This window comes from Aythya fuligula, chromosome Z (genome assembly GCF_009819795.1).
Source record: "Aythya fuligula isolate bAytFul2 chromosome Z, bAytFul2.pri, whole genome shotgun sequence".
NCBI lineage: Eukaryota > Metazoa > Chordata > Aves > Anseriformes > Anatidae > Aythya > Aythya fuligula.
The window spans coordinates 9,398,414-9,466,480 of NC_045593.1; the positions used below are offsets into that span (position 1 = coordinate 9,398,414).

Consider the following 68,067-nt stretch of genomic DNA (forward strand, 5'->3'; position numbering starts at 1 on the left):
TGCAGATGTCTGTGCCAGTCACTGCTTAGGGAAAGCCACCCTAACGTGGTGGACGGGGCCTCAGTCTCCAGGGCTCACCCACCTTGCTGCTGACCACTTCCCTCTGATGCAGAGGTGTAACATTTCCTCATGGAGTATCAAGGACGGGCAGTACGCACATCTCCCCTCCTGAGCCTGGCCACAGTCTGTGCCGTGGCTGCACCCAGCAGAGGCAAGGCAGGTTGTGTTTCAGGGCTTTATTACGGTCCACAGGAACAGCAGGAAGGGATTTTTAAATACGTTACAAACCAAGACATAAGGAAGTGCAAGATCAAACAGTGGCGTATTACAGAACAGCAGGAGCGTGGCTTTCATTCAGGGTGACCGCAGTGCAGCTGCAAGGCCAGGGTGCCCCCAGGAGCCTGCGGTGTCACTCGCAGCACATTCACAGAGCGGGAAGATGCTGAGACAAGAGAGTGCAGGCCGTGCTGCAGCATCTCCTGACTGACCCAAGGCCAGCAGAATCCCAAGGCCCCGGCTGCAGTTCTCTGCACTCCCGGCTCTGCCATCACTCTGCCACAGGTTTCGCTTCCTTGGCTGCTTCCAGCTGCATCAGTATCTCATTCCACTGGACGAACTGCTTGGACAGAAGCAGGGTCTGGACAATGCTCTTAAGGAAAGAGACGTGGAAACTTCAGGGAGGAAACCACAGAGTACAACCCAAGAACCCCTGGCGGCCTGAGCGCACCATTACAATCCTGATTCCTTTGGAGACAAAAAAAAAAAAAAAAAAAAACACAACAGGGTATGGGAAACTAGGCTGTACAAAACCTACTCAGACAAAATGACAAGGCCTGGAGCCACCACACAGCGCCACACGTTAATGGCAGTCCTGAACAACTTCTGAACAATGCACAGGCTGCATCTCAAAGGGCTTTCTACAGCACGACAGGGACACAAGCACCACCACACCAGAAAGGGCACCGGCCATTAAGCCTGGGGCTGGGGATTGCCTGCTTCCAACATCTGACGGGGTAAGGTGGGCCAGGAGACAGGCAACAGTTCGGTTCTGTCAGGCCCAGAGCACCAGCAAGAAGGATACCGTTTTGTTGTAGTCTTCGAGGAGCGCCTTGACACCGTCAGAAAACTGCTTGCACTGATCCTGCAAAGAAGAGAGCCCCAGCAAGTCAGCAGTAAATAAATTAAAAGACATCAGTCCTTCCAGCCCCTGGCAGTACAGGGCCAATACTGGGACTAAAGCTCAGGCCATGGCTGCTCAGTGCAGCTGAAAGCATTTCAGCAGACAAGAGGAAGGTTACAAAGAAACACCCGTATTTGGGAAGTGCCAAAGAAGCTGTGCTTGCCATCTGTCTACCTTTGCTCAGCATCCTCAGCTTGCCTCAGAATGAAAACCCACAGGGAGACACTGAAAGGAGGCATTGGGCAATGCCCAGGCTACTCATTGCCACCTCATGGAGTGCTCAAATGGGGAAGGAAAGGGCAAAGAGACAACGTGGTAGTATCAAAACCCCTCCAGAGACTGAAGAAGTGCACCACTTCAGTGTCCCACTGAAAGAGGGAACAGGAGTTGGTTAAAACCACTGCAATGTATTGCATTCAAGCCTTTGTTTTGAGTAGGCCTATTGTAGGCAAAGATTTTTTCCAATTCAGACTCAGTTACCAGAAATCCCGGCTAGCTCTCCCCCTGCAATGCGCTTAAACCTCTTTAAAATTGCAGCACGAATACCCTGGACAAATGAAAGTAAGCAGTATAAAAGGCAATTCAGACAACTGCAGATACAGGGGCATCAGTGCAGTTACCAACACATGGTTCCTTCTCCCTGCTAGTCAAGGCTGCCTCAAGCACTCACGCTACCTGCTGCTGCATCTGGATCTGGGAGAGTCGCTGCAGTTTCGCTGCGTGGTCAGGAACCGCTGGAAGCACAGAACAGAAATCCATTTTGTTTGTTTTGCATCACGTGGGGTAAGTTACCAAGACAAGGAGCATTCCTTCTCCAGGGACAAGGCACAGCAGAAGTCACAGCACAGGCAAAAGCTTGGGGGTGGCACGTGCAGCTCAAACTTGCGGAGGAACAGGCGTACCTTGGATGGAGGCACTGTCTAAGATGGGCTGGAGGTTCTTCACCTGCTCCAAGAGGTCTGCTCGGTAAGGAATGACCTGCTCCTCTGACCAGGGAGAGACAAGAAGGAACATCAGGAAAAGCCAGAGCAGTGTCTTAGCCCCCACCTCACAGAGGGGCTTGTCCCTGATCGTCAGCTGGAACACTTGTATTCCAGCTCCTCTGTTCCAGCTGACCCAGCTGTACAAAAAAGATTTTTTTTTTGTAATTTTATTTAGCCTTTTGTGACGCTCACCCCTGGATTCTCATTCACAGTAACTTAAGTCAGGAGAATCTCCACCAGGTTTCATTCCCAGACTATACCAGAACAAGGCTGAACCAAGTTCTTTGGAAGCAAAAGAGGACAACACCAGAAGGTGTTTCATGTACATCCAAAACTCTGTTTTTTTGACAGGCCTCAGAATATGGGAAGTAGAGTAACGAAAACTGTTCAAGCTCCAGTTTCTTTTCAACCTTTTATTAATTTACGGTTAAACCAATCAATGCTAGGACCAGAACTGATAAAACTACAGCACAGACATGCACAATGGAGCACTGAGGGTGATGGCTATCCTTGTATAAGTCGCATTTCAGGTAGCTCTACAGAGGATATCCTTCCAAATGTTTATGACTAAGCAAAAAAATAACTCCATCCCAATCAACCTGATTAAAATACAGCTTTTGCAGTGCTAAAAACCCGTTCCTTCTCATGTCATGCTGTACCTGCCAAGATGAACTGCTGCTTCATGGTGTCTGGAACAGCCATCCTGTCAATGTACTGCGGGTCAAGGTATTTTATTACATCTTCGACTAGAAGAAAGAATATGTTTTAAGGCAAGTAGGAGAAATGTTATCACTTTGACAAGTGCACTTCCCACTGGGCTATGGAACAAACCTGCCCATTTAAGGTTGCTTTTGCTCAGATTCAGGGGTTTCTGCAACACTTGAAAACAGCTGACTTTAGAAGGCTACAACTGAGAACTTACGAACGAGTCAAATGAAATAACTGCTTTGTTACAGACACCTCCAACACTGAGCTTTTCGTTTGGCAATGACACTAGAGGTGAATGAAATCTGCCTCTTCCTAACCTTGAAATAAAACCAGAGAACTGCCCTCCATCCTGATCCCTAAAGTCCTTTACAGGTACACAGATTGTATGTTCACACTCAACAGTCACCGCAACCTTGGACCACACCAACACTCCTGATGTTGCTTCTGCATTACTGGGCCATGAAGCTCAGCCACAAGGAGGCTTTACGAGGCAAAGCACGGCTCTAGTGCCTGCAGCTGATGCTCCCTGGTTTGGAGAAGGCTCCTCAGATGTGGCCACAGGTGGTGGTACATGCTCCTCACCACCCCCAGCATACACAACAGCAACAGACACAAGGGCGTGGCTAGCCTGAACACGCAAAACTCCCCTTCAAGAGCTGTATTTCAGGCAGAGCACACAGCTGTGCACTGTTCCAGACCGAAGGAGCCCGCTCCCCACCTCAGCAGCTCTGGGGAAGAGGCACAAACAGGACGACCCCCTGCTGGGTGACCTGGGGACCAAACAACAGCACAGAGGCACCGAGGGGGGGACTTCTGGGATCTGGGGAGCACCGAAACGGGGATTTTGGGGTCCGAGGAGGGGATTTTGGGGTCCGAGGAAGGGATTTTGGGGTCAAGGCACGCCCCGCAAGCTGCCTCGGACCCCTCCCGGAGCACTCACTCTTCTTGAACAGGATCTTGACGCGCTCCCTCTTGCCGGCGATGTTGCTCAGCGCCACCTGCACCTTCACCAGCTCGTCCGCCACCTGCGGGGGCGCACAGGGAGGGGGCGGGCCCGTTACCTGCCGCCAGCGGAAGGCTAAGGGGTATGGGCGGGGGGCAATAAAAACAAAACCGGAGGGGACAGAGCGGGGCCCAGCACCTTACGAGGCTCGCAGGCGCCGCCGCCGAGGCGCTGCTCCAGCTCCTCCAGCCGCCACCGCAGCCGCTCCAGCGCCACCGTCCCCGCCGCCATCTTCTCGCCCGGCCCGGAAGCAGCCCGGCCTTCTCTTCCGCTTTCTGGCACGTCCGCTTCCGGTCCGGTTGCCATGGCGGCGCGTCGCTAGGCGGATGCCGTTGCCATGGCAACGGGCGGGCCTTAATGGCGGCCTTATGGCGGGGGATGGTGGGGGGGGAGCAGAGCTGTGGAGTTTTGGGGGCTCGCAGCCCCCCTGCGGGCAGCCGGGGCCGCTCGATGCTGATTTGCACTGCAGAGGGAGGCTCTGCCTTCAAGGGAGGTCGATCGCTGCCTCCTTGCTGCGGGCGAGAGGCGCTCGGCAGCGTGGAAGGGGGGGAAGATGGGGCTGTGAAGGGCGGGGGGCTGCCGCAGGGCTGCCCCCGGCCCCCCATCGCCCTCACCTTCCCGCTATCGACCCACAGGGCCGGTGGAAGTGGTGGCTGCCAGCACTCGGTTATTGGGGTCCCTCATAGGGATTCGATGAGTTCATGGCAGGCGACGCAGCCCAGGCACCTTCTGGGGTCAAGAGGAGAAGCCTGGGGGCCCCCGCAGCACCCTGAGGTGTGCCCCGCTGGGTGTCGTGCTGGGAGACCACAATTGGCACCATTTAATGCCAGGCTGGGCTCCCAGCTCAAACCCGTCTGCTAACAGTGAGCGCCTCATCAGCTGGATGGCTTTGGGGACCTTCCCGTGCCCCTTGCTGAGAGCAAAACCCGCTGTGCCCCAAGAAACCTTGGTCCGTCTACATGTGCTCCTACAGGGAGCATCTGTACGGGGCCACCAGGCTGTAGGGGGGAGCTGTGGGATGGCCCCAGCAGCGCTGTGACCCCAAAATCTCCTTGGAGGAGCAGGCTGAGGCCCCGTGCGCTCTGCCTTTCTTCCCAGGGATCGATAGCTGGGCTGTGGGAGAGGCATCTTCAGAGGGAAGAGCTGCGCTTTGTTCCACAAAGGCGACAATTAGAAGCGGCCTCGTTAGCAGGAGTGTCTGGGGGCTGCAGCAGGGGCTGGGGGCTGTGCACACAGCGCTGGGCTGTGTTTAGAGGGGACCAACACTCCTGCAGCCCGTGCAGCAGGGCAGGTGGTGTGCAGGAATGCCCAAAATCCCCGGGCTACAGGGTCTGATAACCCACCCCAAAAGGGGGAAGAATTCAGGTGTTCCTGGGGCTTGGGCACTGGGGCTGTGGGGTCACAGGATGAGCCTGAAGCCACCGCAATGGCTTTGTGCAGCCCAGCATGGTGTGCAGCGAATCCGCCCCTGCTCCTGGGGGCTCAGAAGGGGCCTCCATCCCCGTCCCCATCTCGGTGGTGGCACAGCGATGCCACGGCCACCTGCCTGCAGCCCAGCGCTCCTCCTGCCAGCCCGGCTCCATCCCAGCACCCCTCCATCTCCTCCCTCCCGCTCAATTACAGTCCCTGCGGGACGCGGGGAGCGGGCATCGATCCGGGCTGGTTACTCAGGTGACAGCAGCTGTGTCCCCGAGCCCCCCGGGGAGCGTGGCTTCGCACATCGCCCCCTGAGCTGCGTAACGAGGGGGGACGCGGGACCAACTGCACCCTGCCGGCCCCCTGGGGCCCTGGCGCTCGATGAGCACCGTGGCCGGTGCTGCCCGGCAGTGACAGGGGACGTGAAACCCCAATTAATGCTGCATCGATCCCACTCTCATCCCCTCAGCGGGCTGCAGGAGCCGTGTGCTGGGGCTGAGCCGTGTCACACCCACACAACCCTGACATCCGCACCCCACGGCACTGTGTCGCCCTCATCCCCGGCTCGGTCCTGCAGTTCAGTTCCTTTAATAGTTACACAGAGCCGCGCTGCCGCGGGGTGGGGGCACCGATCCCCGGCCCCCGCTGAGGTAGAGGTGAGCGTCGCCCCGCGCTCGCCTGCTTTGGCACCCAAGGGTGCGGGCGGGTGGAGGAGGTGCCCACCCCCCCGCCCCAACGAGGTAGTTTGGAGCCCCCCGCCCTCCCCCCCAATCCCACTGCCCACCCACCCTCTAATTCCCTTGGGGACCCCAGCATCTGGGTGGGCTTTGGTTGGGGGCACTGCTGGGCCTCCCCACCCTGCCCTCCAGCAAACCCCTCCCAGTGTGTAAGCCCCCCCATATCCCCATCCGAATAGTCCCCCCTCCCTCCCCACCAGTCCCACCAGTTTCCCCAGTATTTGTCCTCCAGTGTGATCCCACACACACCCGAGGGGTGATCCTGGGGTGGCACAGAGCAGGGGGCAAGGTTGGGGGGGTGCAAATAAAGGGTCTGCAGTGATTGCAGTGAGTGTGCACAGGGGTGTAGGGTGTGTGTAGGGGACACGGTGTGATGTGTGGGGTGGGGGCAGTGTGTGGGGGGGATGCAGTGCGTGCATTGCCAGCGTGTACAGGGAACACAGCGTGCAATGAGGTGTGTGTAGGGTGTACAGGGGATGCCACGTGTGCCAGTGTGGGGGGGACAGCGTGTGCTTCGAGGTGAGTATAGGGGCTGCAGAGTGCATTGAGGCGTGTACGGGGGATGTGGTGAGTGCATCGAGGTGCCCAGAGGGGCTGCAGAGTGCAGGGGAGCCCAGGCCAGCAGGAGCTGTTTGGGGGTGGGGGGGGGGTCACAGAAGGCGTGTTTTGGGGGTGCATGCGGGTAGGGGGCCCCACATGTGGGGGAGAGGGACAAAAGGGCCCCGTGGGTGCTCGTGGCTTTGCACGGCCACAGCCCTGCTCAGCACCAGGAGCCACCCAATATCCCCAAACTCCTCTGGGCACATCCCTGCCCCCCGGCTGGGGGTTCAGCCCCCCCCAACCCCTCTCCAGGGACCCCGTGTGCTTCGGGGAGCGTCGCCCCTACGGCTTGGCACTGGCAGGAGTGTGGCTGTGCGAGGGGGCCGGCGGCGGTGGGTTCGGGGTGGCCGTGGGGTTCAGCCGGCTCTGGGTGCTCCCTCCACCGGGGGCCGGCGGGGCTGCGGGCCGGCGGGCAAACAGGACGCCTGGGGAGTGAGAGAAATGGGGTTAGGGACTGGCACCCCCGGGGGCTTCAAACCCCATTGCCCTCGGTGTCTCCCTGTGCTGCCACCCATCCCCTTGTTGCCTTACACAGCCCGCCGAGGTGGCCCGGGACCCTGTGGCTGGTGGCCTCGCGTGCTGCTGAGCCCTGACCTTTCTGGCTCGTTAAATATTTATCTGCTGGAGGAAAAGCTGTCTGCTTTAACTGGGGGGGCTTTTAGCTCCTCTCAGCCCAAGTCTGTCCGTCTGCTGTCCGTCTGTCCCACAATTTGGCCATTCGCTGCCAGCCCCTCCTGGGGGACAGCTGCTGGCCTGGCTGCCCCCCTCCTTTTCCTGCCCCCTCTCCCCAGGCCCTGCCACTTCATTACGATGGATTTTATAGTAAAGACATCAGATTGAAGGAAGGACTTGCTGGCCAGGCAGTGGCTATAAGTTATTGGATTTCCCGGCCGCAATTACACGGGGCAAGCGGCCCTTCTATTTACCTGTGTAGACAACTCCATTTATTTCTATTGACATGTTGATACTGCTAATGCCGTTGGTGGACAGGTTCAATGCGGTCTCCTGTCTGTCATCTGGGGGAAGGAAAGACCAATATGAGCACCAGAAGAAACAGAAGCGACCTGCCGGAGGGAGCCACGGGGCCCCGTCCTCCCCGGGCAGCCGCGTTCCCCCCCACAAGGGTGTCAGGGTAGGGGGCTGCAGGGCGCTACCTCGGTTGGAGACCTTGATGTTCATGGGGAACTGCGAGGCCACGGCCAGGAGGTTGTGCTGCAGAGCCTGCTGCATCAGCCGCTGCTGCTCCTCCGCCGTCAGGGCCACCTTCTTCTCCGGGGGCTCCCCCGTCTCCAGCTTCTCCCGCAGCTGCTCCAGCACCGCCGCCTGCGAGGCCGCTGCTGCCGCCTGCGCCGCGGCCAGGTGGTGTCCGGCCAGCCCCACCGGGATGGCGATGCGCCCCGGCACCGCGCCGTCCTCTGCAAACACGGGGAGAGCTCAGACAGACCCCATCCTCGCCGCCCCACCTCGCCGTCCCCGCACCACAGAGCAGGGTGGGCACGGAGAAGGGGCTGCCAGCTCCACATCGGGGCTTGGGCCCAGCTCCACAGCCGTCCCCTGTCACCCCAGAGGGGACCAAAAGAACAAAATCGTTCTTTTTTTTTTCCCACCTGGGAGAAGCAGCATCCCCGGTGGGGATGCCCGAGGCGGGGCAGCCGTGGTCCTCACCCACCTTTCTTCACGCCGTGCGCTTGGCCCATCTGGCCGCAGCTGTGCGTGGAGATGCTGAGGGCCGGCAGGGGCATTTTGGGGGAGCCCAGCAGGGTCGGGGTGCCGGCGGGCGAGTAGTTGAAGAGCGCGGCGCCGAACGTCTGCCTCCGTCCCTCCCGCCGGTTGCTGTCGATGGCAGCCTGCAGCTCCCCGGGCGAGCTGAGCGCCCGCTTCTCGCATTCGTAGGGGTACAGGTACTTCATGTATCTGCGTGGGGAAGGCAGCCGGGATCACAGCCAGCACCGAGCACCTCCCAGACAGCCCCAAAACGAGCAGGGACCGGGCTGGGGACAGCACCCGGGCACGGTGGGAGCGCTCTGTCCCCCCTTGGGGGACACCCTGGGTGCTCACTGTGTGCGGAGGGTGAAGGCAGCGCTGGTGATGGAGGTAGGTAGGTTGAGGCCCTTGGTGATCTCCCGCCAGATCTTCTTGTTGATGACTTCCACCAGCCCGCCCTTGTCCGTCACCAGCCGGTACAGCGTGTAGAGGTCCAGCACTTGCTTGGCCATGATGGGGATGCGGTTCACGGGCGTCCCTTCGGGCCGGGCGAGTCGGGAGAGAAAAGGGTGAGGGGTGAGCCCACGGGGACCCTCACCCTCTGGGGACACGGCCCCCACCTTGTCCCCACGGCCACCGCAGGCACTGGCTGTCCCCAGAGCTGTCAGAGCCCCCTCCCCACCTCCCCAGCACCCCAAAAATAGCCCTGCGGTGCCTGGGGGCAGTGCTTCAGGCAGGCAGGCAGGGCTGCAGCAGGGCAGAGGAGGGATGAGCATCCCGTCCCGTCCCCTCCTGTCCCACCCCGCCCTGTATTTATTCCCTGCCGGGGTGCGGGTGGTATCGGAAACCCATCCATTTCGCCAGGGGAGGCTGTCACGGCCGCGCTTCGCCCCTCAAACGAAGCCGTCACTCACCGCCGTCCTCCAGCATCCCTAATTTATGGCCCCGATATTGGCTCGGCTTCTTCGCATAAGCCTGAAAAATGAGCTCTTTTTATTCCTTTACTGAGTTCATTTAACTTTTTTTTTTTTTTTTGTGTGTGTGTGTGTGTGCCTGTGTTGTTTGCTAGATCAGAAAGGGGGAGAGGAGTTTTTCCTCCTGGGAAGAAAGCAGAGATATCGACTTGATATCTGCTGGCGGTCCCTCACCAGCCCTGCTCAGCACCAGCCCCATCGCTCCCATTCGGGGGTCTCCCCATCACCCCCAAAGCTGCGAATGAGTTTGTGGGTCCCAGAGCCAGATCGATACCCTCCGGACTTCTTCTCTCCCCCCTCCCTGGCCGCGGTGGCTAATGAAAGCTGCTGGCAATTAATCTCGGGGCCGCACGGAGCGGGCGGCCGGTGCCCGTCCCGCTGACAAAGGGACCTGTCTGCGTCCCGCAGAGTGATGGCCCCGGCAGCGGCCGGGGTGCGCGGCACAAAAGCCCGTGGAGGTGGCGGGGCCATTGTGCCGCTGCAATTAGCTCCGGGATTGATTAATGATGCCACGTTATCGGCAGGGCCCTCGGCTCGGCGTGGGGACGGGGAGGGTGCAAGCGTGGGGGGATGCGCAGCCCCTTCCTAGGGCTCGCCATCCATCCCTCACCTGCTGCCACCCTGGGGATGCAGCCCCCTGCCCGTGAGCCCCTGGGTGCCACAGGGGCACCCACAGCGGCTCTCGGCAGCACCCAGCTCTGGGGGTGCCCCCCTTGCCCGTCCCCGGAGCTGCAGCACCCAGCTCCACCCGCTGTACCCCCCCGGGGTCACCCCGAGATGTCACCTGGCCCGGGGAGGGGACAGGAGCGGGACTGGGGAGCATCGGGCTCCCTCCTTCCTCCCCGCACCGCCAGGCAGCTCGCTTAATTAGCCCCGGCCCCAATGGTGAGGGAGTTAATTAGCTCTGGAGAGAGAGATAATGAAGCTGCTGAGCAGCCCATGAATCTTGTGGCCCCGATGGATGCTGAGGGGGGGAGATGAGGGTCGGGCAGTGCCAGTGCTCCCCCGGCTCCCCCCAACCTGCCCCACAGCTGGGGGGCACCCACAGCCCACGGGGCAGCACCCAGACCCCGTCCACCTCCAGCCACGCTCTGCTGGGAGCCCCATGGCCACGGCAGCCCCACATGGCACAAATTTGTGGGGTCTCAGCCCCCCAAAAGCCGGGTGCTGCTGCCCCGCGGGTGGGCACCCACCCTCACTGACACTCCCAAAAGCAGGCTCGGGGCCGACCGCCCCTTCCCAGCCGCCCTCGCCCCACACACAGCCAGCTCCAGCCCCCCTCCGCAAGCCTTCCCCCGTTAATTAGCTCGGCATTAACCTCTGCCTGGGGTTTACTGGCTATCGAGCGGCGTGTTCATTAATCCACACACCGGCAAAAGGCTCTAATTAATACAGCCGGCCGCGCGCCCGCGCTCGGCAACTTTTAATTGTCGCGGGCCCGGATGGGGAGGGCGAAGGTTAAAGCATTTATCGAGTCCCCGGGAGCTGGCTCGTCCCCGTGCCGATAGCAAAGATTTCCGATGGGGCCGGGTGGGCTGGAGGGCTCTTAACCCCTGGGCCCCCGCGCTGCTCCTGCAGCCCCCTGGCAGCGCTCGGGTATGGCTCTGAGCACCCAAAAATTGGCATCGCTAATGGGGGTTGCTCATGGGCGCTGCTAACGGGCGTTGTTAATTGGCATCGCCACCAGGCATCGCTGTAAGGCACTGCAAGCGGGCATCCCTGCTGGGTGACACTGCTGGGCATGGCTAATGGGCGTAATTAATGGGTTTTGCTAACGGACTTCGCCAAAGGGCTCTGCTGCAGCCCTACCGCGCCTCTCCGGTGGGCACTGCTGGTGGGCATCAGCACGGGGCACCACCACCAGCCCAAATTCGGGGTCCCAGCCCCTCCGGCTGGCAGCACCCTGCTAGGAGGGTGTGTGTAAGCGTGGATTTGAGGGATGTGGGGTGCAGGGTGCAGGAGATGCGGGGCATGGAGGCAGAGCTGAGCCCCACGTGCGTGCCAGTGGCCAGCTCGGCCAGCCTGGTGGGGTGCAGCTCGCAGAGATGAGCCCCAAACCGGTGGCTGGGGGGCACCCACCCGAGCCACCCACCTTTACCTCTCTTCTGCATGAAGCTGAAGAGGTCATCCAGGAACTCCTTGCGTTTCGGGTCCTCGTCCAGTTCGTAGAGCTGGGGAAGGAAAGGTGTCAGCACCGCCGGCACGTAGGCAGGGGGATGGCAGGGGACAGTGCCGGGGACAGGGACCCTGCTGGCACCTGGCATCACCCGTTTAATCCCCCCAGCTCTCCCCAAAATGATTCCCCGACACATCCACGGGCTCGGATCTGCCGTGGGCTCCCCACCTGCCCCGCACCCTGGCTGCCTCCGTGCCTCAGTTTCCCTTTCCTGGAGGCGCGGAGCCCCGTGGCAGGGCAGGATGCGGCTGCGCCGCGCTCGCAGCCGGGGCTCGGCTGATTCCAGCACAGCGCCTCGGTGACCATGACAAATTGGAGACCGCCAGATCGATGGCCCAGCAGTAAAAGTCAGAGCACATGAAGGAAAAATTAGCACCAATCGAAGGCGCTATAGACACCGATTCCTCCCAGCGAGCCCGGCAAGAATTTAAAGCCATTGAAAAGAAACAAAACTCAGCAGTCCAGAATGGATTTCCAAAACATATACAAAGAAATGCAAGCTGGAAAACAAAGTCAGGCACAAAATAGAGTCGTTTAAAAAACAATTGTGCTGGGAAAGGCCGTTAAAAACCAATAGGAGGGGAGGCCCCCCCTCCACAGGGCACATAATTCACGGGCAGATAAAGGGAGATGTGAGGATGTGGGGGTGCGGGGACACAGGGACGTGGGGATGGGGATGTGAGGACATGAGGACAAGAGGACACGGGGACATGGGGACAAGGGGACACAGGGACGTGAGGACATGGGGACGTGAGAAGATGGGAATGTGAGGATGTGGGGATGTGGGATGTGACTCTGCTCTCTGTTCCCATCGCCGGGCAGACACTTCTGCACAGCCCTCAGCACCGTTTTCGAGTGCTCCGTGGTGCTCTGCTGCTGTCCCTTCCTCCCCACGAGCTCCCTGTCCCTGTCACCCTCCTCCCCATCCCCTGCTGAAGCTCACGCTGGGAGCAGCGCCCTGGGAGCCCACGTTTCCCTGCCTGGCCACCAGCCCAGCCCCTACCATCCCTCCTGCTGCGGGACATCAAGCCAAGACCTTCCCAGGGGTCTCCCAGTGGGGGTGTCCAGCAAGACCCCCACTGTATTTCTGCTCCCACAAAGCCCAGGCGTGCTCCCCACCACCGTGCGCCCGCAGCCCCCAAACAGGTGTGACCTCCAAGCACCGGGACCTCTTCTCCACCATATATTAACCTCTAACCTTTTATCTGCGGGGCAGCGAGACACAAAAACACATTACATCAAGCAGGGAGCAAAGGTTGGCTTTTAAGAGGAGACGAGAAATGAGTGAGGAGCAGGGGATGTGCTGGCACGGCCCTCGGGCGCGTGGGGATGCGCTGGGTGTCCTGTGAGATTTGGGGATGCTCAGGCCGGAGAGGAGGTGGGTTTGGGGGATTTCTGCTGCTGGCGGGTGGGCTGGGTCCCAGGCAAAGCAGGGTATAGGATCCAGGCACTGTGGGTGCTCAGGGGTGGCATGGGAGTGGCCTGCAGGCAAAGAGGGTCCCCCCAGACACCCCCAGCCCCAAGAAAGGTGCCATCTTCATCACCTGCCACTCACCCTCCTCCTCCTCTTGCAGGTGGGCACTGCAGTGCCCCCCCAGCCTCCTTTGGGGACCAGCCACTGGAGCAGCAGAGCACAACCCCACAGGGCCACGCACAACCCCATACAGGTGCACGCTACCACAGATGGGGACGCACAGCCCCACGCAGGCATACACAGTCCTGCAGGAGCATGCACAGCCCTTTATGGGCTTGTGAAGGGATGCAAGACACGGACTCCTGATGGCTCTTGAACGTCTATTGCCCTTTCTCACTACTACATCTACTTTCCCTGTAGTCCCACGTGCCCGGATCTGTCACACAGTGGGTTAGAGACCCCCAGACACGCGCCTCGAACCAGCCAGCAATTGGCCACTGCCCAAAGCTCATCCTGAACACTGCAGCCAATTTACTTTATCTCAGCCTCGCTCTAAGTTTTTGCTTCTACCGCTCGTTTCCCCATTATCTCTAATTCAGGGACATGTGAAGCTGCGCGGAGCCACCTGCGAATTCCTTTCCCACAGGCGTGCACAACCCCGCACAAGGGTGAGCACAACCCCACGCGAGCACATTCAGCCACCCCGGGGGGAAGGCACCCTGCACATCCCTGCAGGAGCACGCTCAGGCTGGCCAAGGCACACACGAGTGTGCACAACCCTGCGTCGGTGCACACGCAACCTGCACGAGCGTGCGCGGCCCCGAACCCATTTGCAAAAAGCTTACAAGCACACATCCCCATGTGGGCACACGCAATGTTGTATGGATGTGCCTGGCCTCACACAGGAATGTACAATCCCAAATGGGCATGCACAGCCCCAAATGGACACACACAGCCCCAAATGGACACACACAGCCCCAAATGGGCATGCACAGCCCCAAATGGGCATGCACAGCCCCAAATCGGCACGCACAACCCCAAATAGACACGCACAGCCCCAGATGGGCACGCTTACCCTTTCACGGGTACACCTACTCCCTATTAGCATGCATAACCCCAAATGAGCACGCACAGCCCTGCATGGGTGCACACCTCAGGTGGGGACACAGACCCCGGGGGGGGGACGTGGACCCCTAGAGGGCCACCCCATCCCAGGGTCACCCCCTGCACGCCCGCACCGTGCACCACGAGCAGCGGCTCCTGCTTGCGGTGACCTATGAGCAAGGACCCTTTTAATCGTGTTTGTATTGATATAATTAGTAACTCATTTAACGCCATCGATGTAACTATATTCCTCTATAAACACAAGTATTAAACTGTCAAGCCCGGGGATCGATACCCCGCCGGTGCGCAGCTCTGCTCTGCTCTGCGGACCTCGGGGACCCCGTCTGCGGGGCTTGGCCCCCCAAAAAACCACGGCATCCCCAGTGCCAGCCCGGTGCAGCCACTTGGGGTGTCCTCGGCCCCAAACCAACACGGGTGCAGCTCTGGCCATGCCCAGGCATCCTGCTCACTGCCAGCATCCCATCGCCATGGTGACGTCTTGATTCCTTAAGGGATGGGGATAACGGGGCTGGCCGGGCAGGTTAAAGGGCAGCGGGTCGAACACGGTTTATTAACGGGATGTGAATAGACCTCGTGCCTCCCCCGCCGCCTCGCCACAATTAAATGACATCGTTAGCACACTTGCTAACCCCGGAGGCGCTTCTCCTGGCTCTGGGGGGCTTGCAGGGGTGGAGCTGGGGTCTCCAGCCCCCCATGGCCCAGCTGATCCCAAAAGGAAGGGGTGCAAAGCCCCTCCAGGCTGCCCCGAGGAGCACTTCCAAGGGAAGCGATCGCAGCGGGGACCCCCGCAGCCCCCGCTCGGCTGCCACCTCCCGCCGGCAGCCAGGGCTCAGATCAGCAACCAGGATTTAATCCACTTAATACGGGCTGCATCGATCCCGAACCCTGCTCGGCTCCCCCCTGCCTCGCGTCCCCCCCAACCCCGAGCCACTTAATATGCACCGCATTGATTAGCCGCCCTGCTAATTTTTCCATCCGGCTGCTGCTCACGCAGGGAGCCCAGGAGATGCAATTCCCCACATCCCCCCCCCCCGGCCCCCAGCACGCTGCAGGTGGCCAAGCACCAACGGGGTCCTCTGGAGACCTCGGGCTCTTTTGGGGACCTCGCACCCCTTTGGAGCATCACTGCACCTCCCAGCTGGGTGTCCCTGGTGCATGGCCAGGTGCACGCACACCGAGTGCCCCCCGTGTCCCAGTGGGACTGGGGAGCCACCAGTGCCTCCATTTACCCACAGCCCTGCCACCACCCGGCCTGAATGCACCCCAAGAGCGAGCACAGGAGCTGGGGGCTCTGGGACCCCCCTCCTGGGGTCCCCCCCATCCTGTAGCTCGCTCCCCGCCGGGCACCAGCCACCCCTGACCTTGCGCCGTTAATAAGTTAATGGTTATGGGACGGCTCTGCCCGGGTGCCGGCTGCATTTGCAAATGCTGCTGGCTGACGGGGGGGGGCTCTGCCCCGATCCCACAGCCCCCACAGGGGCCACACTCCCCCCGGTGTCCCCATCCTCAGCATTAACCCCTTTGGCACAGCCAGACACCCCCATGCCGGATGTCCCCAGCCCGTTCCCAGCGCCCCCTCCCCAAAACCATTCTCCGTGCTTAATATTTAACGGGGCTTTATAGAGCAGCAGGTTTAATCAGCGCTGATAGCACGGCGGATCCGGCAGGCCATTAAAACCCCCTCCCTGCCGCCGCCGGTCCCTGCCTGGGGAGCTGCCTGCTGCAAACATTAACCCGGCTCGGGGCAAGGTGAGGGACTGTTTGCTCGTGGCGCCGGCCTTGGGACGGCAGCCCCCGGCCCCGGGGTGAAGGGGGGGCTCGTGGGGTTCACCCCCATGCAGCTGCACACCCCCGTGGGTGTCCCAGTGAGGCCAGCTCCCACCTTCCCATGGCTGAATCCCCGCTCCCTGCCTCACCCTGCCCACCCCGCTGCAGGCACAGGGGCTCTGCTTCCATCATTAACCCAATTAGTGGATTACCGGGGGCAGGAGCTGGAGAAGGGACACACACCCCCAAACCCATCGCTGACATCCGATTACAGGGTGGCAGCTGGGGACAGAGCTGGGGGCAGCTGTGGGGTGGGGACCCCCAGAGGGGATGCACGGGGTCCTGCCAGCCCCAGCTCCCCTCCTCTCCCCACACTTGGTGCTGCTGGGGGGGGGACACTGCTGTCCCCATCTCTCCATGAGCTCGTCCCCAGCTCCCACACCAGCCGGGGCTGCTGTCGCTCCCCTCCTGCACGCAGCGCCTGTCTCCTCACACCCTTGATTAGTTTTTACACCTCCTCCTCGGAGCCCCAGCACAGAGCCCCAGGGAGCTGCGGTCGGGGGGCTGGGGCTGCGGTGGCTGCTGAGGCTCCCGGCCCCTCCAGACCGCAGCGGGGATGGGGCTGGCACCCCCTGGGCACATGAGGATGGGGAAAGAAGTGTCGAGGGGGCCAGCCCCAAACCACCCAAAACACCCGTGGGTCCATATGGCTCCATACACGCACACACATGGGGTCTCGCAGGGGTCTGTGCACACGTGGGTGCTCGTGTGGGTCCACAAACACACGGGCTCACAAGCACACACCCGCAGGGACATTTATATATCCACACACTCACATCCACACCCATAACACCCCCGCGGGCACCCCGGGAGCCCCGCTGCTCACTCTGGGCTGCTGCTCACCGGGGATTACCGCCCTGACCCTCAGAGCTTCAGCCCCGCTCCCCCCGCAGCCCCCTCGCCGCAGGTGGTCCCGACCCCGGGATGAGCCCTGCCCGCAGCTCTGTGGTCGAGAAATCTGCCGGCAGCCGCGGCCAGGAACAAACACGGCGCCCGTCCCGCTGCGGTGTAACCAGAGACCCTCTAATTCAGCCCCGGGAGCCCTGCGGTTGTTGTTGCTGCACCTGGGTGGAAGATGCGCCGGGAGGAGGAGGAGGAGGAATGGGGCAGGGCGACCACCTCCTTCCTCCCCACGGGGATCCGCCGCGAGCTGCATCCGTGGGGACAAACCCGATGGAGAAAGCAACAAGGAGAGAGCAAGGAGAGGGCGAGCGACGCCGGGCTCTTGCCAGCCACCTCCAAGGCAAACGTGTGCCCCAAAACGCACGCAGATCAGAGCAGAGGTCCTGCTGGCCCCCCAAATTCATCCCCCAGCGAATGTCCCCACGTATTTCCCCCGGGCGACCTGCAGTTTGCCTTTTAACCTCCACCACCCCCTCGTCTGTCCCTTCCCAACCTGTTCTCCAGGCTGGGCCAGACACAGCCCCGCAGCCTGGGGAGGGACAGGGGACATGTCCCCCCCCCACCAAGAAGGTGACAGGGGTGGGACAGAAGTGACAGCCACCCCGCAGCCCCTGGGGCAAGCCGGCACCGCAGCCTGCCCCAAACTGCCACCCTTATGGGGCAGCACCACGAAAATCTCCTTTCCATTCTCCCATCCCATATAAGCCATCCAGCAGCAATCAGTCCCTTGGTCCCTATGCACCTGGGGGCACCAGGGACATGTCCCCTGTCCCCTGGCTGGCTGGGACAAGCCCCCAGCTGGGAAATCCACGCACAGGGCACAGGGAGGAAGCATGCAAGCAGCCAGCTTCACCCCAGGAGCCTGGTCAGGATTTATCCCCCCACCCCGAAGCCCCCTTCGATCCGTCCCCTCGCATTTACACCGCGATTTGCTCCCGGCAGCAGCCGGCTTCGCTCCTGCCCTGACCAGGGGCAGGGTGTGGGACCAAAGGAGAAGAAATGCCTGGGATGCCTTCTCTCTGCAAAGCCTCCCCGGCCCCGGGAGCGAGGGAGGAGCCGCGTCCCACCTCCTGCCTGACCCCGGGAACCGGACAGTCAGCCTTTTTCTGCGCAGCGGGCTGTAACGTTACACTTCCCCCCCAGATACACTCAGCCTATGCAGCGCACCCACCCCGGAGGTGGCCGGGCTCCCCGGCACCACGGCTCTGAGGTGCTGAGGTCCCGGGGAATTGGGGACCTCGCTGTGCCGTGCGATGTCTGGGCAGAAAGTCTGGTCCCCGTCCCCTCCTGCTGGGGGTGAGCACCGCGGGAAGTGTCCCCGTCCCTGCGCGCCCCGCAGCATCGGGTGGATGTGAGGACGTCCTGCTGTCCCCTGAGCAGTGCCAGCCTAAAAAGCCCTGCAGCAGACACACGGGGACATCTCTGCCCGCTCCGTCCCTTCGCTGCACCCTCCCTGCTGTGAGCATCACCGCTCCGTCTCACCACAACCCCAAGGAGCACACCGGGAGCGCAAACCCGAGCGGTGCTGTGCGACCTGTGCTCGCACCCCTGCACCCGCGGCGTGCACACCAGGGCTTGCACAACCCAGCAGGGAGGTGTCCATGCGAGGGGGCATGGTATTAAATACAGAGGCCTTTTCTCTGCCCTATATCCGAGCCCCACAGGCCCAGTGATCCCTGAGATGTCTGTGCCACGAGGGTCTCCCCTGCGCCCACTGAGAGCAAAGGGATGGGGTCAAGGTGCCAGCCCATATAAGAATTATCAGAAGCCCAAATAAGATGAATCGGAGAACGCATCCAGCAGCCACAACACATCCCAGCCCTCACAGAAACAGGGGAGCTCAGCTCCTGGGGTGACCGTGCACCAGGACCCTCGTCACATCCCCTTGGCAGCAAAACACGAGGGGAAAGCCGAATCCTGTCTCGAAACCAAGGCTGTCCCTGGGGGTGCTGCTCCACCTGCCCCCGCTGCCCCCTCCATCTCTGCCTGGGGACCTTTCAAAGCCTGTAGGGACAGGGGACACCCTGTTTTACCCCAGGGGACAGAGCTTGCCATGAGTCAGGGTGGGCATGGGGAGGTGCCTGGATGCTGGGCACCCCGTTGTGCCCCAGGGCATCCTCCCAGCCCCACGGGGCCAGAGGCGAGCGCGGGGACCTGGGGGCAGGCAGGTGGGGGACAGGGACAGGGTGCGACAGGGTTTAGGGTGGGGGGAGATGGAGAGCACAAGAGGATGCCTGTTGGGGTGGGATGAAGGACAGGGGCGGTGCAGAGAATTTGGGGTGGGATGGGGGTGCTGGGGCGCACGGGCTGCCTGGGATGCAGTTTGGGGGCAGTGGAAGGGGATTTGGGGGGGTGTCCCGTTTCGGGCGGCACGGAGATGATGTCTGGGGGAACGAGGGGGGTGTGGGGGATGTCCCCTCGGGGCAGGATGGGGATCGGGGTAGGGGGCAGCGGGGACGCCAGTTTGGGGGGTCGTGGCGCCGGGCGCTGCTTACCTGCTTGAACTGCTCCTCGTAGGTCCACTCGTGATGCGGGGCGGGCGGCGGGTCCCGGGGCTCCCCTTCCTCCTCCTCCTCTTCCTCCTCCTCCTCTTTCTCCTCCTCCTCCTCCTCCTTCTGCCCGGTGGCGGGGGGCGGCGGAGCGGGGCCGGGGGCCGGGCGGCGGCGGGGGGCGGCGGGGGGCGGCGGAGCGGGGCCGGGGGCCGGAGCGGGCTCGGCCGGGGGTCGTCGGGCCGGGCCGTCGGGGCTGCGGGCCAGGCGGGCCGCCTGCTGCCGCTGCAGGCTCTCCATCACCGCCGCCAGCCGCAGCCCCCCCGGCGGCCCGGACCCCCGCGGTGGGGCGGCCGGCTGCGGGCACAGGGCACGGCCTCAGAGGACGAGGAGGAGGAGGAGGAGGAAAGAGGAGGAGGAGGAGGGAAGGGAGGAAGCACCCCCACCCTCCCTCTCTCTCTCTCCCCCCACCCCCCCCCCCACCAGCCACCCCGTGGGCCGTGCACCAAAAGTTGAAGGAGCCGGCGCTGCGCGGTTTGGGGAGGGGGCGAAGCCACCGGGACCCCTCCCCGCACCCCCCCACCCCCCTTTTGGGGGTCCCTCCCGAGACGGCTCCGTGCGGGGACCCCCGCCCCGCTCCCACCCGCGACCGCGTCTTCCCAGGACCCCCATAATCCCACCCCCAGCCCCCCTTTTTCCCCCCTTTCCCCCCCCCCAGGGGGCACCGCGTCCTACCGCTGGAGAGCGAGGGGGGGACCCCCTTTCCCCACCGGGATCCCCCAAATCCCAGCGACCCCATCCCGTCCCCAGCGGGACCCCCTTGCTCCCGGGGCCCCTGCGGTCCGTCCCGTCGCGGGGTGGCCCTCACCGGGGCGGCTTTGGCCACCAGGCTGGGGGTCCCCACCATGCCGCCGGCTCCCAGGGCTCCCCCCGCCGTCCCGGGGGCACGGCCGCTGCTCCGCCCGGCCCCGGCCCGCCGCTCACATGGCGCCGCGCCCGCCGATATTTCTTTTATTCCGCAGCAGATGAGAGAAGGTGGGAGGGTTTTTTTTTTTTTTTTTTCTTACCCTTCTTTTATTTCTTTATATCTTTCTTCCTTTTTTTTTTTTTTTTTTTTTTTTTTTTCCTTTGCAACAAGTGGCAGGCGGGCAGCAACACCCCCTCCCCGCTCCCATTTGCTAGCGCACGGCGAAGGGAGGCATCCGGGGAGGGCCCCGGGGTCTGGAGGGTTAGGGGGGGGTGGGAGCTGTGTGTGCACGAGTGGGTGTGCACGCGTGGGGGTGCCTGCACGCCTGGGTGGGCGCGGGGAGCACGGGGTGCAAGTTGCAGGCGTGTGGCTGCGTGTGCAGGGGGACTGCGCTTGCACGCACATGTGTGCTGCTTGTGGGGAGGTTGTGTGCTCCGTGGGTGCACGCAGGGTGTGAGCACACGTGTGCTTGTGCACAGCGAGGGAGGCGAGCACCTTGCATGGGTGTGTGTGCATGCAACGGGGGTGTGTGTGTTACAACGGGGGTGTGTGTGCATGCAACGGGTGTGTAAATGTATTGCAATGGGGGTTTGAGTGCATGCAGCGGGGGTGTGTGTGCATGCAATGGGTGTGCACTGCACGTGTGCATGCACACACGTCGTGTTTACAGCACACGTTTATCCTGGGGAGCACAGTCCGTGCACACGTCGTGCATTCACTTGCACACACGCACACACGCACACATGCAGCTCTGTGCACGGCTGGAGGGGCCAGGCGTGTGGGTGTGTGCACGTTTGCACACTGCTGGGGTCAGAAATAAGGGTTTACGTGCGCCTGCCGGGGCTGGGCGTGTGCGTTTTGTGTGCTTACCTGTAGGTGTGTGCAGACGGGGCTGGGTGCGGGTGCACTGTGTGCACAGGCAGGTGTGTGCACGCGTGTGTGGATCAGAGGGGGTGTGTGCACCCGCAGTGCTTGTCCCTGGGTGGGTACAAAGGGGAGGGTGAAGCAAGCAGCAAGCAGGGAGCCCTGGCCTCTGTGCAAGCCCTGCCCGCGGGCTGGGGCCAGGATCACGGAGGGGTCCCAATGAGGGGGGCTGCGTGCATCCCCCAGCCCTGCAGGAACAGTATTTTTGGCACAAACCTGCCCCCCCCTTACACACACACGTGCACCTGTATGTGCAGCATCCAGCCGGGGGCTGATCCTGGTCCTGAGGCCCTCGTGCTGGTGGGTAAACTGAGGCACGGGGGGGCATCGAGCAAATCTCCACAGCACTGCGATGTCCTGGGTGGGTCAGGGCTGTGACAGAGCAGGGGGCTCAGCCCTGCTGGGGGCATCCCCACGCTCCCCCAGGCTGCCTGCCTGCCTGCCAGGATTTTCCTGCCCAGCTCCTCTTTGGAGGCAGTTCTGGCAGGAGGTGGAGGAGCTGACTGCCCTTCCTGGGGATTTTTTGTCTGGAGCAGCAGCACGGCTTGCATGGGTCCCCAGCACCCGGACACAGGGAACAGAGACTTTTGTCCCCCTGCAGCCAGGGAAAGCTTCAAGCTTCCCACTGAGCTGGATGTTGGTGGCACAGGGTGAGAGGAGCTCTGTCCCCTCCGGAGCCACCTGCCCACTACGCAAGCCACCCGGGAGGCAGCCACATTTTGCTCTCGGGCTCCGCAGGCTGCTCCAAGCCTCCGTCCCCCTCCCTGCTTCCCTTTGCAGGGAAAAGCCACCGCTTTGGGTGCCCACCCAGCTCTGTGCACCCCTGGGGCTCGCACAGCACGGTGCCGTGGTGGCTCTGCTGGAAACCAGCCCCTTCCTGCAGGAGCAGGGCAGCACCCGACCCCGCAGGGCCCCCGGGCGCTGTTTATCTTTGCACAGGAGATAAAGCAGCTGTCGGCCATCCCGTGCCGGGGCTGGACAGCTGGAGCTCGCCCCAACCCATCCTCTCCTGCCGTGGCAGCGACCTCCCAGCACTTGCCAGCCCCCCCAGGCATCAGTTTATGGGCCGAGGCTCCTGCACGAGCTGCCTCTGGGAGCTACGCCCCAGTCTCCTGTTTGGGGGAGATAATGGGACCACAGGGCCAGCAGCCCCCCAGGGCTCACTCTGCAGGTCCCCGTGGATCAGGGCTGCACCCAAGGGTGGTGGGTTGCACCCATCCCCTCTGCATAAGGAGCCAGGGATAATTTGTGGGGTGCAGCATCCCCCTCACCCCAGGTGAGGCCACCACGGGGACCTGACCCAGTTGTCCCTGCAGGGCCGTGTCCCCAAAACCCTCCTGCTCGGCCTCGTTGTGCTGCCGGGGCCCGGTGATGCTCCTAGGTGGAGAGAAAGAGAAATCCCCCAGACAAACGGGTATCGACGGGCGCGGTGGAGGCGGCGCGGATAGATACTGTAGGTATAGACGGGCATGGCAGACAGCAGAGCAGATTGAGAGATACTCGGAGCAGAGAGATACCGCAGGAGGAATCGGGAGATAGATCCTGCGGGCTGATCAATACCCGCTGCGTGCGGAGGGACAGCAAGATAGAGCGGGCTGCGGGGGGACGGTGTTGGGTGGGCAGCGAAGTGCATTTGTCCTGGCCGTGGCTCCGGGGAGATGCTGCTCCAGCTGGAGCTGGACCTGTGTGGCCGAGTCTCCTTGTCCATCTCTGGCCACCCAGAGAGAATCTGTGCTGCAGCTGGGTGTCAATGGGTGAACGCCCATCCCACACTGTGCCTCAGTTTCCCCATGTGAACCAAATCGGGGCAGGCTGCGGGGAGCTGGGTCAGGCTGGCACAGACAGGTCCTGATGAGGACACATGGGGACAAGGAAGCAGACCCAGCAGGAGCCTGTGGGACACAGCATGGCCAGCACCCATCTCTCTCCTGATGGTCACTGGGGACATCCAGCTGCTCGGTGACAGGCTGCCCTGAAGGAAAGGGGCTGCTTTTGGTGCCCTGGCACTCCTGGCACTGTCCCCACTCCACACTGGGATGGGGACAACCCCTCCTGCTGCAGCAGAGCTGCTGGCTCCCAGCCCAGCCCCATATCCATGCCACTTGCCCAAGCCCCCCGAGCTGCCCACTTCTTCTGCCAGGCACATAAAGGAGGGACGAGGGCACCCCCAGAGCAGCCCCAGACCCCCCGAGCTGAGGAGGGAACCCCCGCCCGCGATGGAGTTATTGACACGGGCGCTACGGAAAACACTGCTGAGATTGTTCACACTAATGTTATTTAGCAGCAATATTTCCGTAATAAAAGAAATCAATGGGCAAGAGAAAAGACCTGTCCAGAGCTTTGATTTTCTCATTTTAATGGCATACTTATTTACTCCCACCAGCGTGCCCATCGGATTTTCATTACGCGGCCTTCGCTGTAAGTGGAGCGGTATTGATACGAGCTGCTGAGTTAGCGCCTTCCCGCGCGGGCCGGCGCAGGATCACTCATGCTCCCCGACAGGCCCGCAGGAACCCTGGCACGCACACAAACACACCCCTGTGCACGCACACACACCTCAACACACCCCTGTGCACACACAGACACACACCTATGCTCTTGGGCTGTGCATGCGTGCACCCTACAGAGGCACGCACAGCGCTCTCCTATGTGCACACGCACAGATTTGTGCAAACGTGCCCAAGGTGTGTGCACACGCTTGTTCTTACCGTATGGATTGGTGCACAATTGCTCTCCATATATCCCAGTGTGTGCACACACATCCTGGCCATACCCCCCTGCATTTACCTATCTGTACACCCACACCTGTGCACGCCCAACCCACGCACACCTGTGCACCCACCGAGTACCTGCTGTGCCCGTCTCACACCCATGCACGTTATCCTGCTCCCCACACACTCACCCCTGTCCCGCTGTGCCCCTCTGGGGACACCCAGCTGTCCCTACAGGCATCCAGACCCTGCCCCATACCCCATGGCATGCTCCAGAGACTTCCCGGGCAGGTGGGATGAAGACGTTTATTACTGACATCTCTTTTTGGGTAGCAAATTAAGACGTAGCCCGCGTGTGGGGCTGCTGGTCGGCAGGACGAGGGCAGTATGGGGAGTGGGAGGAGGAACATGCTACAGGCCCGGTGGCCAGGACACACTCACACACGCACACACGCACGTAATTTTGGCAACAGCACGGAGGTGAAAGCCCTCCACCGAGCAGCGAGCCCGCGCGGGTCCGGCGTCAGGCACGGGGCTGCGAGCAGGGTCCGTACCCCAGCTCGGCCAGGGAACCCGATGGGCCTCGGGCAGGGGAAGCATTTTGAGGGGCAAAGTCCCATCCTGAGCTGATTTGGGGGTTCGGGCACCCGCAGACACTAGGTACGTGCACAGCCTGGAGGCCACGCTTGGTTAAGGCGACAGACGGTGGCTGTCCCCCCTGGGGGGACAGCGGGGGGTGGGTGGGAAAGGGACCCTCCTCCAGCCCCCATATCCCCGGGGAAGACGACACACTGGGGCTAGGGGCCAGCCCAGGACAGACCTCCAGCGCAGAGGCCGGGTATCCCCTGGCTGCCTGGGGGTCCCGGCGCAGAGCCCCCTGGTGCCATGGGGACACTGCGTGCTGCCAACCCATGTCCATGGGGATGAGAGCCAGGGCAGGAGCTGCCAGCTGGACGCCGTGCTCTGTGCTGACTGCAGCCACGGCAGCTCGCCAGCCCAGCCAGGACACCAGCAACCTCCCGTCCGACCTCTGCCGAGGCTGTTTGGGGCCGGCTTTCCCCGTGCACCCTGCCCCGAGGGGCACAGGGCAGCCCGGCTCGCACCAGCATCCTCATCCCCAGGTTTTGGGACCTGCGGCCTGGAGAGGAGGAAGAAGGAGGAGGAGGAGGAGGAGGAGGAGAAGGGGGGAGGAAGGCTGGCGGGGAAGCCCAGCCGGCCGGGCTCAGCACCCTAAGGTGCTGATGAAGGCGCTGGCTTCCAGGAGCAGGCCCTTGGCGTAGACGCGCAGGGTGTAGAAGAGGGTGAGGAAGTCCTGAGTGCTGAAGAGGGTGTCAGCCAGGGCGAAGGCGAGCGTGGAGGGGATGAAGCCCCGGCCGTACTCCACCATCCAGGTGCCCGCGCTCCACTGCACCGACGTGGCCTCTCCCGCCTGGTGCACGATGGTGTCCCCTGCCAAAACACACAGGAGGGTGGCATTGCTCCCAGCGGCCGTCCCACGTCTACGAGGAGCTGTGTGGGGCCAGGCCCTGCTCCACACACCCCTGCCCCTCCCCATTCTTTTGCACCAGGGCTACTGGCACCCAGGAAGGTGTTGGGGACCTGGGGTGCCTCATCCCGAGCTCCTGGTTGTGCCAGCTGGACGGGGGCAGCTCCGTGACAGCCCCCTCCGTGTGCTTACCGGGATAGTAGATCTCACTCCTGGTGGTCCCCTCCTTCCACTGCCGGAAGGTGCCCGAGATGACGGTGTCGGAGATATCCGCCCAGTACCGACCTGCGGAGGGCACAGCACCGGCTCTGAGCATCCCTGATGAGGACGGGAGGGATGCCAGCCCCGGGGGAAGGATGGTGCCAGCAGGAGCAGGGCTCACAGACCTCGGAGAAACCCTTCTTTCCCCACCTACCCGAGTGTCCCCCGGTGTCGACGGCCGTCCCGAACAGCAGCACGTACTCGGTGAGGGAGGCGTGCAGCAGGCACATGGAGCCCATCCAGCCGCCCGCGTTCACGAACACCCACTGCAGGTCCTCGTCGGGCAGGATGTGGCCCGGGTGCTTCTTCCGCAGCTCCACGATGATCTTGGAGAACGCCAGCTCATGGTCCAGCCCTGCGGCAGCACATTAGATGGGTTAGATCCCATCTAATCCCTTACGACCCCATAGCCAGCCGTGGGATCCCAGCGCATCCCTCGGTGGGGGGGGGGGGGGTCTCCCTGTGCCAGCCTTCCCCCATCCCTGCTGTTTGGCACAGCACCCATTCTCACACCACCTACAGGGCAGCCAGCGGGACCCCAGCGACCCTGCCCCACCGATACCACCACCACCACCCCCTCCCCATCCCCGACGGACCCAGCCCCTGCCGCCCCCCCCAAACCTACCCGCGTGGTGCCGGGCGAGCTGGGCGATCTCGGCGGGCTGGAACTCGTACCTCTTGCAGGCCAGCCAGCCCCGCAGACCCTGCAGCAGCAAGGCCAAAGCCCCCAAAGCCAGCCCGACCCGCAGAGCCCACGACCCCGACACCCCCATGGCTGCGGCCCCGCTCCGCCCCGGGACCGCCCCGTCGAGGCTCCGCCGCCCCCCGCCCGCCTGCGCCGGCGCGGAGGGGAGGGACCGGGGAGGGGACGGGGAAGGGAAGGGAAGGGAAGGAAGGGCTGGGGAAGGGCCCACGGAGGCTTCCGGGGTGGTGGAGGCATGGAGGAAGCCGGAGGGGGACGGGGGTTCAGTGCCAGCGGTACGGCGGGGGGAAAGGAGGGGGCGTGCGAGCTCCACGCGTGGCCCCCCGCACCCTGCTCGTGTCCCCCCGCTCCCTAATCGTCTGTCCCCCCCGTCGCCCACTTGTGCCCTTCTGCGCCCCACGCGTGTCCCCTCCACCCCCACGCGTGTCCCCTCCACCCCCTTGTCCCACTCGTGTCCCTCTGTGCCCCACTCCTGCCCCCCGTGCATGCCCCTCCGCGCCCCACTCGTGCTCCCCTGCATCCCCACGTGTGCCCCCCGCACCCCTCTCGTGCCCCCTCGCATCCCCCCTTTATGCCCCCCTACACCCCGCTTGTGATCCTCCACGCCCCAAAGTGCATCCCCGGCACCCCACTCGTGTCCCTGTCACCGTGGGTGACCCCACGGCCCCCCGCTCACCCCGCAGAGCACCAGCACTGCCGCCACAACCCGCTGCGGGACGAGTGGGTGCTGGTGTCCGCACACCGCGTCAGGCGGCCCTGGCGGGGGCAGCTGGAGCAGCCCCCCACCGAGGACGTGCCCCGATGGGACCCCGCCAACCCCCTCTGCCCCGGGGCCACCCGGGCCAACGGCGAGGTACTGCCGGGCACCCCGACACCCGCACCCCGTCCTCTGCCTTGTGTCCCCCCCCCCCCCGTGACCCTAATTTCTTCCCCCTCCTGCAGGTGAACCCCCACTACGAGGGCACTTTTGTCTTCCCCAATGACTTCCCTGCGCTGCAGCCTGATTCCCCCGCACCCGGTAAGTCCTGGGGGGACGGCGGGGTGTTGGGGACCCCCTGGTCCTTAGGGGATGGGCCCTCCCAGCTCTCTGTCCCCCCCAGGTGACAGCGACCACCCCCTGTTTCAAGCAGCAGCCGCCCGGGGTGTGTGGTGAGTACTCGGGGGGGGGGGGACACGGCTGTGACATCCCTGGGACGAGCAGGATGGAGCCCGCTCCCTTTTTGCTTTCCTGCACACATCTTCTCGGGTTTTTGGGGTGCTGTGCTTCCCCAGCAGGGCCACGGGGGTCCCTGGGGGTCCCCAGGGCGCCCCACATGCGTCCCTTTCCGCAGCAAGGTGATGTGCTTCCACCCCTGGTCCGACCTGACGCTGCCCCTCATGTCGCTGGCGGAGATCCGCACCGTGATCGACGCCTGGGCAGAGCTGGCGGCCGAGCTGGGGGCCTCCTACCCCTGGGTGCAGGTCTGTGGGTGACGGGGTGCCCCTCTCCCTGCCCCGTGGGTGGGTGCCCGGGTAGCTCCCAGGGTTGGGACCCCGTGGCTGGGTGTGTGTCCCTTGTCCCTGCTTTGCCACCCCTCCCCGAGTCCCTCCATGTGGGTTGAGGGCTCCATGCCCCTGCCACGCTCATCCTGGTGTGCTGGGGACACCGAGGTGGCTGGCAGCGGGGACACGGGTGCTGGCATCTGTCCCCTGCTCTCCTCCTCCTGCAGATCTTCGAGAACAAGGGGGAGATGATGGGCTGCTCCAACCCGCACCCGCACTGCCAGGTGAGGCTGTCCCCACGGCGTTCACCAAACCCCTGGGATATGCGACCGCGAATCCTCCCTGCAGTGGGGTGCCCCCCAGCCGGTGCCCGTCCTGTCCCCTCTGCTTTGGGGACCGTCCCTTGCTGCCACTCGTCGCACTGCCCACCTGGTGGCAGCACGGACCTGCGGATGAGCGGCGTTTGGGTTTTTCTCTGGGGGGAGGCGTGAGCCCAGAGTTCCCCGGGGGGATATTTTGGGGTCTGCGGGTGGGGTGATGGAGCAGGCTCGTTGGGGACAGGTGACGCAGCATCCCCCATGTCCCTGCCAGGTGTGGGCCAGCAGCTTCCTCCCCAACGAGGCGCGCCTGGAGGAGCGGACACAGCGGCAGTACCGGGACCGGCACGGCGTGCCCATGCTGCTGGAGTACGCCGAGCAGGAGGCTCGCCGCAAGGTGAGGAGGTGGCTCTCGTCCCGTTGTCCCCTGCTGTGGGATGTCCCCGTCCCCGGGTGGCTCCCTGGAGCTCCGTGTCCCGCAGGAGCGGCTGGTGGTGGAGAACGAGGACTGGCTGGTGGTGGTGCCCTACTGGGCCACCTGGCCCTTCCAGACCCTGCTGCTGCCCCGCCGGCACGTCCTCCGCCTGCAGGACCTGTGTGACAGCGAGAGGGACAGTGAGTGGCCCCGACGTCCTGCCCCACGTCCCCTGGGCTCGGTGGTTTTGGGGAGGAAGGCCCATGGGTGCTGGCAGGGGGCCTGTGCTCCTTTTTGGGGTGACGAGGGGCGCGGCGCTCCATGCTCTCGGGGTGCTGTCTGCATGGATGGGGAGCAGGGATGTGGCTGGTGCATCCCTCCTGCTTGTCACTGGTGTCCCCCCAGCCTGGGGGGGGGTTGTCCTGGCCAGCTGGGGGTGTGACACCCTGCCCACCCCCCCCCCCCAGGCCTGGCCTCCATCATGCAGAGGCTGCTCATCAAGTACGACAACCTCTTCCAAGTCTCCTTCCCCTACTCCATGGGCTGGCACGGTAAGCGTCCCCATCCCTCTGCACCCCCGGGGGGGCTTCATCCCCCTGCGCCCCCATCCCCTGGCACCACGGCTGACCCCCTTTTCTCGTCAGGAGCCCCCACGGGCCCCCACCTGCAGGAGGACTGCGGGCACTGGCAGCTCCATGCCCACTACTACCCCCCGCTGCTCCGCTCCGCCACCGTCCGCAAGTTCATGGTGGGCTACGAGATGCTGGCGCAGGCGCAGCGGGACCTCACCCCGGAGCAGGTGAGGGTGGAGGGGACCCGCCATGGGGACTGTCCCCAGGACCGGGCACTCGCTGAGCACCCCCCCACCCCTGTTTGGTCCCTGCAGGCTGCAGAGCGCCTGAGGAGCCTCCCCGAGGTGCACTACAAGCAGAGACGACGTGATGGGGAGGGGTGCGGGGTCTGAGGCCGGCTGGGTGTGGTGGGAGCTGAGACCGGTGAGCTCGTGTCACTTGTGAGCCCTCTGTTTTCCCTACTGAGCCTGGTTCCGTTGGGTTTTGGCGCTGCTGGGTGGCTTTTGCCTGTTTGGCTACCCAAATCCCAATCCTGCAGCTCCTGCTGCTTCCAAAGTGAAGGGCTCACACCCTCCTCCCAGTCCAGTCTCACTGGTGGGACTGGGAACGATGCCACGGAGCATCTGCAATAAATCCAAAGAGCAAAGTGCCTCTGCCTGTGCCCTGCTGGCTCCTGGCGCTGTGTGGGGTGTCGCTGGTGCTTTTGGGGTCTCTCTGGTGGGGACCCCAGCTGTTTTGGGGATAATGCTGGGGTCTGCAGGGGGGAAGTGCCTGCAGCCCTGTTCTGCTCACTGCTGTCTCTGCATTGCCTCCTCTTCCTCCCTGGGGGGAGCTCTGGGCCTGTTTGAGCGCTGCAGGCTGGGAGGAGTGGGAAGCAGGAGGAGGTTTTGTGCTGCCCAGGGTGCATCCACCTCTTAGGGCAGGGCTGAGGGATGGCAAACTCTCTGCGTGGATGCCTCCCTGCAGCTGCCGAGCCCAGGAGCTGCTCCTCTTCCTCCTCTTCCTCACCACCTCGGGCTGCAGCCCTCATCCTGCCTGGGTACCAGGGATGCTGGGGGGCCAGCTCAGTGTGGGGCAGCAGCACCCGGTGCCTGGGGTGGGCTGGGGGATGCTTCAGGCAGCTCCACGCTCTTTGCTCCCCCCCTGCAGCCCCTTGCCCTAGGCAAGCCCCCGGGGCTGTGCAGGACCAGGTCCTGTGATGCCCCATGACTGGTTTTGGGGTTTGCCCCATGGCATGGGGCCGAGCACCACCTGCCATCGCATCCTCACATGTTTTTTTTTTTTAAATCATCACCAAAGAGCCATTCTCATAACTCCCTAACGAGGCCCGTATTGTTGTGAAGGCTGAGAGTGGTCCCGTGGGGGCCAGAAATCTTCCGTGAGCAGGGGGATGTTCTCCTCCTCAGGATGGTTTTGCTTCCTCCAAGGCAGCAGCTGGTGGGAAGGGACACGGCCCTGTCTGTGCCGATGCTGTCCCCATCCCATGACACATCCCCCACACTGACCCTCGGGTCCCCAAGGTTTTTGGGAGGAGGCGATTGGGGTAACCCCACCACCGCCTTCATCCCCTCTCCTCCTCCTCACAACAAGTGCATCCGCAGCCACCTCGCCCCTTCCCGGCTCTTCCCTGGCAAAGCGGCGACGAATCGGTTTAAGTGTGGCGATCCAGATTGGGGTAATTAGCCGCTGAACTGGTTGTAACGAAGCTCGTCATCCCCCTGCACACGCAGTTAGCTCTGATTTAATAGCCCACCGGCTCCCAGCCCGGGCCGCCGCGCGTCAGCCCGGGGCCGTAAATGAAACTCGCAGTAAGTCAAGCGGTATTAAACTTTACAGTCGCCGTCTTTAAAAGCGAGACGCTTTCTCCAATAAATCAGAGCGAGTGGGATTGTAAATATCAAGGCAGGATCCGTATTGCTTAATTAAACAGCACCTAATGAACAGCCTGTTTGTTGTGTTGTGATTTAGGATGGGAGCCGGGGCATGCTGAGGAGCACAGCCCTGCTCGCAGGTAGCGGCTGCTGGAACAGCACTGAGACGCTGCATGGGCTTCCCTTGGTTTGGTTTCAATCTTTTTTCGCCCCCAAAATGTGAAAAATTCAGTGGGGAAGTCAGCTCTAAGTAGGGATGCTCCTGGTGCAAATATCCCAGGGTATTTGTACCCATGGATGCTCCTGGTACAAATACCCCGGTATTTTTAGGTTGTGTGAGGGGGTGGAGAAGCCTGGCAGGGAGAGACGGAGCCTTTCTTGCGGTGTAGGGAGGCGGGGTGCTGGTGCAGCCGGGGATGCAAATGCCCTGCAATTTGTAGGAACCATCACTGCCGCACTATAAAGCCCCGGAGCCTTTTTATGTTTCGGTAGTTGCAGTCTGGTTGTAATCAGAAAGGCAAAGAAGTGATTTGTGGGGAAGAGATGAAGCTGGGTGCGGGGCTGAGGGGTGGCTGGCTGCCCCTGGGGGCTGTGGGGACTGCTCGTAGGGACTTGGGGACGGGGGAGACCCCCAGCATCACCACCTCCCTCCAAATCCCACAGCCCCGTGTCCCCAGGGCTCAGCTCATCCCTTTGGTGCCACCTCCCGAGCCCCAAATCCTGCTGCCCCCCCCATCTCCTCATGGCACAGGTGAGACAATAAATAAGGGAAGTTAATCTGTGACCGGAGCGTTTTAATCAAAGAAAAAAAAATGTATTAGTGCAGGCCTGCTGGCTCCTGCCAAGTGCACTTTTACTGTCCCTCCTGGTACCGGCTTTATGGCAGTCATTTCATTCCGGTTTTAGTGTTGTTTTTGCCCTTATTGTCGAGTTTCTCCTTGCCTCCTGTTGCCTGTGATTGGATTGATGGAGACAGGGGTTGGGGGAGGAAGGAGGGGAGGGGGAGAGGAAGGAAGAGGAGGAGGAAGGGAGGGAGGAAGGCCCTGTTTCTCCGGGGGGAAGGGAGCAGCCCAAATCCCCGTGTTCCTATCTGAAAGGCACCATCAGGTGCTTAACATGGAAAACAATTTAAAAAGATTTAAGCAGATGCTAAACATCCTCCTGCCCTGCAGCAGGCGGCTCTGTGCTAGGGAGAGACCTGGGATGCCAGGGGAATGAAAAGCAAAAAAGCAAAAAAAAAAAAAAAAAGAAAAAGAAAAAAAAAAAAAACATCTCTGTTTCAGCTGTTGGTACAGCACCCAGCTTGTGCTGGGCAGCATGGAGCATCACCCCCAGGCTCGGCAGCTGCCTTGGCAGGGGTTTGCCAAGGGGCTGAGACCATTTTGGAGCAATTTCGGAGGTGACTTGCCCGTGTCTCTGCCAGCTGGTGTCTATTCCTGGGCTGCTGGTCCCTGAGACCTCCCCATAAGGGATTTCCAGAGACTTGGGGACCGTGGGACCGCAGCCGGGTGTCCAGGCTTCATGTGTGCTCCAGCAGCCCAGCCCCGTGGGATCTCATTTGTCACCACCTGAGACATGCAGGTGATCAAACAGCACCACACTGCAGCATCCGCACGGTCAGTAAGCAGTGGATCACCCCAAATTTCCTCTGTGCCCAAGGATGAGGATGGGCAGGAGCCCTCAGGGATGGCACCCTCATAAATCCCCCCCCTGCTTGCTTTGTGACCCTTTCCACCCCATCTGCAAATCCCCCCGGGGATCAGGGATGCTGAAAAAGCAAGTGCCCGATTCTGGCTGCTCCCGTAGCATTTCGGTAACAGCAGGACCCTGCTTCATCCCAGACCCTTAGAAGTTCCCGAAATACTGGCACAGGAGGAAAGAGGTGACCCCCAGCCCGTAACCCGTCCCCTGTCCCCCCCGGCAGGGACGAGCAGGCGCATCGGGGCCTCGCCGTGATTGTGATAAAACCTGTGGGACACCAAGGGCATCGCTATGATTTGTGCTGTCTAAATGTTAATCAGAATAATAATGCCTATTGAGACAGCTGTTTTAAAAGGCTGTGATGTCGGAGTAAAAATTCCAATAAAACTCTATTAGCCCTTCCTCGTTACACTAATGGTGCCTGCTGCTAAAAGCCCCCCGCTATAGACACCCGTATTAATGGGCTTATTACAGGAAATAAAATCCGAGGCTGAACATTACAGTGAAGCCTGATTAATTCAGCAAGGTAATCTTTTTTTTTTTTTTTTTTTTTCCCTCCTCTCTCCCTTTCCTCTCCCCCCACCCTTTAGTTAATGAACGTGCTCCTCGAAGTGCCAACTGTGGAACCTGACTCAGAGTTTGGTGACGCTTTTAAACTTATTTTGTTGGTGCAGAGGAAGCTCTTTGCTGGCCCCTGGTGTGCATGGAGACTTCCACGGGGACATCCGTGAGACCTGGTGAGAGAGGAAGAGGAGGGCCAGGAGCGAAGGCCCTGCAGTGCTGGGGAAGGGGACGAGGGCTGTCCCACAAGTGGCCCTGGCTTGGTGGCCAGCCCCTCGCTTGTCCCCGGGGCTGTCCCAAGCCCCGTGTGGCAATGCACACAGCGAGAGGCAGAAATCCAGGACGGACACACCGCTGCTCGTCCAGGCTATAAATAACTCCCATAAAATCCTCTTCCCAGCCTTTTTGTGCGCAGCCAAACCCTGCCAATGGGAAAGGAGACGGCATCTATTTTACGGGCGGCTGGAAGCCGGCTTTGCATTTTTCTGGCTCGTGTAATCCCACAGGTACCCTCGTTTCTTCTCTTTTTTTTAACAGCCTTTTGCTTCATGTGCCTCCCAGCCAAGTTTAATTATGGCCTCGGCTCTCACTGCCTGGGGAAGGAGAGGGAAAAAGCTGGGAAGGAAAGAGGGGAGAGGGATGGAGGGATGGAGGTGAGGAAGGAAGGAAGAAAAGAAGGAAGGAAGAGAAAGAGAGAAGTGAGGAGAAGAGAAGTGAGGAGAAGAGAAGAGAAGAGAAGAGAAGAGAAGAGAAGAGAAGAGAAGAGAAGAGAAGAGAAGAGAAGAGAAGAGAAGAGAAGAGAAGAGAAGAGAAGAGAAGAGAAGAGAAGAGAAGAGAAGAGAAGAGAAGAGAAGAGAAGAGAAGAGAAGAGAAGAGAAGAGAAGAGAAGAGGAGAAGGAAAGCAGGAGCAGTACCATTTTGTGCCCATCCTGGGAAGCCTGGAGCAATGCTTGGGTCTCAGCCTGGCAGAGACGGCATTCATCAGCCTCAAATCAGCCCTCAGCATCAGTCCCACAGCTCTCCCTGCCCCAGGGTTTGCTGTGATTGCTCCCCATCACAACTTTTTCTGCCCCGATGGGGGGTGCAGGCGATGGGTCCCCGTGGGAGGACGGGCTGGTGAGCGGGGAGAGGAAAACACAGGGGAAGGAAGGAAGGGGAAAGAAAAAAGAAGAAATCAATTTAGCTGCAATAAAGCCTCTTACTGTATTAACTGCTAATCCACAAGTACACAAACACACAGAGGGAGTCCTTGGAATAAAGGCATTTAATTAGGCTGTTTGCTCAACGCCGGCTCTGAAGGGTCTGGCACGACGGGGGAGCAGGCATGGCGGGACGGGGGCGATGCTCGGGGGGCCACCGCTGACCTTTCCCTTTGCTGCAGGTCATGCCACAGCGCTGCCCCCTCCATGGGGGCACGGACCACCCCTCTGGCCACCCCTGGGTCTCTGGGGGTGCCTGGGGCTGAGCGGGTGCCCCCCAGGCTGGGGCAGGACGGCGGGCATCGCGGGGCCGCTCACTCTTTCTTCCTCTCCTTTTCTCGCCTCCGGGTGGGGAGGGGGCTGCGGGGGGGCTATAACTCTTCTCTGCTCCTGTTTGATCTGCCAGCGGGCTCAGCGGGGGGAAGACCCCGTCTCGGCAGGCTGCCCACGAGATAAAAGGCACAGAGGGCCCAGCCAAGACATTTTTTCCACTGCTCCCCCCCCTCCCCGAGCCGTTCGCCCCTTCCTCCATCCCCCCGGTTTTCTTGGCAAAGGACGAAACGGGAAAATGAGCGTACGCCTTTCAAAGCCCTTCTTCTTTCAATATTGAGCGGGGCCTGGATCCCCTTCTGGATGCCGGATTGCTGGCATTCCCGCTCCCCACGCAGCCTAAACTGTAACAGCTGGGGGCTGGGGGTGACAGCCGGGGGCTGCCAGCACGTGCCCCAGATGGGGGCGACCCGGGGGTGGGCCAAAGCATGAAGAAATGAGCTGCCCAAAGCTGACACGGCTCTGCTGTCCCGAGATGCTCGCTGGGATTTGGGAATCCCATCCCACCCCGAGCGGGGATGCCGAGCACCCCAGGACCCCACAGGGCACAGCCTGCTGCTCCGGGCCCGGCCGAGTGTTTCACTTTAACGTTTTCCAGAGGTTTTCTTTTGATTTCACCCTTTTCTGTTTGATTTTGTTTGAAGATGATAATGATCTTCCATTTCCAAATGAAAAGTCATTTGGCACCCATGGGGGGAAAAAAAAAGATTTATTTTTTCATTTAAAGCTGTTGAAACAGGATAGTTAAACCATCACATGTCTTTTCTTTTTTTTTTTTTTTTTTTTTTTTTTTTTTCTTCCCCCTCAAGGTTTTTGGAAAGAGAAATTCCTCCAAAGTGACCTTTTCTTGGGAAGTGTTTTGATGAACTGGCACTTTTCGGATGAAAAACCATTTCTGTCCAAAGTGCCTGGTTGTTTCTGAGGCAAAGGGCAGGAGTGGAGGGGCCTGGGGCTGTGGGGAGAGTGGCTGGTGGAGGGAGGAGCCAGATTTTGGGATTTCTCCAGCCATTTGGAGAGGGTGATCCCCCTGGAGGCTGTGTTGAAACACGTGGAAGGAGGTAGGTTGCCTTCACCAAAGGCAAGTCAAGCCTGAATAATCCAGTGGCCTTCTATGATGGAGTGGCCGCATCGGTGGACAAGGGAAGAGCTACTGGTGTCACCCACCTGGACTTGTGCAAGGCCTGTGGTATGGTCCCCCATGAGATTCTTTCCACCAAATTGGGGAGGTGTGGGTTTGATGGATGGACTCTTAGGTGGACAAAGAATTGGCTGGATGGCCAAAGTTATAGTTACGGCTCAATGTCCAGGTGGGAACCAGTAACAAATGGTGTCCCTCAAGTGGAGGCTGGGGGCAACACTATTTAGTGTCTTCATCAGTGACATGGGCACTGGGAGTGGGTGTTCCCTCAGCCAGTTTGCAGATGGCTCCAAGCTGAGTGGTGCAGGTGATACTTTGAAGGGAAGGGATGGCATCCCAAGGGACCTTGAGAAGCTGGAGAGGTGGGCCTGAGAGAACCTCATGGGGTTCAACAAGGCCAAGGGCAAGGTCCTGCACCTCAGTCGGGGCAATCCCAAGTGGCAGCACAGACTGGGTGACGGATGGATGGAGAGAAGCCCTGTGGAGGACTTGGGGTACAGGGGGACAAAAAAATGAATGTGATGTGGTGATGTGTGCCTGCAGCCCAGCAAGCCAGCCATGTCCTGGGCTGCACCCAAACAGTGTGGGCAGCAGGGCAGGGAGGGGATTGTCCCCCTCTGCTCTGCTCTCGTGGGACCCCACCTGGAGCCCTGCACCCAGCCCCAGCACAAGGAGGACATGGAGCTGTAGGAGCAGATCCAGAGGCCCCGAGGATGCTCAGAGGGCTGGAGCAGCTCTGCTGTGGGGACAGGCTGAGGGAGCTGGGGGCGTTCGGCCTGGAGGAGAGAAGGCTGCAGGAGACCTCACTGCTGCTCTCCAGTCCACAAAGGGAAGAGAAAAGAAAGATGGAGAAAGAAATGCTCCCTGAAGGGCAGCTCCCCCTTCTTTAATTGCATTTGGGCGTCCTCATTTTCTGCTTCCCCACGTGCTGCATGTGCCACGTCACCGCGCTGTTGGTTCGGGTTTATTAACTGGGGTGTCAGGCAGGGGCAGACCAAATGGCTTACAAGAGCCTAAGTGCATCACAGCAACACCATTATCCCTTGCCACCGAATTCATAATCTCCACAAAAAAACTAGAGCAGGCGGATCTAAGAAGCCCTATTCTCCCTATGCCCCCGTGAGCAGGGCACTAATTATTTTACCTTTTGTTATAACTATTAATCCCATCCTCACCAGCTGCCTGTGATTTTACCTGGGATTGATGCTGGGCTGGCTGCACACACGCTTTTAAGCTCCCCACAGCGTGACACAACTCCGGGGGTGTTTTTTGGTGTGTCCCCTTCCTCATGGGGCCGTGGTGGCTGGGGACCCTTCCTGCGGTACCCAGCAGGTGGTGGTCATGTGTAGCGAATTCCTCCCAGCCTTTTCTTATCGGAGGGCTTTAATGGTGTGTTTGATGGCAGGGAGACATTGCCCATCGCTTGTGGGCACCTGCTGCATTGTAAGATATTTCCTTTAACGTTTCCTGAGCTGGGTGCAGGCACTGGCTTCCCTTCTGCTGCTCTCTGGGCCATGTCAGTGCCAGACAGCAGCAATCATCTGGAGGGAAAACAGGCGAAACCTCTTATCACGCCCATGAGTCCGGTTGACACAGTCTTTCCGCTCTCTGATTGTATTTAATACCTCTCATTTCACATCTTTCAACACTTCACAATAGGACCGAAAGCCATAATATCTGTCGTAACGCCTGCTCTGAAGAGACGTGCGGAGGTGGCAGTGTCTGGAGAAAAAGGGCAGGTGAAGGCTGGACGTAGGACGTGGGGGACACTGGGGCAGTGGGGGGCTTGCTGCTGGGGGCTTAACACCCCTCGGGGTGTCCCCCCCAGGAGATGGGGACTTGAGCTTCATCTGAGATGTTTGGGGTGCTGTGAGATGCTGTGAAGTGTGGGGGTGATGCTGTTTGGGGTACGGGGGCAGAGAGGAGCATGGGTGGGCTGTGAAGCTTGGATGCCCTCTCCCACCTCTGGGGTTGACAAACAGCCCCTGAGCCCTGACCCAGCACTTTCTGGGTGGATTTGGGGCCAGCTGTTGGCGTCTGGGGGAGAGACTGGGACAGACCTGGGGAAAATTCACTATTTTTCCTTGCTGGAGCTGCTGCCTAGCTGAATGCCAAAGAAACAAGAGAACCATGCTGGAGCTGGAAGAGGAGAGGTCAGGAGCAGGGCTGCTGAAATTTTTGGCTTCAAGCACCCAGGATGGCCAGAGATGAGGCAGATGAGGGCTTGTGGGCTTGGGGAGCTGCAGGGATGGGGCCAGCAGCCACCTGCTTCCCTACAGAGACTGGAGGAATTCCCAAATTCAGCATCGGGAATGGCTGGCCCTGACACCGTTGCTTTGCATAGGAAGCCAAATGCTTCCTCTCAGCGTTTTACTCCTCACCACATTTATGTCCAGGTGTTTAACTCTGACCTTGGATCAATTTCTTGCTTAAAGTTATCCATTTTCCATGACAGGGGCCTCGGAGATGATGAAAAATTGACATGGTGTAATAGCAGAGAAGTGCCTCTGGATTTGCAGCCAATCTCTCCTGCGGCACGGAAATAAAGCGCTCTGAAGGCTGCAGAATAGCTGAGCAAATCCAATAGTCTCATTTCATATAGGTGTATATATATGGGTATGTATATGCGTGTAGCTTTATACATATGCGTATTAATATTCTCCACCCATTTCATTGCAGCACCTGGCCCTCAGAAATACGGCTCCTAATGCCAGGGGCTAATGGGAGATGTTTTTATTTGTCCTTGTTATAAAACAGGTATCTCCGTATTAACTTTGCAGGGCATTATATTGATGTACTGCAGTAAACTTTATGGCAGATTTCACAACCCTGTTAAGTGCATCGTCTTAGGCAGTAATATCCAGCCAGGAAGAACAAGAGAAGTCCTTGCAAGTGATACATGGCTGGGGGAGCAGGGAGAGGTGATGCTGATACTTGCATGGTACCTGGCATGTGTAGGATGCTCCCCACATCCCAGGTAAGGGCTTTCTCCCTTTTCGGCTGCTTCCAAAGCCTCACGGAGCTGTGCAGTAATTGCATCCCCTGGTTTCTGGCTGGCTGCTCTGGCTGCTGTTTGCTCTCCTCTCCCCCTGCCTTCCTCCCCCCCCCCCCCATAAATCTAACGTGATGCTCATGCGTCCGCCGGTCACAGATAACTGCTTAGCTTAAAACCTGTTCAAATTCCCTTCACTTATCTGCTAAATGGGATCTCAGTTATAAATAGAGTCCTGTGGTCACGGAGGCTGATTTGGGCAGGGGCTTGTTTGGCAAGGAGTTTTACAGAAATCCGAGCAAATTGCTGGGAGAAGCTGAGAGATAATAACAAGGAAAATGATATTAAACTGACTTCTCTGCTCACCCCTCATCCCTCGGCCATTAGCAAGCCATCAGGAGAGCACAGTCCTCTGGCAGACAGGATGGCACAGGTGAAAGCAGATCAGGTGCAGAGGCTGGATCAAGATCCCAACACTTCGGAGGTTTTTGGAGCAAGGACCAGGCTAGGCAACAGCTTAGCAGGGCTGGGGTTGTAACAGGGCAGTAGGATTAGAAGAAAGGCCCTCGGTTATGAGTTCAGCATCTGCAAAAGGCAACTATCCAGAGGGGCTGCTTGGGACCAGAGATGTGTGCAGGAGAAAGGCCCCATTGATGCTCCATCCCTCCAGCATTGCACAGACACTCAGAGCATTAAAGGAACCCACAAAATTCATTCACTTGGACCTTGGCACAGGATAAAACTCACATGGGGAAATTAATCCACTGGATAGGACTGTTGGTCACTGGTGGTGATGGGAGTCTCCATCACAGGGGTTCTTACTGTGGTGTCTGAACCAGGAGAAATACTGCAAAATGATGTCTCTTTTCGTACAAACCAGCTGGCCACCACCCTACCTGAGCCCCAGCACACGCATAATTCAATGCCACTGGCACACCTCAGCCACGTGCAAAACATCCCCCAAGCATCCTGAGATCACCACTGCTGCAGGAGCAGTTCCTGCTGACCTCCTCCAAATGTCATCTCTGCACAGCGAGGCCACTTCTGCAGCAGAGACACTTTGGGATGTACCTCCTGGGAGATAGATCCACACCTTCAGGCACAAAGATACAGAGGAACACCCGAAATTCCCTCCTGGAGGGCTCCCATTGCAATTAGTCAGGTATTTAACTGTGAAGGTGCCATGGGGAGTTAGCAGTAGGTCTTTTCTCCATCCTTTTGTTAGCAGGGCTTGGGGTAGTTCTCTCCAAACCCCAAGGGGATGGGTGGGAGAGGGACCCGGTGGCAGCTCGAGGTCACCTTGGCCCAGGGTTTTTCCTGGGGACAGGGTGTGGAGCACGTGGGAACGAGGGAGGAGGTCTGACAGAGGGCAATTTGGGTAAAACAGCATTGGGAGTGTGAGAGCAGATTTGTTTCCAGTCTGGAAAACACCTCCACCGGGAGCACGAGGAGCCTTCGGAGCTGTTACTTTTGGATGAGGGAGGCAGAGAACTTGATCTGCAAACAAACGGGAACTGGCAAAGCCGACAGCTTTTTGCTCTGGTTGCTTTGTTTCCTCTGAGCTGGGCTCTGCCTTTTTTTTTTTTCTCCTTTATTTTTTTTTTCTTTTAATTTATTGAAATTCTCTGGATCCCGATTCACTTTCTTTGCTCTTCATTTCTTATTGCTTTGGCTGAAACATTAAATCCCCAGTACGACTGGGATCAGGGCACGAATAAAAATAGCCCATGGAAAAACAAACCGAACCGAGGAGGAGGCGAAAACAAGCCTTGGTGTGGCTGATCCTCGGTTTTGGTGGCAGAGGACGGGTGACACCCAGGTGCAGGATGCGGACAAAGGGGTGGCAGCTGGTGACACGAAGGGCTGTTGCTGGCCCATGCACAATGGGGTGGCCAGATGGAACCGGTGGGCTTCTGCTGGCTCCCAACAGGCAGGGTCTCTGCTAAAATTGGCCTCCTGCCTCGATGGGCAGGATAAGAGGGAAATGTCCTTGCCAAGGGGTGAGGCCGGAGGTTTGTCCTGCGGTGCCGAGGAGGAAGCCTTGCCTCGTAAAACATCCCCGGGGAGCCGCGGGGGCACAGCGGTGGCTGCCAGTGACCTCCCCGCCTGCCTGTGCCTCTGCAGGAAACAGCATCCTCTGGCACGAGGGGGGAAACTGAGGCACGGGGTGATGGCATCGGTGGTGGGGAGGGCTGGGGGCTGCTGGGCACCAGTCCCTTCCCTCTGCGGTGGCAGCCTGTGTAGTCAGCGTGTCAGGCTGCCACCCCCCCCTTCATCACCCTGAAATTACCATTTGAAAAAATTATATAAATAAATAAAAAAGGAAAGGAAAAGGAATCCAAATCTTCAAGAAGTCACTCAGGCTGATGTCTGAGGTTTGTTTCAAAAAAAAACGAAAAAAAAAAAAAAAAGAAAAAAGGAAAAAAGGAAAAAAAAATCAAAGAAACAGATGTTTCTTTTTGATATTTAAAGGGCTGCGTGGCTGCATCCTGCTCTTGCTTCCAGTGCTGTGAATCCGGAACAAATCCACAGCGAACCCAGAACCCAGGCCTGTTCTCTCAGTGACTCCACGGGCAGAGTCCAGCCCCCCAAATTTTGGGGAAGGGGTTTTCCCCTCTTTCTGTGACACCTTGCTGTTCATGAGTATAGGAACAACTGCAGCTGCTGCCTGCCTGCTGTGACGCTGCTCTGGGAACGTTTCTCCTCCCTGATGTCTCGTCTACCTTGAAGCAGGGCTTGCTGCCTTGATAACTGGACGGAGAGGCTGCTCTCATTGTGCTGCAGCCCCTATGTGTCCTTGGGTCAGCTTCTGGTTAAATGGTGCTTTTCTAGCATCCCCTGTGGCTGCCCCTCAAGGAGACTGCTCTTGTCAGCAGCAGGCAGAGGTTGCTGTCACGGGACATGGCTCCTGTTTGCATTTCAGCTGCAAAGGAGCAGGAGAGAAGCTATGTCCCCTAACAGTCACCTTGAAGTATGGGGCCAAGAGCTGAAACGCCCTGCATGGACACGTCCTGCTGCCAGGGTTTGTTTCTGCCATCTACGGTCTCTGGTCTGTGTCAGAGCTGGGTTTGGCTCCTGGTAAACGAGCTGAGAAAGCTGGAGCTCAAGCAGTGCAGGAGTCTGGTTCCTTAGAGCTGCAGCTGGTTCCTGCCCTGCCCAGAAGAGATGATGGCTCTGCAGATCACACCAGCTCCTGGCATCTGCTCCCACGCAAGGCTGAGCCATCTGCCTGCTGTCCATGGGGCTCAGCAAGGCCAGGAGCTTCTCACTGCTTCCTCCCTAGGGACACCCTGACCCCAGGAGGTAAAGGTGCACCCCAGAAATGTCACATCCTGCTCCCGAGATTCTGCTCATCAGCAGCATCTGGGAACAAGGAGGTTTCTGCAGCATTTCAATGGGGATTTCTGGGTTTCTACCACCAGGTTTATCTCCTGGTCTGGGAAGGACGTGCTGCCCAGGAAAGGGGTGGGTATTGCACCTGGTCCCTCTGTAAATGACCCTCTCCACCCCTCTGGCACTGCAGACATCCTAACAAAGCCAGAACAGCTCTGTGAGGACGCTGGGCACTTTTCAGTGAAGGTTTTGCACTCCCTGATCAATACCTGAAGCCTCCCGCTGCTCTGTATTAGGGCTGAGGTTCAGGGACCGTAGCTGATTAGGCACAGAAGAAAGCTCTGGGCTGGATCAGAGGCATCCAAGATGTCAGATCCTCTTTACTCATCAAAATACAAAAGCAAGAATCTCATCTGGCTGCTTGGCTGTGCTGAAATAATAGCTCATTCAGGAGGTGGAATTTAAGCCTAAAAGCTAACATTTGTGGTGTGTATTTATAACAGGCAGGCACAGGGAACCTATCCATACTCCATTTAATTTCTTTCACAAGCTCCTTTGATCCAGGCATTATTGTCCAGGCAAAATTGGCACAAATTTCATTGCAGACATCACCAGCCGTGCTGCTGTGAGCTGCCCAGCATCAGGGCTGAGAAGAGCTGCATTATAATTCATTTTAATTGAGCTCTTGGGCTAGCCACGCCAGCCAGCTCCCCTACTTCATCTGGTCACCATGAGCTTGTTACCTCCAAAACCCAAAGGTTTGCCTGCCTCATGGACAGGGGGCAAAGAAATCATGGCACTTGCCTGACATCTGCTGTGGGTCTCAGCTGTGGTGCTTTGGGTGATGGAGGCACCTGCCCTGCTGGGAAGGACTCAGCAGGTATTTGTGGAAGCTGCTGGATGCCTGTGGGATGTGTGGGGTCAAACCCTTGCAGAGAAGGGATGGATTCTGGGTTTCCAGGAAGTTCTCACCCTGCTTGCTCTGGGGAGAGCAGGACCTTGAGTCCTGGTGAAATTGGGCATCTGCTTTCCTTTGCAGACAGGGAGGTGACTGCTGGAGACAGCGGTCCTACTCCAGCCGCTCCCTGCAGCCCCTCAGACTTCAGGATGCAGTTATTCTTATAAAGCAAAAAGGTGCACTGCTTTTGGGTGCTCTGGGCTCATCGGAGCCAAACTGGAACAGAGATCCAGCTGGGAGAGGAGACAAACCCACGCCCTGGGCTCCTCCAGTGGCCCATGCCTACCCCATGCCTAGCACATGCCCAGCAAAGCCTGCTCCTTCCCCAAATAATAGCCTGGCCTGTTGCAAACGTTGGGCTTGTTTTCCTGAGAAACTAGCCTTGGGCTCTTGGCCCATCTCTAACCAGGGAGAAAACCTCCCTGCTCTTCTGCTGCCCTCCTTTAATGACATTTTGCTGCTTGCCCTTGGGTTTGTTTTGAGATGGGCCATAAGGAACACCTCCAGGGTGGGAACCTTCCCTAAGCTGCTGGCAGTGTGCTTGAATAGATGCGGTGCCCTATTTTGTCCTCACCTGACCAGCTCATGGTGCTGCAGATCCTGCTGCTCCTGTGGCCGACAGAGGAACCCTTCCTTTGTAAGTCTTCAGGAAATTCATCTTCAAACTCTTTTCTGGCTGCTTTATTGTGTGTTTACGTTTAATCTGCCTGTTCTCTTTTTTAATTCCTCACTTGGACAAGCCTTCAGCATGCAAAGACCATCCCCTTTCCTTCACGGCCTCCTTTGCCCTGCTATTTAACCAGGATGCCCTTTCAAATGCCTTTTTCTGCAAGGAGGAACGTGTCTCTGCTTGGCCTCCAAAAGGGCATCTTTAAACCTGCCCCGTGCTGCCCGCACACGTTTCATCCTTTGGCTCTTTATCTTCTTTAGATCCTTTTTAATGAGCGCCCTCATTGCAATGTCATTCCCTTTTTCCAAGTAAACACTGGCAGGGTGGATTTTCGCTGTCCCTGCACGTATCTGATGGCCACATCACAGCCAGGCTTTGGGTACCGCTGCCTTGGAGGACCCAGGAGGGTGTTATGGATCCTTTGTGGGCTCAGAGACCAGCTGCTCTGCACAAAGACCTCTCTGGTGCCAAAAGCCTCATCTCAGCATCACACGGAGAAAAGCTCTATACTAATTTGGTTTCAAAGAGTCACCAAAGCCATAGCTGGGAGGGACCCTGGAGGTGTCCTTCAAGCTGGAAATGGGCAGCAGTGTTGCCTCACCACTTCTCATCCCTGCTGCTCCTCTACAAGAGTTGTCTCTGAACCCACAGCTCGGAGGCTGGCTGATCCTACACCATAGCGGAGTCAGCAGACAGCCCTGCTCGGTCAGAAGAAAGCTGATGTGTCCGGCCGGACCCAGATGTTCCTATGGTCATTTTGGGAAAAATATCTGTCCACTCTGTAAAAATGACTAGTGAGCAGTGGAGGAAGCACATGCCAGGCCTTTTTAAAATTTTCGTGGTATCAACCTCCACTTGTGCAACAGCCAGTTGTCCTCTTCATTAAAATAAAATAAAAATTAAAAACCTTGCAGCTCACAATGTCAGCTGCCCATGCTTGAGTGTAACAGCCAGGAGCTGTGCCCTAACACCGATGTGTTATTTCATGCTTGCAGCATACCCACAGCTCAAAAGGAGGAGGTTTTCATGCCAAGCTTCATCATGACCACTGGGATTTACTGGTTTGTTCCTCAGGGGTGTTTCCTCTGTCGCTGATGCTCACAACTCCATTGGAAACGTACCACTTGTGGGGACGTCTAGGGAATGGGATGGGATGGGAGACCCCAGGTGCTGCCCCCTGCCCTGCTGAGGCTTCCCGAGTCTCCTTGTGCCCAGATTCCTGTCCCAGTGCCAGCTGGAGGCACAGCACATCAGTGCTGGGTGAGGAAGGGCAGTGGGCAGAGCTCCAAGCCCTGCAGCTCGATAGCTGCCTCTGTCCCACCTCAGGGCTCTGCGGAGGCTGAGCCGGGGAGCCTTTTGCACTGGGATCAGCCAGCTGAGCGGGGGGCTTGCAGTGTTAATTAAACATCTGGAGAATTTGGCAGGCAGCCCGCTTAATTATCCCTGGTGCTCGAGGATGCTTTCAGGAGTCCTCCCTGTCCTGCACCTCCTCTCGTGGCTTCTTCCTGCCAGCATGTCACTGTCTGCATTCCCAGCAGAGATCTTCTTCTCTTGGTGCTGGTGGGGAAGTGAGCACCCTTTGCCCATGAGATGTGCTGCAGGCACCACAAAGTGCTGGGCAAAGCAGGCTGAGGAGCACTGCCATCCTCCTGTGGCCCTGCTGCATTGCCCAGAGCTGCCTTTGGGCTGTCCCAGAGGGAAGCTGCACATCTCTAGCCAAATGCAGTGATGAAATATCTCTGGGGAGTCCCCCGACAGCAGCTCAGAAAGCATCTACAATTCTGGCCCTGTGCTCCTAGGCTGAACCCAAGCCTTGGGTGAGCAGCTCTCCATGGGGCAGGACGTCCAGCCGCCTTGTCCTTCCCTGAGCTGTGACATCTTCAAGCCCTCCGATGGAGCTGGGAGGGCAAAGGGACGTGGTGTGGATGCAGAGAGCTCCTTTCTGAACCAGGAGTGCCACTCACCAAAACGAGGAGGGCCAGTCCCCACTTGGAGGGTATGTGCATGGAAAAGGCTGGCAAAACGCATCTGCTGCCTGGATCCTTCCTGAAAGTTAAAATGCAACTGGTAGGCTATGGGAAACAGTTATTTTGCAATTAGTACATGGGAGGCACAATGAGATAATTAGCCACCAGTTAACAGGATGAATGTAACGACCACATTCCCTGCTTACTGATGTTTGGCTAATTTGCCATCGGTGGCCTTGTTAAGCTGCTGTGAATTACGCAGGAGGCACAGCGAGCTGGAACGTGCTAGCAGGGGTGCAATGGTGCGTGGCTAGGGCTGGTGACATTTATTGCTCTGCAGGGGTGACAGTCCCCGTCCCACGTGGTTATCCCGGCTCCTGCTGATCCCTTTCTCCAGCAGCTGTGACGGCTTTTCCAGGGCTCTCTGCTGGCTTTGTCCCCAGATTTGGCCTGGTTGGAGATGCCCCCTGGACCTTGGTGTCCTCTGGATGTTTGTGCCTAGCTTGGCAGGCCTCCACATCAGGCACGGCAAAGAGAGAAGGGAAATGAACATTTTTTGGGTGGTGTCTGACCAGATTTGAGGCAGGCAGAGGTGGATGTGCCCACGAAGGCAGCTGTGTGGCTGGGCAAGTGCTGTGCAGGACCATCCGCTCGCCCCGCTGCGAGCTGGAGGTAATTAGCCTGAGCCCAGCGTGACGCTGCCAGTGCTTTGGGAAGATGCTGCCTGAGATATTTCAAGGGCACGTGGTTAAGCAACCTGTTAAATGCTCCTACAAATCTAACAAGATAACCAGCCCCCCGGGAAGCTGAGCAAACAGTTGTATTTGCACTCGGAGGAGGTGAGTGACCTCCACAGACGTGGAGCTGTTCGCTGGGAGCCCCGGGGGCAGCGCGGGAAGAACTCCCAGGGGCCACAGAATGGAAACTCTCACAAAGCAGCTTGTCTTCGGCAATTTGCTTCTTTTCTTCCTGGCTTGAAGGAGAAGCTGCAGAGACAGCATGAAAATGAAATATAACCAGGAGGGATACCCATTTCAGTTCTCCTGCATCTCTTACAGCTCCCTGTGGTCCCCGCTGCTCATCTGCAGAAGTCCATGGCAAAGTGTTATTGAGCTGCTAGAGCTGACTGATTTTTTTTTTTTTTTTCCATATCCCTGAAGGGCCACAGTGACGAGTGCTGCTTTGAACGAGGGAGGACATCGTTAGCCAGTTGGCAGACCTTGTCCTCACGAGATCCATGTGATGCCTGGCCGGGGCTGCTGAGTGAGCGGGTAGCACGGCCAGCTCTGCGCTGCCAGGTGGGAGGTGGTGCAGGTATTTGGAAGAAGGACAGAGGCTTAGATTAAACCTGCCTCGATACCAAGCTCAAATAATACTCCTGCAGTGTCTCTGTGCCCCAGGTCTCTTTCAGGGAGGAGCTCCCTGCTGCCCTGCTGCTGTTATTCCTCCTGAGCTCAGGCCCTTCCCTGGCTGCAGGCAGGCAGGAAGCACAAAGGCTCCCAAACCTTGGGGATGGGGCGGAAGCCTTTTGAGCTTTTGCAGCTGTTTGCAGAGCACAATCCCATCCATGACTTTCGGGCTCTCTGTCATGTTCAACAAACTGGCTGAGCCACGGTCTGCAGTCCCCTCCCTCTCCAGGGGCCCCATCCATGTCTCTTTATCTTTCTGCTGGTGCTGCCCTGTGGTCCATGCACAGGGATATCCAAACAGGGTGTGCATCTGCTCCAGGCCAGCACGGCTCAAGCCTGGCATGGAGATGGCCCTGCTGCTGGCTTTGGTGACAGCAGGCTGAGCTGTGAGCAGGGCTGGCTCAGGAACACAAGTCCTTGCTGTCCAGCCAGCCCCAACAAAGGGAGGAGCAGCGACCTGGCTGCTGTAACCTGTTTCCACCTCCCTGTTGCAATCCCTGGGGGAAAGCAAGAAAACTTGGGCCAGCAAGGAGGATGCGTGAGCTGAGCTGAGATGCCATGGGCAGGGAGGCTGGTGGTGGGGCTGGATGGAGCACACAGGAGCTGGGTCACAGCAAAATCTGCCGAAGGGCAGTGGCAGCTTGCACATCCTCCTCCCCGTTCCTTGGGAGCAGAGAGAGACCTCGGCTCTGCATTTCTGTGGTTTCTTTGCTCATTATAGGAAAAACGAAGGGTGAAGACAGGTCAATGAATCATTACTGTTTGGTTTGGCTGCGCCACTGTGCCGTGTTTAGGAATGGCTGATTCTTTTTCTTCTGTGAGTTGTTCTCTCTTCCCCTGCTCCTTCGGGTTTTGGGGTTGTTTTGTGTTTCTTTTTCTTTTCTTATTTTTTTTTTTTTCTCCCCACGATTATCCTGAATTATTGCAAGATGGTGAAACAGCAGAGATCCTCTTTTCCTTGGGTTGGCTTCCCCTGCAGCAGATGTCAAATAAAAGAGCCTGTCTTTGGGATAACTCATCCCCAAAGGGGGTCGGTGCATCCTGGAGCCTTCACCCGTCCCATGCTGAGACATTGCAGGGAGCCATTGGCGCGGCCCTCAGGCTCATGACAGAACTTTCCAGGGAAGAAAACAAAGTAAAAAGGAACAGAATTCCTCTATCTGTTCCTGAAGTATGTATTTTTTCGGGTCCTTGCTGGAACATCTGTTCTGCATTTGCGCAAGAGACGCTAATATCTCTAGATTTGTTCCTTCCTTCGCTGCTGGGACTCTGGGGTTGCACGGCGAGAAGGGTGCACAGAGCAATGCACACGGGGACATGGGGAAACCCTTCCTCGAAGTTTAGGCATGGTGGAGGGTGCTGCAGGAGCTCTATGTGCCTTGGGGCCATGCAGGACCAGTGCACCACAGACCCACCTCCCTCCTGCCGTGACACACTCAGGCTGGAGGGGAGGCAGGGGGCAATTTTCTCATTTGAATCTCTGCTGGGTTATAATTTTCCCTAATTCCCCACCTGTCATGACAGAGGAGCTAGGAAGGAGAGCTCCCTCTTACATGTCGCTGTTTGATTACACGGTGTCAGAAGAGCCTACCCAAAATTATACCGTGGAGGTGGCACTGTCTGGACGGGGACTTGGCGGGGAGCCACGTGCAGCTCTCCTGGTGGTGGGGGATGCTGAGGGGGCTGGGAGGTGGAGAGCCCACTCCTTTGACTGTCCCGGCACTCCCAGGAGTCAAAAATCAATATTAGGATGAGCCGGATGGGAAAAGGCAAATCTCCCCTGGAAATTTGAGTAAAGCTGTGGTCCAGATGACTTTACCCATGTTTTGGCTCCCTCTGTCCCCCCAGGGTGGGTAGGGAGGGTTGCAGAGCAGACCTACATAGTGATGGAGGTCAGGCTGGAGAGCTGTTAACCACCCAAAACTGCAAGAGGACTGTCCTGGGGACTGCAGCAGGCAGCTGGAGGGCCGATCAGAAAGCAGCCTGCTGGTGGTGTAATCTGTCTGGGGGGAGACTGCTGCAACAATCGGCTGTGACATTGCAGAGGGGGAGATGCTTGCAGAATGAGGGATGTTCTGCCCGGAGGAAGGCAAGCGAGCAGCCAAAGAGTGGCAGTGAGCCTGGCTGGCAGAGCCCAGCTCAAGGGCACATGTTCTGGGTGGGGTTCAAGCTTTTTCTTCTGAAATTGTCTACCCTAGTAAACAATTTGATTGGCTCTTCAGGAAAAGCAGGTCTGTGTTGCTTCATGAAGCTGCAGCAGCACAGCAGCATACACTGGGCGAGGGTCACGGTGCACTGCCTGCCCTGGTGCATCCTCCATCACCAGCACAGGTGTTAGAGAACCTGGAGTGCTGAGCCCATGGGTTGCACTTGCCCAGCATGAAGAGCTTGACTCACTCATCTGAGGTCTCCAGGGGCTGAATTCCCCCTCCATCTCCTGTGTGTGGGTTTCCTGACAGAGCTCGAAGTAGAGGCTGGAAGCAGAGGCCTTGGGGCTGCTGGCTGGGGTCTGCAGAGAGCTGAGGCACGGCTCTCTGTTCCCTGTGCTGGCTGTGACCAGCCCCAGGCTGTGCCCAGGGCAGCTGCAGGGCAGGATCTGATGTGGGCAGCACCAGGAGAAGGAGCTGGTGCAGATCACAGTGTGCAGCCACTGGTGCCCATCTAGTACTCTAAAATGACGTGATGCTTTCAGCATAGTTTAGAGAAACAGGTGCCCGACCCCAATCCCAGTGAGCACATGGCCCTTTTCTTCCTCTCTGAGAGGTCTGGGTGCTGCTATAGCAGTTTTGCTTTATGACCCTTTTCTGATGAAGGTCAAGGATGCCCTACAAGGGCTGTAGGGGTTTGCCCAGATTTGCCCTCCAGCTCATCTCCTGGAATCACCCTAAGCACTGCTGCTTTGTGGGGGTGAGCAGCATTTTCCATGCCTTGACATGGGATGCCCAGGGCTGTGCTTCAGCTGCCAAGGAGGGTTAGCTGGTCCTGATTCTGGCAGAGAGGGATATTTAATGATCCCTGCAGTCCACGCTGGCCACTGAGTTCCCCTTCCCTGTTCACAAGGACCAGCGCCTGATGATGGATGTGATAGGAGAGCATGAATAGATAACGGGACGGGTCAGGAATAAATTAGCAATGGGCAGTGCCTCACCCAGCTCCCTCTAGCCCAAGTCTCCTTCAGTGCAAATGTGCTCCCCGTCTGCATCTCCGGATGCGCTCTTTAATCTGGTTTCAAATGTCCCAGGGTTTCCTTGGGAGAAACTTCTCCACAGGCTCATAAATCTTCTTGTCAGGAAGTTTTTTTCTTGCTACAGACCTGAAATCTTCCCTTTCTTAATTTCATGCTATTTGTCCTCCCTTCTCGGTGCTGAGCACCTGGAGAGGTGCCGGAGTGCTTTCCCAGGGGTTATTTCTTTACTTTCCAGCTCTCTCCCTGCCTCCTGTTCCTGTCTGCCTGAGGTAACACAACGAGAGCCCTGGGCTACACTGGTGGAGGTGGGCAAAGCACAGGGTGAACCCCATGGCAAAGCAGAGGGGCTCCAGACCCAGCACCAGCTCTCCTTAGCCTGCCCTGCCTCTAACCTCTTGCTAACATCCTCCTCCCCCACCCCAGGCACTCAGAGATGATTCTCCACTCCCCTCTTTTCTGATACCCAGCCTAATTTTCCTTTGCTGCAGAGCCAGTCCCTCACTGTTCCCCTTTGCCTGGCGTGGCTGTGGAGAAGAGCTCGTTGCCCTGATCCCTGCTACATCCATCCCTGCCTGCCCGTGCTGCGGCTTGGGGTGACGAGGAGCTGCAAGTCCTGCGGGCTCTCCAGGCTGCTGCTCGTGCAGCTCGTGCGCTGCAAATAGATGAGCCCCAAGGATCACCTTGCAGGTTAAATCTCGAGACTCTAAACACGGCCAGGTTGGGTTGCAGATGTTGATGCCAGAGTGTATTTATTCATTTCACAGTTTTGCTTATTTATCAGATCCTGTGATCATTAAATTGTGCATTACCATTTGGCATGTGGCAGGTTTTAATTCCTATGGCTGGTTTATGCCCTCTGCAGGTATTAGCCTAAATGCATTTCCTGACAAGTGATGGATGCTCCAGAAAGCCGTGGCAACATATTTATTGATCAGAGCTCTCCGTAACCCCAGCTCGCTAATGCAAGCTCTCGCAGCGCCAGGAACTATTGTCTCCTCAGACTGTTTCATTAACTCAGATGTGAGGGTTTGGACTTTCCTTCCATGCAGGATGGAGTAAATCTTGAGTGGTGTCAGCTCTGACAACAGCTCCGGCTCACTAAGTAGGGTAGACCTGGCCTGTGCTTGACAAGGAGACCACTGGGGCACATTTAGGGATGGAGAAGCCCTCCAAGGACTTTCCAGTGAACGTGGGGGCAAGCACAGACCTCCCAGGTGTATTTGGGATTGGAGGGTGAGGCGTTGGCTTGAAGGTCCCTGCAGGGTCCGCAGTGCAGAGCCACTTTGGTGCTGCAGGGAAGGGGATATGTGCGCTGCCTGCAGGGCTGTGCTGGGGAAAATCCAGTAGGAAAAGCTTCTGCTAACCCTTGGTGAGATGGAGGAGCATGGAAGTGTCCTGAGTTACCCTGAGTTTGGTGGAGATGTACACAGACTCTGACGGGCTCAGAAAGCTAATGAGCAAGGGGAGATGAGGAGCAGCTAATGAAGTGGCCAAACATTGTCAGAAAAAGGTGCAGTGGACCAGGAAGCCTCTTCAGCCCACAGGTGTGTTATGGAGGCTTGAAGGAGTGAGACATCTCCTGGGTGGTGGTAACGGGGGCACCGTGAGCTCCTTGCCTTCCCCTGCATGTTGCAGGGTGCATTGCTGACACTCTCTCACTGCAGCTGCAAAAAGCTCTGATCTTTTCTGCTCTTCCCGAACCCAGCCTGAAGGAGTCCAGCCTCACCAGGGACAAGCACCTGAAGCCTTGAAAATATCCGGGTACTTCTGGGACAGAGGAAGGGGAGACAAATGCAGGGTGTCCTGCTCCATTCAGGGTCTCTCAGGAGCAGGGGATTCATGTCATGAAATGACCTTGCCAAGCAGCTTGTGCCCAGAAGTGTGGAGGTGGCACTGCTGTCCTCAGCGATCTGCAAACCTCCTCTCCCTTCAGCAATCTGGGGATTGCTTCATGCTGGGAGCAGGGCACAGCAGGCAGCTTCTTGGCACCTCTACCCTGCAACACCCAGTGGGTGAAGGCACATTGTTTGGGGCCAGCTGCTAACAGCTCCGAGCCTTCCTTCACCTCTGTTTTCAGCTCCAGTGATGGGAGGCGATCTCTCCACCCCGAAGCAAAAGCCAGCAATGCCAGTGGCTGCTACATAACCTCCCATCAGCTTCCAGAACCGTATTTTAAGACTCCCCTTCCTGAGATTGCACCTTGGGTCCAGCCATCTCCAAAACCCCAGCCCTGCACCATCCTCTCACCCTCTCTGGGAGCAGCAGGATGGGATAGATGACATTGCCAGGGGGCTGGCCGCAGCTCAGTGCCTTGCGGGGAGAAGTCTGTGGTGCAGGACCACTGCTGTGGGGCACTGGGGATGGAGCAGATGCTGGCAAAGCAGCCAAGGCCACGGCTGGATGGGAAGAGGTGGGAGCTGGTGGGAGGTGGGGTGGGCTTGTCAGTGCCTCAGTTATGGGAAACTCCAGCTGATTTGGACCTGGTGGTGGGGACTGTCAATATCTGCAACGCTGCTCATTACCAGAAGCCCATCAGGTTTAAAGCCTCTGACTGTCCCCACCACTTAAATGTCCTAAATGTTAAGGAAGGGGGTCTTCAGGGCGCTGGGATGCTCTTCCCACCTTCCCCTGCTGGAGTCTGGTGAAGAGAAGGAGATGTTTAATAGAAAGAAACTGGATCTTACATTGATAGAGAGAGATTACAGCTTAATGTAAGATAAAGGAAGAATCCAAATGTCCTGTTGATGCAGCGAGGGGGGATCTTTATTGTTAAGCAGAGCCTTAATAATGCATGGTGTTGTGCTTGTCTTCTGGTAACTTTATTCCACCACTGTAAATCTGTTTTTAGTGATCTCATTATTTCAGCCTTAACTCCTGTTTAGAGATGGCCTGGAGGAGCCATCTGCCAGCCAGGAGAAATGCCTGCCTGCCTCCCCTCACCCCAGACGCTGAAAAATGCCCCTGTGCCCCCAAATATTGCTCCCAGGTACCAGGGGGGCAGTGCTGTGTCTGGCAGGTGGCAGGAAGCTCCTAGGATAGGGAGGAAAAATCTGTGTCATCCAGCAGGAGAGCAGACATCAGGTGGAGAGGAGCCCTGGTGGGACTGGAGGAGCGACCGAGGAATTTTTGGTGGCACCACGGTGGTGCTTGAGGCTTACAGGGTCCATGCATTTCACAGGGGCTCTCCAAACATTAAAAATCCACTCTTATAAGAGCAAAAAAAGCCTGACCTAACTACTCGATATGGTTCATTATAACCTCCATAGTAGGACAGCACCTGGCTGGGTTCTTCCTGCACCCCAGCAGTGCCCGTGTCCCTTTGCTGCTTTGCTGAGGCCGGGGACAAACCTCGGTGGCCGGCGCGGCTCTCCCAGCAGAGCTTTAATTAACAGAGAGTGGCAGCCGTTGTGCGATTTCAGGCTTCTTTTGCTGATCTAGGCGAGAGCCATTGCTCACCAGGTAGAGGGAATAAGGCTTGCATCGGAACATAAAAGATTGTTTTAATTAAACCTGGTATTTCCAAGCTCGCTGCTGGCTGCAGCCAAATGGAGGAGGCAGTTGGAGTCGGTCAGAAAATTCCATGTGAAAAAAGGCACTTTCTACTCTGTGGGCTATAAACAGAGTGGGGTAGAGCTGGAACAAGGCTCTCCTTTTGTCTGGAGGAGTATTTGCCTCTTGGCCAGGCGATCTGGTGGCATCAGGTCAGGCATCAAAGACATGCAGCTGCTCTGGGGTGCTGCGGAAGAGGAGCAGAGCTGCACGCAGCTCCTGCAGGGGTGCCCTGGGCTGCTCCGAGGTGTTTTTTGCTCATCAAACCTGGCGAGGAGCTTGAAGAACATATCTCAGCCTCTGCCCTCAGCTGCATTTCTTACTTCTGCCATGATGCTGAAATCCTCATTTGGGGATGTGAATCCCTTGTGCTGCTCCCTGTGTGCTTGCCCAGCCAAGCAGGGCGCTCAGCTCCTTCTGCCGAATTTCCAGTTCCCTGGGCAGCAGAAGCAAGCCAGGCAAAAGCACATTTTTAAGTGCTTATGGGCTCAGGGCTTTCCCTGCATAGCCAGGTAAACATCAGAGCCCCCAAACAGTGTGACTGGCCCGGAAATGGAGCTGGGTTTTGGGATGAGCATCACAAAACTGCCAGGCAAGAGATCACTCCATCCAAATAAACTCAGACAGACAAACAGACAGACACAGGGTGATGGCAAGGACCTCCCAGATGGGGCCCCCGAGGTGGAGCCAACTCGCACGTGTTTTTCTGTAGCCACAGGCCATCTCCCACCCATGCACCGGAGCAGGGTGAAGAGCAGGCATCTCCAGCTGGATCTGCTCAGGCACTGCCCCGTGTCAAGCACGGCCCCTTTTCCTCCATCTGTTTTGCTGGTTTATTTTGACCAGGCGAGGATCTTGGTCTCCATGTGCCTGCAGATGGGCTGGGGTGATGTGCCCCATGGGCTGCGCATGGGACATGGGCTCCTCGGAGCCCTCGGAGGTGCTCAGGGGCTCCAGGACCTCCTGGACCACGGGTATGAGCCAGGAGAAGGGCTGGGCGTGGGATGTTTAGCAGCACAATCAGGCCGTAGGGTCCAAAATGGAAACTTCCCAGCTTGTTTTGTGCAACTAGTTGATATTAAATCCGCACTCTCTCGCCTAAAATAAACACAACTGAGCAAAGACATAAAAATATGCATGTATCCACAGACCGGGATACGCTTACACGCCACATATCTGGAGTTTCAAACGTTGTGTTTGCCCAGAATGCTGCTTCAGCAAAACCAAAACTATTTGCAGAACAGAGTCAGTTACAGAAAAACTTCCCAGCTCAGAAATTTTTGGGGGCAAGAGCAACAGTGACTATTCAAGTGAAGCTGTCTGCCAAGGTATTTTCAAACCAGAAAGCTGCAGATGAATCAAAGTGGGCCTGTCTCAAAATTGGAGTAAATTTAAACAAACAAACAAATATGTTGAGAATGGCATGAAACTACTTGAAATGATCAAACCGAGCTACATTAGTTACCGTCCTTCCGCCCTTGAACTGCCGGCTTGTAGGAAGATAAAAGATCTCACATTCTTGTCTCGATATGAGACAGGAAACATTTCTTAAATATCAAGTATTTCTATGCATCAGAAAATACTTTTTTTTTTTTTTTTTTTTTTTTTTTTTAACAGTGTCTCATCTGCTGTGGGTGCTTCTGCCAGGACGTTTTTGTGGTACGGCAGCGAGGTTTGTCAGCTGTCTGGATCCCCTCAGTGGCTGCAGCCAGCTGATTTAAAGTGCATATGAAAACCTTAATTAATCAGCAATTAGAAATGGCAGCCTGTCAGCTTGCAAAGCCTGGCACTGCAAGGCACGGGCTCTGGCCATGTACTTTCAGAGTGCCATCCCTGGAGCAAGGCATTGTGAAAACCTTTGCTGTAGGGATGCACCACTAAGCCATGGGCTTTGTCAGCATCCAGCACAATGTCAAGGAACAGAAAATGGATGGCAACATGCTGGAGAAGTGTCCCACATCTTGCATGGGGGGAGAAGGGACTGGGAGCTGTTAATCCTCCTTGCAAGCCAGCTCTGTGTTGGTCGCTCTGTGGTGGTTGCTCTCAAGTGATTTTCCCACAGAGATGCATGACTTCTGTGTGGAACAGTTTGCCCACAGAGGCTGTGGGGTCTCCCTTCTTGGAGATCTTCAAAAGCCACCTGGACTGGGCCTGGGCACCCTGCTCTGGGTGTCCCTGCTTGGGCAGGGGTTGGAGCAGAGGGACCCAAAGCTCCTGCCCACCTCAACCCCTCCCCATGAAACATCCATTTCAGTGCCCTGCAGGAGCAGGACTGCATTGCTGAGCTAAACAACAGGAAAGGATGCCCATGTTCACCCCCTACTTAAAAATTTCCCCACCAAAATGGGTCTAGGAGCAATGGCGTGAGCCAGCCAGGGCACATTAGAGACCCACACAGGGATATTATTGTGCTGCTGTGATTTAATATCCTTCGACAGGAGATAACCCATCTCCACAGATAAAAACAGGAACCCGGCATGAAAAATGCAGCCATTACCCAACTAGACACCGTTTCCTCGGCTCTGGGAAGCTCTGAGTGGAAGTAAATGCACACAGGATTGAAATTTCAGTCTGCTCCAACTTCCTCCTGGGGCCAGGGACATGTGGAGAGAAAGAAAAAGATTTACTTCTTTCAGGAGAAGCTGAGAGCGCTTTACATATCACTGGGTGCCTGGTGTGGCATGCTGACCAGGTCTGTGCATTTCATCTCGTTTCATCTCATTTCGTTAGAGCTTTAATCACGTTAATGACAGTTCTAATGTTTTGGGATGGCTCTGGATCAGGGGCTGTGCTCTGGGCATTTTACTGCAGTGGGGAGGATGCCAGAAGTTGGATGCTTCTCTTGAGCAACCTGGCTTTCCTGCTGCTCTGCACCAGCACCTGGGAAATATCAAGTGCAGGGTACGTGGCCACTGGTGGACATTATCCCCTTGGATCCCTCTGGCCATGTCCCTGCCACGTTTTCCACTCGAGCTCTCTCTGCAGCACTTTCTCCATCCTGGGTGTTTTCTTATGCAAGCCCTTCCTTCAGGTTTGTGCTCCAGGACACAAGCAGGCCAGCGGCAGTCCCCTGTTCCTGGGACATTTGAACAATCCTAGTCCCAGAGACTTTCATAAACCTTTGGAGGGTGAAAAAAACAACCCTGGTCTGGGAGGAAATTTTGTAAAAATAAAGACATCTTTATCCAGGAGCTCTGCACTGCTCTGGGGTCTGGGAACACAAAGAAAATCCTGATGCATTAACTGAAATTTTGTAAGTATTGCTGAATTACTGTCCCATTACCTCCTGCCATGGCCTTGGGCAACTTTCCCCATCCCTCCTTGGCTGCAGTTGCAGTGCATGGGGAATCAGAGACTGGTGCAGGACAGGGGCAGCTGCAGGGCAATGGTTTGATGGCACCACACATCCAGGTGATGGGAACAGACGAAAGGTGTGAATCCCACTGGCATTTCTGCTCAGCCTCCCAGGACTCAGCACTGCAGCACCTGCTGAGCAGTCTGTGATGAGAAGACTTGCCGAAAACAGGACCTCTGAGCTGCCTCTAAATGCCTCCCGAAATGCAAAGAGCTCCCTGCAAGAAGTAAATCTTTGTCATTTTTTCCCCACAGTTGCTCCAGACCCACACTGGGGCAGGTTTTCATATCAAACCTGAACTTTCTGCAGAAAATGGGCTAAAACTGGGAACGTGAAATTTTGTCTGAAAGCAGCAACTGTGTGTCCCGTCACTGCAGCTGGGCACCCCACGCCTCAGCAGCTCTCAACCCCAGCACACAATTCACAGCCACCTCATTTCAACCAGCAAGCCTCAAACACTTACCTAATTGCCTGGTATTCATCTCTTTGTGAATCGCTAATTACTGTGGTCTTGTTTGTGTTTGCATTTATACCACTAAACAGATGCCAGACAGCATCGTGCTCATTCTGCCACACTTCTTGCCCATCTTTTTCTTGTGTAGCGGCTGCATATCTCCTTTTCCAAGTAAATTTTGTTCTTTGCATTGCTTTTGCTTTGAATACATTGTGAATACAGTAACTCATTAGCACCAAAAAATTCAGTGGCCAAGCCCATGGGTTTTGCAGCCCATGCCATCCTGGCAGCCACTGCTGTCAGGGGTGGGATGTTTTCTGAACAACTGCCCTGGGGATCTCCCTGCAGCTGCACCAGCTCCAGTCCTCAGGAAAAGCGTCAGCAAGTTTGGACTGCAAGCTGGCCCTTCTTTTCTTCAGCAAAATCTTCCTGATTGGAAACCGAGATGTTTTCAGCAGGAAAAGAGCAACTGGGAGCAAGTTACTGCAGTTCAGGTCAGGCAGAAGGGAGCTGCCCAGGATGTTTTTGTGGGCAGAGAGGAGGTATTTCTGACTTTTGCCTGCTCCTGCGTGCATGCGTGATGGGTGGCCAGCCTCACCACCTGTGCTGCATGATGTACAGTCAGCTCCATCACCTGCGATGCATTTTTTCCCTCCTGCAGGTCTTGCATCCCCATGTACCAGGGGAGAACCCTGCCTGAGGCTGTCTCCTGAGACCATTTTCCATTTCTTGACACCACAGCTCTATGGGCATCGGTGGTATTTTTCCTCTCCTGCACATAGCTCTGGTGCAGGCTGTTTGCTTGCAGGCTGGCAAGTGCAGGAACCCAGCCCGTGGCCGGCAGCTCCCGTCCTGACCCCAGCCAGGCCCCGCACCGATTGCTCTGCTCAGGCTTTTACGACTCGTTCAGCTGCACTCAGCTTTGATTGTGCCTGATCAAAATGCGCACGGCCAGCTTTGATAATCGCTGATGATCAGGAGCTTTTAGGAGGCAAGTGACAGGGCCAGTGCTAGCGTGATGGATTGGGTCATTAGGAGCAGCTGTTCCTGCCTTGCCTTGCCTTTTGAAGAGCCGTGGCTTTTTCCTGCTGCCCTGGGAGGGTGTTTTGGGGGGTCCTGGGGGTGCTGCATCCTCTCAGAAGCACAAAATTGTGGGGCTGCCCATCTTGCAGCCACCCCCAGCCCACTCACTGCAGGCTGCTGGGATGCTGTGCTGGATCACCCACCTTCCTCGAGGATGAGCTGTGGTTTTCCAGACGAGACCTCAGCTCCTCCAGGACAGGGAAGCGTCTGCAATTACCACCCACCGACGCGAAAGAGCATAAACACAGCGGTCATAAATACCCCCCTGCCCTGGAGGAACCGAGCTGCTGCCAGCAATTAGTGAGCTGGTTACAAACCCCAGAGCAGGCTCCCAGCCCGTCTCCTGCTGCCCTGCCCCTTTCCCTGGCCTCCTTGGGGTTTCTGAGCCGCAGCTTGGGAAGCCCGTGTGTGCTCGGAGAGGTGATGCAGCCCTGGCAGTGCTAAAAGAGAGAAGATTTGCCTTGCACCAGGTCCTGTTGTTTTGGGGAAGCAACCTTTGCATCTCCAGCCATCGGTGGTCTCTCCAGAGCACGTTTCCACCCTGCAGAGCCCGGGACCTGTCACAACACCAAAGTGTAGGGAAGCGTGGTGCAGAGCAGACTGCAGAGCATGCAGGGCTGAGAAACCCCGGGGAGAAGGCAGGCAGGGGAAAACGGAGCTGCACCTAGAGAAACCCATCAGAGATGCCACGACAGCTCACTCTGCTTGTAGAGATTTGGCAGCCCTGGGCTAGAGGCAAGCTGATAGAGCACATAGCTCCGCGTGGTGGGGCTCCTCCGAGCGGTTTGGCCCTGGATGGTCCCTGGGGATGCGTGAGCAGGAGAGGTGAATTGCACTTGCGGAGGAACGCCACGTACTTGCTTCCCTCAGGACGCCTTGTTCAGCCCTCCTGCTCTGCTGAGATGCCATCAGTTTAGGAATTAATTATAAATGTGAATTGGGAAAAAAAGTCATTTTGTTTAATAAAAAAAAAAAAAGAGAGAGAGAGGGGAGAGAGAGAAAATTTGCCAGAGCCATACATTAAAAACAAATTATGCTCAGCAGGCAGGTGAGCCAAGGCCCGCCAGGCAATCGGGAAGGCAGCGTGCAGGCGGTAATTGAAAAAAGTGAGACGCGAGCAAGCCGCTTATGCGCCGGCATAATAACTCCCTCCGCACGCAGGCAGCCACGGAGCGAAACAACTGCAGTGGCAGCCAGGGCAGGGATGAGAGATGCCCCGGGTCCCACGTCCCTGCTGTCCCCGTGCTGGGGTCAGTGCCTGGGAGCTGTGCCTGCAGCGGTTCCTCGCCGTGCTTGGATCGCTCCCGGGTTTGTTGAATGTCGGTGAGTGAGGGCTGGGGGCTCACTTTATAGCCCAAATTATGAGATGTTGTAGAGCACGAGTGTTAAACAACTGCTGCAGGGGAGGTGCTGCTGTCCCTCTGCAGTGCTGGTGGCTTCTCGTCCATAGGGCATGACGCACGGGGTGGGGATGGAGTGGGGTCTGGGGGTGTTCTCCATGCGCAGCCCTGGGTTTGCATCAGAAGTTTGTAGGTCCAGTAGGATCAGGGCACGTTAATGTGAGATGCTGTGCCAGCAGGGATGCTGCTCCCTGCCCTGGGAGCCACCAGCTGGCTCCACAAGCTGTGGTTTGTCTTGGAGTGGGAAAAGCAGTGAACCAGAGAGCTGGATAACTTGTCCCATGTCACACAGAGGACCCCGCGCGGGGAGCAGTCCCAACCCATGGCCCCGTGCAAGGCACGAGGAGTGCTAAAAACAAGACAAACTAAGTGCAGCTGGCATAAAATCCATGCAGTACATTGAACTGTAATGATTCTGACAATAAAGCAACCCAATAAATATTATGAAATGAAAACAGCCCTCCGGGAGCGTTTGCTATCGATTGCTGAGAGCTGGCATTTGTGCAGCAGATTACGTGCGAGACAGGTTCGCTCTGGCTTTTCTTCTTTCCCTTTCAAATGCAGAACGAAAAGAGCTCTCTGGAGTCTGTGTTTGAGGGGGACCCCCCCTTGTGCCTGGGCTCTGTCAGCAAGGAGAGAAGGAGGAGAGCGAGCTGGGACGTGGGAGAAGGGTATGGCTGTGAACCATGTGGGGATGCAGCTCCTGTCCTTGCAGGTGATGGCAGCCCAGCTGGTGTCCCTTTGTCCGAGCCTCCACGTGTCCCCCAAAACCTCATATCCCCTTGGTTTGTGCTGGCTGGTGAGTGGGGCTGAGCTGTGGGGTCAGGGTGGGTTTGCCCCAGGCTGACAGGGACTCTGTGGGGCTGGGATGAGGGAGCTCACTGCTGGCACCTTGCAACACCACAGCCCTGGAAGTTCTGCCTCCCTCGCCCCTAAAGCAGGGCTGGCAATAAATGCTCCTTGGCTGGTCCTGCATGTGGGCCAGTTTTGGCTTCCTGGTTACCCCGGGCGTCCTGAGCATCCTGAGCAACCTCAGCACCGTGGGCATCCCTGTCCTTGCCTGCACACAACCCCTTGCGTCTAGACATACACTCCCCTGGGTTTCTCTGGCTCCTGCCTGCTGCTTGGTGTCTCCCCTCCTTCCCCTTGCTAATTAACCATGTTTCCAGCAAGAACCTCTCTATTCCTGCTAATTACAGGACCACCACCCTATGAGACAGGAGTTTAAGTGTGATGGACTGGTCCCTACCTGCGCTTTCTAACAAGCATGGGCAGACTCTCAGGAGGTGGAAATGGGTAAGGGAATTCCTCATAAATTCAAGATATGGTGGGCAAGGCGGCTCTTCTGGTGTGAGGAGCGGGGTCTCCAGGTTTGGAAGCAAGCAGTCCTTCCAGCAGCAGGCAGGGGAGGCTCAGCATCCTTGACATGGATGCTGAGCTTACCCAGGCTGAAGGAAAGTCTGGACAATTTCATAAAAAAGAAAGGTTCATGGACACACGGCAATTACATCTGGCTCGTGGAGACCCTGAGCCGAGAAGCAGCTGCATCTTCAGCTGATACCCCCAAAAGATGCTGGCAAAAGAGAGGGGGTGTCAGGAAAACTTGGTGCTAAGCCAGGCTCCTCCGAGCACAAATGCTCCTCAGTGCATCCCTCTTCTCCTCTGCCCTCAGACACCCCCCTCTCAGCAAACCCTTTGCTGCAGACTCAAGGCAGAGCACCTGAGACACGGAGAGTCATTGCTCAGCACAGCTGGCATGTTTGACATAAACAACTTGGTCTTAGAAAAAAATAAGAAATACATTTAAAAGCTGCCGCAACATAAAAAGAGAAGTCCTAGAGTGTGTGTTATCTCAGCCAGCGCACCCAGACTGAGCTCGGCGCTTTCACCAGCCTCATTTTTTTTTCCAAGCAGCAGCTGGTTGTGATATACCAGGTGACATCTCCAGAGATCTGACTCCTTTTTAAACATTTTTATTTATTTATTTATTTATTTTCCCGAGAGATTTCTTGCAAAGGGCTCAGATAGGACAGGTCTGAAAAACAAAAACAAAACAAACAAACAAAAAAAGAAGAAAAAGGAAGACCGGTTATCCCTCTCCGGAAAGAGAGGATAAAATTGCTGGGCATTTTGCACACCGATGTTGTGACCGACCGCTGGGCGCATGACAAGAATGGGCCTGAATCTGCTCACAGATATTTACCAGGATAAATGTGAAGTATCTGTGCTAGAGTCAATAGTTATTACTTGGGATTTTATCGGTGCGAGCAATAGCAATTGAAGGTGTTTTTTTTTTTTTTTTTCAAGGCATCTCCAAAAAACCCATTCCTGCTGGCTAAAGAGATACAATTCTTTGGTAACTGGAAATAATCATACGCATTTTGCTATCAGCGCCTGCTAAATAAGTCTGGGGCTGTGTATTAATGAGGACACTGCAAGAACTTTGGAGGGCAGCCTCGGCATTCGAAATGAAGGCGATGGATGGGAACGAGTGTCTGGAAGCAGCCAGAGGGAATTTAACGAGGAGAGCAGGGGGTGCCGTGGCTGGGGGGGGGTATAAGTGAATGCATGAGAGTGGAGCCAGGGGAGCGCGGCGAGGCAGCAGGGTGGCAGGAGAGGATCGGGGGGTTGAGACGGATCACTGACTTAGCATGAGTCAATAGTGTGATGGTTTAGCAGAAAGGGCAGCTCACCTCCTGGGATGCATTAATGCTGGATGCTGGATGCAAGCCAGGCGGAGCCGCGATTCTGCTCGGTCTGAGCCGTGTCCAGGACTGGGCACTGCAGCGGAAGGCATCTGCAGATGAACCGGAGAAAAACAGCGGTGTGTTTGAGCTCAGAGACACTGAGGTGGGCCAGGAATCAACCTTTCCTGCCCGTGAAAACATCTGTGTTTTTTTGGGGGGAATGGAGTGCGTTGGTTTCTAAAGGGCTCGTCCCACTTCTGCAACAGACCTCAGGCTCCTCTGAGTGAGTCTGCGGGAAGAGGTTTCCCATGTCCTACTGTTTCTACCCCTCAGATCCTCCTCCCAGGTCGTTCCGCATACCCACTTTATTTGGCTAAGTCTTCTCCCATGGAAGAAGCAATCCCCATCTCCATCTCCTACAGGGTATCTCCACGCCACCTGCATTTCTTGGGTCCACCCGAGGAGGTCTGGGTGCCTTGGCTGGGCAGGGAGCCTGGCTTCAGCCTTCCTGCTCTGGGCTTTCCCTTGGCTTTACTCCCTGGAAGAGCCCAGGGACTTGTAGAAGGGGCACACGCAGGGCTCCTGGGCCAGCAGCTTGTATGGGACACACACCTTTTGTCCAGGCAATGTTTCTGACTGCAGACCCCTCTCTCACTGCCCCAGGACCCGTGTCTGGCTCCCAAGGACACATCAGCAAGACACAAACCCTTACTGATTGCTTGATGAAAGCAAGGGGCAGACATCTCCACACTGGCCCCATCCTGCTTGGGATGCTCTGTGAGTAGTGGTTCTGGGTGACATTAGTGCTCAGGCAGGCCTGCACACACCAGGGGAATATGCCAGCACCACGCGTACCCCAGGGCAGTGATACAGCCTCGGGATTAAGCTCTGCTTTCAGCGATATTAGGAGGAATCTGCGGGAGGTCTCTTGAAATCAGAGGGATAGATTATCGTGGTAGTAAACGCAATCAGAACCTGTCCTGCCCAGGGTATTTAAATAACACCACCCGCTGCGTGGCTTCTGGGGATGTGCGCTCAGGGCTGTGACTCTGGCACTGGCATGGGCAGGGATTTTTGTGGGACTTGTGGCTGAGCCCGAGGTCATCTCTCCCCACTCCTGTATGCTGGGCACCCGCATGTGCACTGCTCTGGGGTCCCAGCACCCTGAGAACATCCCTGTGTCCCACGCCAGCCTCGTTGAGTCCTCCCCTCTTCTCCCTCCTTGCTGCTTCCGCATGCCTGCCAAACGCTGGGGAGATGCCAAGTTCCCTCTCACACCATTCAGGGGGCACCCGAGCTGGTGGGCACACCCCAGGAGCCCTCTCCCAGCAGCATGGGGTGAAGCATTCGCTCTCCAGCACGCAGCAGGGGCTGATACAAATCAGCTCTCGCACAGACCGCAGCACTCAGATGCCCGGTGCTTAAGGGGTCTGGCGAGCGGCGTCTGAAGTGCCGGTGTTCAGATGAGACACGTCCTCTTCAGAGGGCTGTGCACCGCTGTCTGCCTGGTTTTCATTCCTCCTTGCCTTTATTCTTTCTTTTCTTTCTTTCTATTTTTTTTTTTTTAAGAGGTTTGGAAATGAGGCTGGTGCTGGAGCATGACACGCTGCTTGTTTTTGAGAGTAGGTTAGCACTGGAAATGGAGGCCAGGTGCCTTGTTCAGCAGCGGTGCTGCTGGGGTGCCCCATCCTGTCTGCCCTGTGGGAGTGGATGTCACCCGTGTGCCACTGGAGCTGTGCACAGGCTCACACACGGGCACACACATATAGGCACTAATGCCTTGCACACCCTCTGACACACATGCAGCGTGCAAAAGGCATCATCCGCCTCCCCCGTCACCGACTGAACGCCTTGCCGGAGCATCCCTTTGCACCTGAACGCACGTTTCCATTTCAAGCCTGTTGCCTGAATGTTTAGCTGTACTTACAGCTCCCACATAACCTCTCCCGTGCATTTCTTCAAACGAACAGAAGAGTGCACGCAGAAAGAAGCGCAGCCTTCGTACACCATTGCCCAGGCACAATCAGCCTCCCCGAAGCTGCCTTGCTGACAGCCCCTGCTTCTCGCACCCACACCCTCGCCTCCATCCTGTCCTCCCACCCTGGCGCATCCCCTGCAGGGATGGTGTTTGTCTGTGGTTTGATCTCTTTGCCTTGTGCTTCTGCAGCAAAGAAGAACCAAGCTGCCTCAAAGGGAAGGAGGGGAAGCACCTCTGGGGCAGGGTAAATCACCCAGCTCAGAGAGCTCGAGCTGGCCACTGCCTGCACGGGGTGTCCCTCCTGGCACTGCCCCAAGCAATGCCAGGGAGACTGGTGTCTTCTGGGCAGATGGATCTGATGGGAAGGAAATCAGGATGGGAAGGGAGAGGATTTATTTGAGTGTAGGGAAGGCATTGAAACTAGGGGTCCTGCCTGGGAATGCTCCCTTGCCCCCAGGGCCACCCTGAGCTGGAGGGCACCGTGCCTGCTCCCACCCCAGTATGAGGGTGCTACAATCCCCATGGGAGGTTGCAGGGTGTGCTGTGGGTGCCACAGATAACCCCTGGGTTTTGAGCCCCAGTGTAGGGCTAACCAGCCCAGCTGGGATTTGGGAAGCTGAGGGGCAGGGGCAGGGGATGCTCCTCTGTCCCCTCTTCTCTGTCTGGGCAGGTTCAGCCGCAGCAACTCCATGCAGGCTGCTCTCTGGGGCTGGCCTGATCCTGGTCCTGGGCCCCATCTGCTGCCAAGGAAGGGCAAAGCTCACCCATACAGCACCTCTTTGGGTTGCAGCCACTGCAGGAGGGAGCAGAGGGGTGGCTGCAATAAGCAGGGGGGTTGGGATGGGGAGATGGGCAGGGGGAGGAAGGGATGGGGAGGAGAGCGGGCACACAGGAGGGGAGGGAATGCCAAGGGAGCACTGATAGATGGAAAAGGCAATTAAGACCCAAAGAAAGAAGGAAGCGAGACCTAAAAGGTAACTGACTAGAAAATTAAAATTATTCAGCTACAGAAAAATAGATGTAATGGCTTCAATGCGGCGCGGTCCCTGCCAGATCAGCACAGGCAGCACGTGAGGAGGGATCTCCTTGGAGGTGCCAGGGACAGAGAGGATCCCCAAGTGCCCTGGGTTCTGTCACACGAGCGGGCTCCTTCCAGCCTCCTGCCCGTGCCCTGCCGTCCCAGTGCCACCCTCATGCTGCCAGACTGCCAGGTTTTTCCCCACGCCTTCACTGGCACCAGGGCTGGGGCTGCCGGGAGGGCACTGGTGCTGCTGGGGCTGATCCAGGCTGTGCAGAGTGCTGGGGGACCAAAAAAGGCTGAATGTCACCGTGCACCTTGCAGTGGCTGGGGGTTGGACACCTCACTCCCCTTTCCCTGCCATGTTGACACCGTGTTTTGTCTCTCTTTTCATTCTGCCTGTGCTCCTAGCTGCTTGTCTCCTGCAGGCACACAGAGAAAACATTGCATATCATAGGATGAGAAATGGTAAACACAGGTTTCTTGCTCGTTTTCCACTTGTTTTTATTTTTATTTATTTATTTATTTTTTCTTTCTGTGAGCATCAGCTAAAGCCACAAGGATGGGGTATTTAATTAAAGCATTGTCTTTCTCCTGCCTTTAGGCTCGGTAGGGTCCTTTCAGGGGGATCCCGTCCTGGTGAGGTTCAGACTTTACTGAAAAAGTGATGGGGACACCTCACCATGGTGTCCTGACCTTGCCCAGCCCAGCTGTGCCCTGGGGTTATCACTCAGACACACCTGGAAGAGGACAAGGAAATCCCAAACCCATTCCAGGGCTGTTTCTGGGCAGGAGCCAGATCTTGGGGCAGAGCCCGCCAGGGTCTGTCTGATCCCGGCGGATTCCCCCTCTGAGACAATCCTGCCTCATAGCCTTGTCCCTCTTTAGCAGCATGTCCCTGAAAAATTACCTATGATTTGCTCTCAGTGCATTGCAGCATCTTCCCCTGGAGGGTTCTCAGGCTCTTTACGCACTCTAATTAATAATGATCTTCCTTATCATCACAGTAATTTATTTATTCAGCAGTACGGGGCAGACGTGCTGCCTCACAGACAAAAATAACCCCCTGTCCTCGCAGTGATGCTGGTGAAAGCTGACAGACCTCGAAACCAAGATCGTGGCCCAGAGCCCGAGCAAGGAGCTGGTGCTGAGGCTGCAGCCAGGGCCTCATCCTGTGGCGGGGCTGAGCAGAGGGGCTCCTAATCCCCTTTGCCACCTGCTGCTCTGCTCCTGTTTTGCATCTGTGCCAAAATCTTTTAGGGTTTTGCCTTGTGTCAGTAGTATTGGGGAGCCCCTCTCCTAAAGGTGCAGCTGGTGATGCTCAAGCACATCCTGCCTTTTGGATGGATGGAGAGTGAGGTGAACCTCATGGTTTTGTGCAAAGCATCACAAGTAAACCCACCCAAAACCCACAGCATCCTTTCCCCTGCCTTGCACACCAGTGAGGGATCTCTCCTGGCAGCCCAGTCCCTGCAGCTTCTCCCGCTGGGATCCACGGGGATTTTAACCCTGCTGTGCCACCTGGGATCCCCGGGGATTTTAATCCTGCTGTGCCACTGTCTGCAGGCTGAGCGTGGCTGCCAGGGCTCTGCTCAGCCCCTGCAGGCTGCTCGAGAGCAAGGGAGGTGGGAGGGGGGCAGCCGATAAGCAGAGAGGTGCAGGATGCCCAGGAAGATTTATTGTGTTGTGTTTTCAATTCGCACATCGACACGAGACAAACAGATGAGGTTTCAGTACAGCAAGCTCAATTAATCAGGGCTTTGACAGCTGTGAAGCTGGACATTATTAATCCCTTTTGCAGACAGGATGAAGGGGTAATAATTACACTTCCCCCCCTCCAAAAAAAAAAAAAAAAAAGAAAAAAGAAAAAAAGACAAGACGTTACTTCTGTTGGTCCCCCTTTCCATAACTTCCCAACATTTCCCAGCTGCAGTCCCTCGTAATGTTATGCTAATTGCAAAAATATTTCAACTCACCCATTCCGTGCAAAACTGGAAACAAAATGCGTGAGCATCAGGTCCTGAGAATATTCTGTGAGGTTAGTGGGGATGGGGGGCAACCAAGCCTAGCCTTTGGGAAGCAAAATTTGATCTCTGGAAGCATTTCTGTGTGTGTTTGCCCACAATATGTGGGCTCTGTGTTACGGGATG

At 57.6% G+C, this 68,067-nt stretch overlaps 4 protein-coding genes across 4 annotated transcripts; 1 reads left to right on the forward strand and 3 right to left on the reverse strand.

The window, feature by feature from the left end:
• Window positions 1–221: 221 nt before the first annotated feature.
• DCTN3 (dynactin subunit 3) lies at window positions 222–4,140 on the reverse strand. The gene is made up of 7 exons (XM_032205791.1): window positions 4,013–4,140; window positions 3,812–3,896; window positions 2,823–2,909; window positions 2,083–2,166; window positions 1,856–1,914; window positions 1,082–1,141; window positions 222–637 (listed from the first exon to the last, which is right to left on the reverse strand). Exons 1-7 carry the CDS (start codon window positions 4,103–4,105, stop codon window positions 548–550), a joined length of 558 nt encoding a protein of 185 aa, XP_032061682.1. The 5' UTR covers window positions 4,106–4,140; the 3' UTR covers window positions 222–547.
• Window positions 4,141–6,909: 2,769 nt separating this feature from the next.
• ARID3C (AT-rich interaction domain 3C) lies at window positions 6,910–19,539 on the reverse strand. The gene is made up of 7 exons (XM_032205525.1): window positions 19,246–19,539; window positions 11,404–11,476; window positions 8,686–8,869; window positions 8,297–8,541; window positions 7,782–8,042; window positions 7,554–7,643; window positions 6,910–7,052 (listed from the first exon to the last, which is right to left on the reverse strand). Exons 1-7 carry the CDS (start codon window positions 19,537–19,539, stop codon window positions 6,910–6,912), a joined length of 1,290 nt encoding a protein of 429 aa, XP_032061416.1.
• Window positions 19,540–24,133: 4,594 nt separating this feature from the next.
• On the reverse strand, window positions 24,134–26,361 carry SIGMAR1 (sigma non-opioid intracellular receptor 1). Its single transcript, XM_032205919.1, has 4 exons — window positions 26,214–26,361; window positions 25,743–25,943; window positions 25,520–25,612; window positions 24,134–25,290 (listed from the first exon to the last, which is right to left on the reverse strand). Exons 1-4 carry the CDS (start codon window positions 26,359–26,361, stop codon window positions 25,064–25,066), a joined length of 669 nt encoding a protein of 222 aa, XP_032061810.1. The 3' UTR covers window positions 24,134–25,063.
• A 15-nt stretch (window positions 26,362–26,376) lies between these two features.
• On the forward strand, window positions 26,377–29,726 carry GALT (galactose-1-phosphate uridylyltransferase; the record flags this gene model as incomplete). The annotated part of the gene is made up of 11 exons (XM_032205526.1): window positions 26,377–26,566; window positions 26,975–27,144; window positions 27,234–27,309; window positions 27,392–27,440; window positions 27,623–27,752; window positions 28,001–28,057; window positions 28,365–28,487; window positions 28,573–28,705; window positions 28,973–29,056; window positions 29,150–29,304; window positions 29,392–29,726. Coding segments are annotated over 11 exons (1,245 nt in total), but the record flags the coding sequence as incomplete, so codon positions are not given.
• Window positions 29,727–68,067: the final 38,341 nt, after the last annotated feature.

What these genes read in the sequence shown, in the direction of transcription:
- DCTN3 (XM_032205791.1), bottom strand. Translation starts at nt 4,105, where the DNA reads ATGGCGGCGGGGACGGTGGCGCTGGAGCGGCTGCGGTGGCGGCTGGAG. An exon ending in CAAGATCCTGTTCAAGAAGA is followed by an intron (nt 2,910 to 3,811) that starts GTGAGTGCTCCG and finishes TCTTTCTTCTAG; the next exon opens with TCGAAGATGTAATAAAATAC. An exon ending in TCGAAGACTACAACAAAACG is followed by an intron (nt 638 to 1,081) that starts GTATCCTTCTTG and finishes AGCATTGTCCAG; the next exon opens with ACCCTGCTTCTGTCCAAGCA.
- ARID3C (XM_032205525.1), bottom strand. Translation starts at nt 19,539, where the DNA reads ATGGAGAGCCTGCAGCGGCAGCAGGCGGCCCGCCTGGCCCGCAGCCCC. An exon ending in ACGAGGAGCAGTTCAAGCAG is followed by an intron (nt 11,477 to 19,245) that starts GTAAGCAGCGCC and finishes TTCCTTCCCCAG; the next exon opens with CTCTACGAACTGGACGAGGA. An exon ending in CAGCTTCATGCAGAAGAGAG is followed by an intron (nt 8,870 to 11,403) that starts GTAAAGGTGGGT and finishes CCCGGCCCGAAG; the next exon opens with GGACGCCCGTGAACCGCATC.
- SIGMAR1 (XM_032205919.1), bottom strand. Translation starts at nt 26,361, where the DNA reads ATGGGGGTGTCGGGGTCGTGGGCTCTGCGGGTCGGGCTGGCTTTGGGG. An exon ending in GCTCGCCCGGCACCACGCGG is followed by an intron (nt 25,944 to 26,213) that starts GTAGGTTTGGGG and finishes GTGCTGCCGCAG; the next exon opens with GGCTGGACCATGAGCTGGCG. An exon ending in GAGTGAGATCTACTATCCCG is followed by an intron (nt 25,291 to 25,519) that starts GTAAGCACACGG and finishes GTGTTTTGGCAG; the next exon opens with GGGACACCATCGTGCACCAG.